The 58,594-nt window shown below is 45.0% G+C and overlaps 1 protein-coding gene across 1 annotated transcript; it reads left to right on the top strand.

Annotated features, from left to right (window-relative positions):
• Positions 1-6,929: 6,929 nt before the first annotated feature.
• Positions 6,930-58,095, top strand: LOC146064817 (cytochrome P450 2C5-like). Its single transcript, XM_083178714.1, has 10 exons — positions 6,930-7,071; positions 12,663-12,856; positions 23,074-23,236; positions 35,597-35,746; positions 49,877-50,037; positions 52,161-52,337; positions 54,036-54,177; positions 55,462-55,646; positions 56,772-56,913; positions 57,874-58,095. The coding sequence occupies exons 2-10, from the start codon at positions 12,683-12,685 to the stop codon at positions 58,050-58,052; spliced, it is 1,473 nt and encodes a 490-aa protein (XP_083034840.1). The 5' UTR covers positions 6,930-7,071; positions 12,663-12,682; the 3' UTR covers positions 58,053-58,095.
• The last annotated feature ends 499 nt before the right edge of the window (positions 58,096-58,594 follow it).

The raw sequence follows: 58,594 nt of genomic DNA, 5'->3' as shown, positions 1-58,594 counted from the left end.
CACCCCCCTTCGCCGCCCATCGCATTTATAATTATCGCATATGTTGTAACATATGCGATAATTAAGGCAAAGGACAGCTCTTGCGTTAAGAGCTGTCCTTTGCGGTGAGAGTCGCCGGGTCCCAGCAGGTCCCGGCGGCTCCCCCTTCCCTCACACACCCGGCACTGCTGCTGCTGCACCGGGCTCTCCTCCTCCCTGCACCCGGAAGAGGATCAGTGCAGGGAGGAGGTCACAGTGCCGGGCAGCACAGCTCTGTGCTGACCGGACACAGGTGAGGGGGCGATGCGGGGCGGCCGTTTTATTAGGGGGTGCACCATTGGAGGGGGCGTGTCCATCACTATCTACTGGGCGTGTTCATCATCTCCTATTATTACACATAATGAAACACACTAGACATAATGTCACGCACAATAATGCCCATCACACATGCCACACACCGTAATGACCATTACAAATTATGTTAGGGCTTAAAAAAAATATTATTAAAACAGGGACAATAGGGACTGTGCACGTCGAAGGCGCGCGCCAAAAATTAACACATACTTACATGCATATTACACATCACACAGCCATTACATAGTATACCACATTCCATAATGCCCATTACACGTTGTACGTGTAATTCCCATTACATGTTACGCCTCACACCATGATGCCCATTACACGTTACGCCTCAGACTGTGATGGCCATTACAGATTATGCCATGGGGGGGGGATGTGAAATGTTCTTTGCCAGGAGTCACATGCTCCCTGGGAAGGGGGTGGTTAAATGCTCGTTGGCAAGGGGAGTTTCATGCTCATTGCTGGGGGTGCGCATTGCACACCAGCGCTCCCGTGAATCCGCACTTCCGGGTAGCGCTGTGCACTCTTCTTATAAGATGCCCACCGGAGCCGCAGCCTCCTTCCCTTTTGAGCCGCTGGCCGGATGCTGCACGCCGCACACTGAAGCTACTTTACCTGGTCAGCCGCTCAAAAGGGAAGGAGGCTGTGGCGGGCACGGGACACTTGTACCCCAAGTGCCCAGGGGCAAATGCCCGCCCGCACACATAGTATACACACACACACACACACATAAAAAAAAAAAAAAAACGGTTTAACCTCAATATCCCTGGAATCAAATAATCCATATGGATCCGCCTGGTATCAGATTGAAGGCCCAGCGATTTGGGTTCGACTGAAATCAACCTCGAGCTTCAGTGATGCCGAAGGGGGAACTGGCAGCCATTGAACTGGGTGGGGGTCGGAATTAGCGGGTCCCATGTTATTCTATAGGGAAAACGTTCCAGCTTTGCCTGGCAGTATCTCCGGTTCCCAGGGGGCTAGAGACACGGGGCTGGGCTCGTTGGAAAGCCCCATCCCTCAGCTATGATTAGGAGGTGCCTGTGCACCCCCGGCACCCCCCTTGCGCACGCCTATGCATACCTCCCAACATGACCCTCTCCAGGAGGGACACAATGCTCTGTTTCTGGACTTTTTTCAGAATGTATGATTGCCATCATCTGTGTCGAACAGGGTAATTGATAAGAAAGGTGTTTTTCAACACAGGTGATTTCAATTATTCATTCAAAGGGAAGTCCAGGAGCAGAGCATTGTGTCCCTCCTGGAGAGGGTCATGTTGGGAGGTATGTAATAATGTCAATCTAACAACCCTATACCCTAGGCATAGGTGTGCGTACATTGAGTGTTAAGAGTGCACAGGCCCCCTCTAATGCTGTTCCCACCCTTATGAACCCCTCCTGCTGCTAGCAATACCAGTAATACCTTTTACCAAAGACATTTGCTTTTTACAACTGTATTCTATTAAAACAAGCACCCATCAATCAATTATGTATGTTTTGCTTTGGTAATTGTACCATTGTCATATCACTACATAACTTCACCATCCATATATATTTTTGATTTTATTTGCATGTACTGTTACACAGAGTAATTGGAAGATTAAAACTGAAATAGGCAGGAGATTATGGTGTGTCTGGGAGACATTTTATATTGTAGCGAGTGCCAAAAGATAGACACACTCGATTGGCGGTGTTAGACACACCAAAAGGAGCTGTGTGAGACATGCCCAATTGGCGGTGGTAGACCCAGGGCCGGCACCACCACTAGGCAGGTCTAGGCATTTGCCTAGGGCGCCGGCCACTGGAGGGCGGTAGTTCGCCCCTCGCCCCCCGTGCAAAGGGGGTACCTGCTGCGCCGTCTGGGGAGCGGGCAGGGGGGTCTATGCCAGCTTCTGGCAGGAGCCTGCAGTGGTTTCCTTGCCGCGCGGGTACCTGCGGCGCTGTGTATAAAGCTGGTGGCGGTGGGGGGTCCCTGCAGTGAATAAGAAATAACTAGAGCTATCCGCCGGGCTATGCGGCGGCGCGGGAAGCGCTGCCGGGTTGGAAAACACTGGCCGCACGCTGATTGGCTGAGATTCAGCCAATCAGCGTGCGACCAGTGTTTAAAAAAAAAGAAGCGCTTCCCGTGACGCCGCATAGCACTAGTTATTTCTTATTCACTGCAGGGACCCCCCGCCGCCGCCGCCAGATTTATACACAGCGCCGCAGGTACCACTGCAGGCTCCTGTCAGACGCCAGCATGGACACCCCTGCCCGCTCCCCAGACGACGCAACAGGTACCCCCCGCCCCAAACCCCCGGCACCGGGGCGCCCCCCCCCCCCGACTCGCCTGGGGTGCTCCGGTGCCTTGCACTGGCCCGGGCTAGACCCACCCCTTTAACGGTGCACCCCCTGATAAAATGTGTTGCGCACACCTATGACCCTAGGTGTGATAACTTTCCCCACAATCACGGATTGCGTTACCCAGATTAATAGTATACTGCCTATTTAGTTTGTAGAACGGAATTAGTACATTTGTAGCCATGCATGCAATAAATATTAGTATAGGTGCCAGTTCCAACAGCAAAGGAACACTAAGGAATCTACAAACATTACATAAAGAGCCAGTATGTGTGCTGACAGCTCGGATGGTTTCTCATAATAACAGGCGTGTATGTAATGTGATCCATCTACGTGGCTGCAGTATACGGACATAGGGGGTTATTCTGGTTCACTCGTATAATGGCACAAGCACTCTCTAATGGACAAAACCATATGCACTACGGGTGGGGCTGATCTAACATGTGCAAATCTAACTCTCTCTGCACATGTTACATCAGCCCCACCTGCAGTGCATATGGTTTTGTCCATTAGGGAGTGATTGTGCCTTTGCGAGTGAACCAGAATATCCCCCATACAGTACCAGCAGCAGGGAGGTAATACAACAATCACCTTGAACAATTCAAAACAAGTTGAAACCTTGGTGGCACCATTGCTGTTGGCTTATTGACATTTACAAACTATATTCATATTTATTGCATTCACGGAAACAAACTTACTAATTATATGAAAGAACATTTAGCAATACTAACAAATTATTATATGTTTATTACAACCCAGACATTTTAAGGTTTTGTGTTTTGGTTTTGGATCTGGATTCCTGTTTGTGTTTTGGATCTGTATTGGTTTTGCCAAAATCACCCTTCCAGGTTTTGGTTTTGGATGTTTGTTCAGCCCCCTACTGACTTCCTCATAGAAGCTAATTAAATTAGGCTGACATGATCTATGTTTGACGAACCCATGCTGAGCCTTACTTATCACTTTCTCCTGTTCTAAGAAATTTTGGATACTATCTCTTATTATTCCTTCTAATATTTTCCCCACAATGGATGTAAGGCTGACCGGCCTATAACTTTCAGGGTTAGATTTGCTACCTTTCTTCTATATTGGTACTACGCCAGTCCCTTGGTACCATCCCTGAGTTTATTGATTCCCCGAATACCAGATATAATGGTAGGGGATGCAGTTACAATCCCGGCGGTCGGGATCCCGGCATTCAGAATCCCGACCGCTGAAATGCCGACACTTTCTCCCTCCTGGGGTGTCCACGACACCCCTGGAGGGAGAATAAATGAGTGTGCCGAGCGTAGCGAGGCATCGGGCCCGCTGCGTGGCGAGCGCAGCGAGCCCGCAAGGGGGGGCGATCCACGTCCCGCCCCTTGTCGGCATTTCGGCTGGCGGGATTCCGGCGTCGGGATTCTGAACGCCGGGATCCCGACCGCCGGGATTCAATACTGAATCCAATGGTAGTGCTATGACAGAACTCAATTCTTTTAGTATCCTAGGGTGTATTTCATCCGGGCCAGGAGATTTGTTACTATTTAGGTTCTGTAATCTATTTTTGACTATTTCCTCACTCAAACATACAGTTTGGGAGCAATCAAGATCCGAGCATTTAATCTGTAGGAGATCTTCTGTAGATTATTACCTTGTAAATACCAAAGCAAAAAATTCATTGAATAATTCCGCTTTCTCTTTTCCTTCTATTCCCAGGGTACCCTGCTTATTTATTAGTGGACCAATATTTTCCTTCCTTAACCGTTTCCCGTTTATACAATAATTGTAACATGTATGGGCCCCTTTACCCTAATTGTCCCCTACTGCAGCCTAACCCTAACTGTCCCCTCCTGCAGCCTTACCCTAACCTTCCACTCCTATAGTCTAACCCTAACTGTCCCCTCCTGCAGCCTAACCCTAACTGTACCGTACTGCAGCCTAACCCTAACCTTCCACTCCTATATTGTTACCCTAACTGTCGCCTCCTGCTGCCTAACCCTAACCTCCCACCTCCCATAGTCTAATCCTAACTGTCCCCTCCTAACTGTCCCCTCCTGAAGCCAAACAATAACCTCTGCCTCCCATAGTCCAACCCTTACTGTCCCCTCATGCAGCCTAACCCTAACCCCCCCCCCCCATCTTCCAAGCAGCCTAGCCCTTACCCCAAAATCAGTAGTTCCCTCCAGGATCTGTCAGGATTCCAACTGCCTGGATTTTGACCACATCCCTCTATAAGATAAATAAATGTATCTTCATTGTAATTAAGGTAAGTCATTACACCATACTTTACCTACTTTGTAAGTCTTCTCTCCATAAGCCAAGAGGGGGGGACACTACAGGGTAGTCATTATTAAGGCCCTCCCCCCCAACCAAGTAAAAACACACATGATTTGCAGGGAGCAGAGCAAAACGACGGTATCCAGTGATTTAACCCCACCCCCTTCCTACTGCTCCCCCTATGGCCAGTGCAAAACATATAATACTGTCCACATCTGTAGGCAGTGTGCGGGATGCTGGAGAGTTGCCTACTCTTTTGAGACTGCAGGGGACAACACCAAATATTCGTGGACCTAGACACTGGGGTTCATACCCAAACCATTGAAAGGCTCTAGGGATCTTGCAAGTGGAGGAACAAGAGACAGAGGGGCTCTACGCGCCAATATCTTGACTCGTAACTGCAGGAGTTTATTTGGTGCAAAACTCTTGGCGCAGAGAACGCTTTCCTGTGAATTTTACATGCCCTAACTCTGCTCCCAACAGCCGACAAACCAGCCGACACAAATGCAGACACAGCGACGTCAACATCAGCTGCATTTGAAGGGAATGCAGAAAGTGAAGAATGACTGTTTTTTTATAGTTTCTTTGACTTGTCATTTGATATCATTAAACATTGTTCAGAGGATTTTTTCTTCTTTATTATTCATTAAAATCCAGTTACCAGTTAACACATGTTATCACTACTGTTTCAGATGTATGATATGGCAGGTGCGAATGTTTTCTTTAAACACCCTCACTATCCACGCCAGCCCGAAGCATGGCGAGCGCAGCAAGCCCCTCAAGGGGACGCGTTACGCGTCCTCCCGACCTGTTCATACCCCCAGTTTCCACGTCGGTGTGGAGCTGAATTTATAATGTGTGGCAAGCGTAGCGAGCCACTGAGCCAGAAGCGTGGGGAGCGGATGCAGAATACATGTCTAGTAATCCACGTTCCGTCGAGGGGCTCGCTGCGCTCGCCGTGCTTCGGGCTCGGTGGCTCACTGTGCTTGCCAAACTTTATAAAATCAACTCCAAGCCGACGTGGATAGTGGGGATATGAACAGGCGGGAGCACGCGTAACGTGTCCCCACGCGGGGCACGCTGCACTGGCCACGCTTCGGGCAGGCTTGGATAGTGGGGGTTTGAAATGGAGTCTAATAAAGATTGAGTTTAAATTGTCAAAGGTGAATTTTCTTTTATATACAATGAGAGTGGTAGTGTACCATTCTAAATATTCTGTGAGTTTGGTACGCTACCACTCTCATTGTATACACTGTAAAAGAAAATTCGCCTTTGACTATTTAAACTCAAGCTTTATTAGACAATACTTCACATTGCTGTATATCTTTTATCTTTATTTTTCCAACCTTCGAGAACAACAAAAACCAGAGGACAGAAGGAGAAACCACAAGAAAACATCACAGGAGACCACATAGACCTGGGGTAGCCAACCCTAGTCCTCGAGAGCTACCAACAGTGCATGTTTTGCAGGTCTCCTCACAGAATCACAAGTGAGCTAATTAGCTCCATCTGTGTATCTTTTAAAATTGTGTCAGTGATTAATGAGTGTAGCTGTGCAGCAGCTAGGTTGTCTGGAAAATGTGAACTGTTGGTAGCTCTCGAGGGCTAGGGTTGGCTACCACTGACATAGACCATAAGGGAAGAAACCTTTTAAAAATGAGAGATTATTTGTCCAAACCAAAGGGGAGCGCCTAGGAGTCTACACCATCCATTTGTTTTTTCACTGTTTAATTCTGGGGCGTTTGGGATACACTAAGGTATAGACCAGGCAGATCTCTTGTATAGCGCCTCTACAAACAAAATTGCTACTGCAGGGCTACCGTAAAGCGCTGCGGAATATGTGTGCGCGATATAAGAAACTTTTAATAAATAAATAATGTGGATCGTGGTTGTTCAATGTTTAATAGTAACACCAAATCATTATCTCCATTTTCCTCTTGTGCTGAGTTTATCTTTCAGGTGTTTTCTGGCCAGTTTACAAAAACGTTATTGCAAAACTGTTTGCTCTGTGTGCGAGAACTTGTCCTTTAATTCCTTTGATAGAGATTTCATATAAATACTTTGCAGCCGAAACCAACTTGCTGAGAGTTGGTTGAGATTACTGTTACCACAAGGTCCCAACTGTGTCCTCTGCAGACAGGTAAGTCCTTACTGTACATGTTCCGGTTGTTGTTATTTAAAGTCACTGTCGTACTCTAGTTCGATTTTTCAAGTTCTTAACCCTTTGAGAGGCAAGTTAATTTGTCAAAATTGGTGTGAAAATTGCCAAGCTAACGTATTTATTCGTCCTAATGACCTGTAATGTTACCTTATATTGATGATATAATCTTCTTTTAAACAATATTTTTTATTTGAATTTATATAACAAATGTGAGCGATGCTGGCATTCTGAGCAGATATTTTGCTATGGGGCCCACGATTATCTAGGTACGCCTCTGGTCCTCACTGTCCATTCCTATCATAACCTGGGCCCTTATTCTGATCGGTGCGGATATTCCCGAATTCTTACGGTGCGGCCCGCACGCCACGGTGTTCTGCCGCGTGCGGCCATCGTCCGTAGAAACGCCCACGTGTCCTCCGCATTCGGACGGACTCACTCTTTAAGAACAGGGCGTGTTTACGGATGACATACAAACCATGCGTGTGCGGGAGAAACACTCCGATTCTGCACGGTATTACAGAGTATTACAGAGTATGCACGGGAATACCGCATCCGAACGGGAGCCAAGCGGTGCTACCGCACGTAAGCGGTGTATTTACACCAAAAAACCCACTATTATGTCTATTCTGCAATACATCACATGACCCACTTATTCAATTACCTATCCTCATACAAAAATGCATATTTGGAATTGGAATCAATTAGATGCCAATATATCCTTACAAGCATGCCTAACACATGCATTGCACACATTAACCCTTACAGCAATTGAAGCAGCAATGGTTTCAATTAAAGCACTGACAAGCGTCCTATTAGTGAGTAATGAGTAAAGGAGTCGATTCTATTGGGTTCAGGTGTTAATGCTTGTAGTCATTAGGCGGTCCGTTCGCCTACCGCAGGAACGAGTGGTGTCCGCAAAGCAATAGTAGCCTTTTGGACACCGCACATTTCTATCGGTTTTGGTCGCGTGCATTCGGAGTGCTATCCGAATGTACGCCCCCCAACATAAGTGTACTCCCCCGTGTCCGCCCATGTTTCCTCCCAGTTTTTCCCACTTTGAAACTACGCCCATGTGTCATTCCGCATGACGCCCATAATACGCCCATATTTCCCGACTGATTGCGGTGAACAGTTTTGTACGGGATTTGCCCGAACAGGTACGGAGTCAAGGCGTGGCACATGCGCGTTGCGTTCTCCACGCATGCGCAGACGCCGTAAAGACGCGATCCGAAAGTATGCGGAAAAGTACGCGTCAATCAGAATAAGGGCCCTGGAAACATAAGGGCCGTTTGGGTATAGGAATCAAAGTTCTTTGCAAATACAGTAGATGCCGGCTTTTTATTACAAAATAAAGCTGCTTTACAACAAACACATCAGGTGGACTACAAGTCACAGCACCACCCTGAAACTCTGAATGCCTGAACAGCCTGGACGGACCGGAATTCCTTTAAAGCCCGCAAGTAACAGTTTTCTCCACGCCTTGCTCATTTGGATGAACAAAGGGACTCCGAATTTTTCTCCCCATTCACTAAAGAGGAGCCACCATCTATTTGCTGCTTTACAGAAAAATGTGTCAGTTGGACTACAAGTCACAGCACGACCCTGAAACACTGAACACTGCCCAAACCAGCCTGGACGGACTAGAATTCCTCTCAAGCCCGCAAGTAGCGGTTTTCTCCATGCCTTGCTCATTTGGATGTACAAAGGGAGTTATTCTCCCCATCCACCATCTATTCGCAAAGAACGTGGATCCCTATATCCAAACAGGCAGATGGTAATTATACTTACTCTTGAGTCGGCCCTTATGTTTCCAGGTAGGAAACGAACAGTGAGGGCAGTGCTGTAGCTTTTATCACAGTGTTTACTGTTGCTACTGTTTTATAAGATTTATTTTTATGCTTAACAACTACCCCACGGTCGAATGGTTTATTAAATATATTGTTAGTCATTTTATATGATTATTTGGTACTTATGTATTATCTGGGCTCCCATGTTAAATGTACCCCATTTTTTCATACCCCTACTATCCAACTACGCATGGAGTTGATTTTATATAGTGTGGCGAGCGCAGCGAGCCACCGTGCCCGAAGCGTGGCGAGCGCAGCGAGCCCCGCGAGGGGACGCGGTCTCATAAGAAAAATGGGAGCCCAGATATTACATAAGTACCGATTATTTTAATACATAGGTGAATTTAATCCGACAGTTCTAAGTCTTTTTCAAGCGCTTTCTTCTTCTTTGTGAAGGGTGTAAAGAAATGAGCTGGAGACAAAGAAAATGTCATAGGTTGTTTTGCCAGCAATACAGATAATAATCATACATCTGGCAACATTTATCAACATTAATAACACATTGTAGCGTTTGCTGGTTAACCATTAACCAATAGAGATTATGCCATTACTCTCCTGTAATCACACAATGTAGAGTAGAGGATTTTATTCAGAACTAATAGTATATGTTCTTAAGCGTATTACATACAATTTTGTTAACTTGCTAATGCTAGATGGCATGGATCTTACAGTATCTGTAACTGGGGTTGGCTCTACAATCAGGCAGCTGCCTAGAGGCTCCAGAATCTTAGAGGAGCCCCTGAATCTGACTATCACAAATTTAAGGAAGACTCTGAGAGAGGCACCATTGCTTAACTTAATGTAAAGGGCAGGTGTTGAACTACTAAGGGGGTATTCAATTTTCGGGCATATTTGGGGCATATTGGATTCACCCTATTCAATGCCCATGCCAAAATTTTCGACTGGTGTTTTCAACCACTTTTGGTCAAATTTATGGGCGTTTTTGAACGATTTTGGGTCCGTTTTCGCCCATGATGCTTCAGTCTCACAAAAAGTGGGCCAAAAAGTACTCAAAAACAGGTTACTGCAGTTACTGTAATGTTAATGTCAATGTAGTTACTGCTGATATTGGCAGATATATCCCCTAAACTGTATGAATGGAACATTAGATCAGAAGAATACAATATCCCTAAAAATAACTACTAATTAAGGATTATCTGCTTAAATAATATAATATATTTATATCAACTGAATTGTCTTTAATATCTAAGATGTCTCAATATTAGTTATCGACCACGATACTTGATATCCATACTACTGTACAGGGGAAATTTACCAAGTAGGCCGATAACGGCCGATCCAGCGTACGAACAGGTATGACCCGGATCGGCCGTAATCGGACAAAATCGGAGGATAGAGATCATTTACAAAGCAGCCTATTCTCCGGATTTGTACTTTCCGATGGTGAAGTGATTGTGTATTTGGCTGCTGAGTTTCCCGGAGCCAAACATGGACTATGCTGATCATTGCACGTCCCCCCCCCCCCCCCCCCACGGGTATAGCTAACCATGGCTCATTGAGCCGGTCCTGGTTATAGAAATACAGTGGGGGGGAATCAAATGGGGTCCCTCTGTATTATTATAACCAGCACAAGGGTTTTGGCCTGGTCCTGGTTGCCAAAATATGGGGGACAAAATGAGTAGCAGTTCTCCCTATTTTGGCAACCAGCATCGGGTTTATACAGCCATCAGGGTAATACTACAGCTGGGGGACACTTATTATAAAAGTCCTGTGGCTGAAGCACAGGACTGTCACCTGGTGTTCTTACAGCCGTCCCTGGGCGTTGGATGCCAGACTGGATGTGTAAAAAAGTATTACATTGGGTTCTGTAGTAGAACTATAAGGCCCAGTAAGCCTCCCCTGCATGCTGGGACTTGGAGAACCAAAAGTCCCAGCATGCAGGACCTTAATGGGCCCACTACCACTTAATAATCCCACTACAGAACCAATACTGAAATAAATGAGACTTACACAAATTTTGTTGTTACACCCTTCACACATCCATATGTACCTGTCTTGATCAAGAAGGTTCGGTCCACTTCTCTATGTAGAATCCAAAAGGGTACCAAGGAAAATAAAATTATACTCACCATGCATCCAGTGTAGATCACATCATCTTCTTTCCCTGTAGGCATCCAGGTGTTAAAATAAAATCTCAAATAAAACTTGTATCAGACGGACTAAAGGAAGCCCATGTCCCATGGGCTTCCTTTTTCCCCCTCCCCCACTTTGCTGCAGCCAATCAGGGAGTGCTACAGCAGCAGCGCTCTCCTAATTGGCTAAGATATGCTGATCTATGCTGACCTGTCAAAGATAACTACATATTACTATAACTCAAACTAATAAATGTTAGTTAAATAGCACTTGTCATATGTACACAGATTTTTATAGAGGTCTATAAAATCATACGTACACAATAAATGTCATGGGCATATGCCAAGTACGGCATTAGAGTTTATACAGCTCCAGACTATATTTCTTATTACCATCTCAATAATGTAATAACTATTAGACACTATGATGTCCTATATCAAATACCTTCTTTATTAATTTCATAATGAATATAGGCTCTATGTAAATATCCACAGCAACATATCGGATATTCAAAAACAAAATAATAATAATAATTATTATTATATAAATATAAGTAAAATACACAACTGTCAATCTTTAATTGTCATTTATTGTAATTATTTTTTCTTTTTATTGCACATACAGTATTTTGATTTCTTTGTTTATTTTGTATTTCACCGAATAGATGGTTTGATAATGATCGAAAATTAAAGGTATTATTAACATAGAGTACTAATTGGCTATATAATTGGAGATACATTTAATAAACATCAATTGGGGTTCCAAAGAAGCACTTTTAGTACTTACGAGTGCAGAAGTCTCCTAGTTCACCTTTTCCCTTCTGCATAGTACAGATGGGGCAGGCCTCTTCTTTGCTGACGAATCGCCAGAACGGCACCGCTGGCGATCCGCCAGCAGCCCGGCTCAACATCTGACTGAGACGCGCGTGCCTCAATCTCCGTCGGCGGGGCGACAGGAACCCTGTCCGTCTCCGCTTCAGGGAGACGGACAGGGTTAGGGGGGGTGCGGGGACCCTGGGTGACCGCCGACAAGCTGGCGGTGACCCGGGGCAAGCGCTGGAAGCGGGACGCGCGCGCCTCTAGAATATAAGCCGAGGCACCTAATTTGACAACAAAAAACTGGGAAAACGTATTGACTCAAGAGGGACCCTCACTCGAGTATAAGCCGGGGGGGGGGGGGGGGGCCTTATACTCGAGTATATATGGTATTTGTCATATTATTTGTCAAATCAAGGACTACGTATAGGGTCTAATTCAGGTTGGCCGCGCTAAGCAAAATCTCTCTCTAATGGGCTAAATCATGCTGCACTGCAGGTGTGGCAGATGTACAGTAACGTGCAGAGAGTTACATTTGGGTGAGTTATTTTGTTTCTGTGCAGAGTAAATACTGGCTGCTTTATTTATACACTGCAAATTAGATATCAGTTTGAACACATCCCACCCAAATGTAACTCTCTTTGCACATTTTACATCTGCCCCACCTGCAGTGAACATGGTTTTGTCCATTAAAGAATGAGTTTCTTTTCGCGATCCATGCTGAATCACCCCATTGTCCCTTTAAAGCTGTTTTAACGGTAACTTCTGGTAGCTATATATATATTGCTGATGTTTATACCTTTAAATCTGACAGGGGAAAGCGTTGCTGCCACCATGAGTATCACCGACCCAGTCACCGTACTGTCAGTTATTCTGTGTATCTTTGTGGCAATACTTTACTATGGACGCAAAAGAAACAAGAATTTCCCCCCTGGTCCCACGCCATTACCGATCATCGGAAACATCCACATTCTGAACTTGAATAGACCGTATGAAACATTTTTCCAGGTAAGATTAATTTATGATAATAAACCTTCTATAATGAAGGGGGTGAAACAATGCTCTGCTTCTGTATTGGTCCAAGCGCTGGAAGGTGACAGTCAGAAATACTGGAATATGGGAATGCAGTCATAGGGGTAGATCATATTGCATGCGACAGCTGGGAGTTAGCGTCCCAATGGCATGGAGATCCCGCAACCAGTGGTGGATTTTACCTATGGGCTGCAGGGCTGTAGACCCCCAGTAATATCCACCAACCAGCTCAGCAATAGTGATGCCAGACGCAGTTCCTACAGGACAAGTCTGACCTGCCAGTCACCAGCAGTAAGGCAGTCCTATTAGAAGATGTTTCCACCCTCCGGGACTGCAGTCCGGGCTATGCTAGGAAGAGATCTGTCTTTCTATAAGAAGCCACTCCCTGCCTTATTGTGCACATCTATCCAGCTTGTATTGGCTGTAGCCAGTGCAGCTCATAGAGGCCATGCTTTTGCACTTGCACAGTACAGGCACCATTACTGCACATGCGCCAGGCCTGGTGCCTGTCAATTTAATTATATAGGTGCCAGCGATGGGACATGGCAGCAGAGACCCAGCTCCGTGGCCAGCAGCAACCCACTTCCTACATCCAGGTAGGAGCTGCCACTGACCGCAACTCACCTCTAATGCGGCCCATTCTTGCGTTGGACTTTTTTTTTTACACAGCTCTGTGGGGTTGCAAACAAGTCCATAACTGCAACCAGCAGCTGCCCATACTCGCATTGCAGGGGTACTCATGACTAATAGGATTGGCCACATAGTATAAAAGTTCAGATAAGCCAGTGTAGGCATACCTCCAACACACTGGCTTTATGACTCCAGACTTCTACGCTGGTGCCTGAAAAAAGGTGGCATAGCCTTAGCAAAAAGGGCATGGATTCCCGAGTATGAGCTATTGTGAGCCGCGTCTTCCATTTTGATAATTGAGGGGCAGCCCAAGCTGAGCAAGTCAATGGGCAGGGGCCTAACTAATGATAAACCTCTAAGTACAATACTACACTACATGCAGGGGCAAACGCAGGATTTTCAGAAGGGGGTTTCCAGAGGGGCGGAGCAAAGCACAGAGATGGACACTTAGGTGACCCAGTATATGCCGGGTCAGTTAAAGTATTATAGATAGACCAAATGTATATAAATAATAATAATAATAATAATAATAATATTAATAATAATTTAAAAAAATACCCCTTTACTGCACAGATGGTGGGAGAAGGGGGCATTGGGCTGAATGAAGGGGCCCTGATACATAACTTCCAGGGTGGTAGAGGATGTTTAAATATGCAGAGGAGGGGTGTATAGTGGAGTGGGCTTATTATCCATAATTTTCTGGTGGGAGGACAACTTGCTTGACTGCAGATATCTCCAGTTCCTGGAAATAGATTTCCATTATTTTAATGGAATTAAAAACTAGAGAATCACTTCCGGTTCCGGCATGGTGAGGTGAGGAGCCTCTCCACATCGCTCCGTCACTCGCCTCAGCCCATTTACCCTCCAAGCTGAATCCCGCACGCAGAAGCAGGTCCCGGTCACCCTGCAGTCCTCAAGAAGGCACAGAGAAGTCCCTGGGTCCATCGCCGACAATGAAACCGGCTCCGGCGCCATCACTGCAGAGGCAGGATAAACGGAAGGGAGAGCACAATATGGCGCCCGATCCAGACAACGCCCGCGGCACCCCGGCGGCCAAAAAAACCATCACAGAGGACCGCCAGCGGGAAGGAGAGACATGTGTCCCCACAGGTATGCAGTCTCTTTCCCAGAAAGATTTTACAGCCCTTATTCAGGCAGCGGTTCAACCCCTATTGCAAAAAGCAGTGGCAGATATTTTCTCCCAGCTCAGCAGTCTAACCTTGCGTAGCGTATTAATAGCAATACGGAGGACATAATCGCTTTAAGGAAATCAGTTCACAGGCTGGAAAAGGATAATAAGATCCTTAGCGAGTGGCTGGAGAATGCCGAAAATAGGGCCAGGCTTAAAAACCTTAGGGTAACTGGTTTACCCGAATCCTTAAAGGGGCCGCAACTGGACTTTTTTATTAGAAACACACTTCCCTCCCTGCTCGAGGTAACGGGGCAATGTACAGACATGTCCATTGAGAGGATACACAGACTTGGCCGCATTAACACCCAGGAACCGTCACGACCAAGAGTGGTCATTTTCAAGGTGCTAAATTATTTGCATCGCCAGGTATTGTGGAATGCCTCAACAGGGCCGTAACTAGGGGGGGGCTGGGGGGTCACGCGCACCGGGCGCTGGAGGTGAGGGGCGCTGTGAGGTCCGGGGACGCTGTAGCGGCATGTTACTTTTGACTCCGTCCATCTCCTACTAGCGCGGCTGCAGGAAGCGCTGATGACTTCGAAAAGACTTGCCGGACGCTGATTGGCTGAATTCAGCCAATCAGCGTCCGGCAAGTCTTTTTGAAGTCATCAGCGCTTCCCGCCGCAGCGCTAGTAGGAGACGGATGAAGTCAAAGTAAGATGCGGCTTCAACGGTGAGAGGACTGTGCGGGGAGGGGGGGGTCTCCGGCGCCAGGGACAATGCGTCATTTGGTCGGTCCCCCCTGTCAGCTGCTAACTAAGCAGCGGGGAATAAACGCTGTGCGCATGCGCACAGCGTCTATTCCCGCAGCCAGGGGGCTGGGGGCATGGCTAGAGGCTCACAGAGCCTCTGGGTCATGCCCCCATAGCGGCAAAATGGGGGCGTGGCCTCGCGAGAGAGCAGCTATTATAGGACACGCCCCCAAATTAGGCCACGCCCCCGAAAATTTCGGCGCCTCACTAGGGGGGGGGGCACCAAAAGACTGCCTTGCCCTGGGCGCCGGAAACCCTAGTTTCGGCCCTGGCCTCAAGGAAGATCAATCCCATTAACTGGGAAGGACATGCCTTGCGTATGTTCCAGGACTTCTCGCCCGCTGTGACTAAATCAAGGCGCTCCTTCTCACATATCTGTTAAGCCCTAGCCAAGGAGAATCGTAAATTCTTTTTAATGTTTCCAGCACGTCTGAGAATCTTCTCCGGCACAGGATACAGGGATTTTGAAGCTGCTAGGGAGGCAGAAGCTTTCCTTGAAGCAGAAAAATCTGGAAATAGAGAAGGGGACATTTCCGATGCTGCAGCTTCACCCGACGGCTGAGATACATGCAGATTGAGATATCTTGGCTCCATAATAGTTTTAGTTTGGGTATGCTGCAGCAGACAGAGTGCAAAGTATTTATAATTGAGCCTTGGGCTCCCCTTGTTTCAGGGCGCAAGGCCTGTTTCAGGTTTATCTGTTTTTGTATGTTAAACTGTACATTTCTATCTCTATGTCGATTCTATTTGCTGTGTCGATTCTATTTATAGTGGGTCGAGTAAGTGAAGGAAAAGGTTATTGATCAGAAGCAGAAGCTTAGGCTGATTGACACAGTAAGATTTGTAATTATAAATTCTTTAATGTATTAGGGACTATACCATTTGCATAAGGGCTGGGGTGGGTAGATGTAGCGAGCTGGGTTCTTGTTCACCACCTAGAAGTAACCCACCCAGGACCTGGGGAGCTGAGTGGTCCGCAGGTCTATGGGACACTGGAAGTCCAACCTTAAAGTTAATGTTACTCCTCATATAATTGTTAGAATGTATGTCTTTATTTGTCTATTATGTCCCTTGTGTGTCTTCCCTCTTGTCCTTATACCAGTCGTGAAAGGGTTTGTTTATAGCAGAATGTTTCATATACTAAAGTTTTATTATGTCACTTAAGATCGGTTCTTTAAACATTACAGGGATTCATACCCCAGCCAAAAGGAGGAAACTCCTAACCTATTTGAATAAGCAAAAGATTGACATTATCTGTCTACAGGAGACCCACCTAATGCCCCCGGAGGTGAAAAAGCTTCAGATGATGGGTTGGGTCCAGGGGCGTAGCTAAGGGTTCATGGGCCCTGGTGCGAAAGGTCACCTTGGGGACCCCCTACATACAACAAAATTAAAATCTCGGTCTGTTTATATTTTAATACATCATTGCCAAGGGGGGTTAATGTCCGTTGCCATGGGTTCTTGCTCGTTGCCAAGGGGTTAATATGTGTTGCCAGGGGTTATTGGATGTTGCCAAGTGGTTACATTTTTTTTTATCAGGGGTTAATGCTCGTTGCCAAGGGGGGTTTATTCCCGTTGCCAGGGGTTCTAGCTCGTTGCCAAGGGGTTAATACGTATGTGCCCACCCCAGCCACCCGCCCGTATGCTGCTGTTGCTGCCCCTGCCTTACCCTGCGCAGAGAGAGACAGACGCTAGAGTCATTTTTCACTTCCAGCGTCTCTGACAGGGAGCACAGCTCTGCAGCCGCGTTACCAGGAAGTGCAGAGCTGCGCTTCCTGTCAGACGCTAGAGGTGAATTATGACTTCTAGCGTCTGTCTCTGTGTGCAGGGGAAGGCAGGGGCAGCCGTAGCTGACGGGCTGGTGGCCGGAAACATAGGCGCACCGGCAGCTATTGCAGTGCTGCCGGCAGCCTAGTGAGAGCTGAGATGAGGACTCGGAGCGGAGGTATGACCTCTGAGTAACCAGGCCGGACAGTGGCGGGGGCTGGGCCCCCCTGGCTCAGGGGCCCGGTCGCAGGTGCGACCGCTGTGACCCCTGTAGCTATGCCACGGGTTGGGTCTTAGTAGGCTCTTCACACTTTACCTCTAAGTCGGGGTGGTTACCTTGGCAAGGCGGTCTTTGAACTTACAAGTGATATCTGAGGTCTCTGATCCTTGCGGTAGGTTTCTCTTCTCCAGTATTGTGCTGGATAATGTTAAGCTAACTATTTGTAACATTTATGCTCCTACAAATTATAAAAAAGTTTTTTTCACTGCTATTTTAGCTAAACTCTATTCCCTGGACCCTTCGAGTGTGATATTATGTTGAGATTTCAACCTGATATCTTCTACAATTTTAGATAGGTCAGTAAGACCTAGCAGAGCCTATACACTGCCAAAAATTGGAGTCCCTTATTTGGCAAAAGCCTTGAATTTGGTGGATGCCTGGAGAGTTCATAACCCGACAGAGAGGGACATGTTTGTCTCTGACATACAATTCGTGGTCCAGGATTGATTATATATTGGTGGCGGAACCTTTATTTGTAAGGACGTCTGAACCGACAATAGAACCCCCAATTCTATCCGACCACGGTCTGATTTCTTTGGTTTTGGAGCTTAGGGCACCCACCAAATTATCAATAACCTGGAAATTTCCCTCCCATATGGCCCAATCTGAAGGTTTACGTGAACACCTTAAAAAAATTTGGAACTTATTTCAAAAAGAGAACGAAGAATCCGAAATAAAAGACCCTACGATATTTTGGCAAGCCTCAAAAACAGTCCTTAGGGGAGAAATAATCTCCTTTACTGCGAACATAAAAAGAAAACAGAATAAAAAATATATAACTTTGCAACAGGAGCTGACAGCTGCTTTTCAGTTGTTTAAACAAAACCCCACTGTACAAAATAAAACCGCTTATCAAAATGCCCAGTTACTTAGTGCTGAATACCTTAATTCTTTGGGTGAGAAATATCTATTTAATGTCAACTCAAAATTTTACAAATTCGGCAACAGAATAGGGAAAATGCTCACTAATCTATTACAAGGCTCCAGACAACGGACTATTGTACAGCCTCTGTATATGGAGGATGGAACACTGACAAAAATGGATAGTCAGATTGCTGAAATCCTGAAGCGTTTTTATGAAAATCTTTACTCTGCACCGGACTTGCCAGGGGGAGAGTCGATGGGGAATGCAGCTGAGCCGGCAAACCCCTCCCAAACTCTATCTTTTACTTATTGGAATGCTTTGCCGTACCCTCAAGTGCCAGGGGAGATGATAACGCAGTTGGTGGCCCCAATTTCGGAGTTGGAGGTAAAGTGGGCGATAGGTAAACTTAAACCTGCCAAGGCCCCAGGGCCAGACGGCTTCTCAAATGAATTTTTCAAACTCATGGAACCTTTGGTAGTTAAATCTTTAACAGCTAGTTTCAATGCCATAATAGAACGTGGAGAACTCCCAGCATATTTCTCAGATGCCATTATCAAGGTCCTCCCAAAAAAGGGCCGTGATTTGCACTCCCCTGGGTCATACCGACCCATATCGCTCTTGAATATAGAGTATAAACTTTTGACAAAAATTCTGGCCGAAAGGTTGAAAGATATACTCCCAAACATAATTAGTGAAGACCAAACAGGGTTTATCTCCGGGCGCCACTCGGTCTCAAATATGAGAAGGCTGCTGGCAGCTATACAGCGGTCGCATGCTCTTTCGGCAGACAAAGGCGAGAATAATTTAATCCTCGCCTTGGACGCCGAGAAAGCATTCGACATGGTGCTGTGGCCTTACCTGTTTCAAACCCTGCACAATTTTGGTTTCCCATCAGGATTCATTAATATAATTAGATCCTTGTATGCTGCACCGACATCTAGAATAGCTTGTAATGGCCTGTTGTCATCCCCATTCCAACTCAGGAGAGGTACCAGGCAGGGTTGTCCCCTTTCCCCTCTCCTGTTTGCGATTGCTGTGGAGCCCCTTGCCATAGCAATAAGGACATCACCTCTAATTCAAGAGATCACCATTAGGAAGGTAGAAATTAAGATAGCGTTATTTGCGGATGACACCCTAATATTTCTTTCCAACCCCACCCATTCTTTGCCGGCTCTGCTGCACCTCATCGAGTCGTTTGGAAAGATGTCTGGGTATAAGATTAATATGTCTAAATCTGAGCTTCTTCCCTTGGGTGTAGTTAATTGGCAAGTTATCCATTCTTTAAACTCGGCAATTCCGATTTGTCAGTCTAACTTTAAGTACCTGGGCATTCAAATTAGTAATGATCTTTCTCATTTATACTCATTGAATTATAGCCCAATAATCTCCCAAATTAAGACTAAACTCGAAGCGTGGAAGGACCTCCCCATCTCATTGATAGGAAGGATGGCAATTATTAGGTCAATCATCCTACCTAAAATCTTATATTGCATGCAGATGATACCTATTTCTTTGAAATCAGTAGATATTCAGCTATTAGAGTCATTATTTGCGAAATTTCTTTGGAAGGGTAAACGCCCCAGAATAGCTAAACTTAAGCTTAAGGCCCAAACTTCTGTAGGAGGGTTAGGATACCCCGACCTGAACTGTTATGTTATGTCCATCCAGTTTAGATATATAGGGGATTGGCTTTTAAATAGATCTACGTTTACCAGCAGGACACTAGATCAGGATATTTTCTTCCCCTTTGCACCAGGAGCCCTACTGCAGTTGGGACGTGGAGCCATTCCGCCAGAGATCAGAGACCATATTTTATTTAAAGATACCTACCAAGCGTGGACCCAGATACATCGCATCATGCACTCCAACCCACGTGAAAGTTCATATAGGCCTCCATGGGGAAACCCGGCCTTCCCCCCTTCCTTATTAGATTCCCGCTTCCTCAATTGGAAAGAGAAAGGCCTAGATTTGGCTAATAAAATGTTCGACCCGGGAGGCCAAATTATCTCTTTTCCAGCTTTAAGTGAAAAATATAAACTGGAAAAGTCTCAACTGTTCATGTATTATCAGGCGAGGCACTTCTCGAGCCAGCTCAAACCCAGTGTTCTCAAATGTACATCGCAACAAGGGCCAGGTCAGATACAGTCGATAGAGACATTGTTAATTGACATCAGTACGAAAAAATACAGATTGAGTTGCCTATATAAATTACTAAGCGATAAGCTCTATTCTAATACCTCACACTGGGATGGGCTGGTCGAGAGATGGCGCGCCGATTTGCCACACATTCAAAGTTTAAATCAGATTGTCCATTTACATTCCTCTTCGATGAACTTTTTAAAATCTGCGTACCTCCAGGAAGTGCATATTCGAACCATTCATAGAGCTTATATCACGCCTCACCAACGGAGGCATATGGTTGCAGAGGAGTTGGGTCAATGCTACAAATGTGGCTTCTCTAAAGCGGACTTTGCTCATTGCATGTGGGACTGCCCCAAAATTAAAAGGTTTTGGTGTAAAGTAATGGATTTTATTAATAAGATGCTTTCAGTCAAATGGTCAATGTCTCCGTCAGCCTGTATGGGACTCTGTTTCCATAATTGGCAGATGGAAGTAATAGACACTGAAGCACTTCCACTCCTAATAACAACTGTCACAGTGGCGCGGAAATGTATCTTATTATACTGGACGAAGAAAGCTGCACCAAATGTACTACACGTTAAACAGAAGCTCATACAATTTATGTACTTTGAAAGAAAATATGCACGGTTAGATCAACAAAAAGGGCTACGCAAATTTTACTCAAAATGGACTTTCTTTATTGACACTTTGGAAGACAGCATGAAACAGAGTGTTCTGGCAAATTTGGATATTCACTGAATACCTTGATCCTGTAATTTAGAGAGACTAGCGATGACCTTGCCTCTCCTTTGCAAACTATTAGCTGGTATGGACCCTCATTCCGATTATTATTCTGGTGACTCACTATCTGCTCATATTTTAATATACCAGTGTATCTTTATTGTCTCCCTTCAAGGCTGGAATATTCCCTCCCCTTCCCTCCCCACATTCCCCACCCCCTCACCATCCCCCCCTTTCCCGTCTGTCTATGTGTATATGTTTAGTGGTAAATTAATGTTTAAATTTTAAGGCGGGTATATATTATACTGTTTTTTTCTGTAACACGGGTCTGATAAAACTAACAGGTCTAGTAATAAGAGAGAATGGTCCTCTAAGCAAAGCTTTACCCGCTAGATACTTAAGGTAGATGATGTTGAATTTTATTTGATACTGATATTAATGTCTGTAATTATAATAGGATACAGTTTCCACAGTTTCTTTACTATATGCTAGGCTCCATTTCATGCGAAAAATAATATTGTCTTCTCCTGGACGCCTTAAAGAGACTTTCGCAGTATTTCTCCTTCAGTTCCGAGCCTGACACCATTACTCGTGACATGTTGTAATTTTTTTTTGGGCTGTACTTACACATCTTGTACCGATATGTTATATATTATGTATATAAATACTTAATAAAAAGATTATACAAAAAAAAAATAGAGAATCCCACCTACCAAATGGTATTGGGCACTAGGGGATCAGAGTTCAGGAGGCAGAGCAATCCGCCAACAAGTATATAAAACTACATACCAGGTGTGTGGAGCTGAAACAGTAACCAGCTGCTGGAAGGCTGATTTCTCTGGTTCTGGGAACAGTAGATACAAGCTGCTAGTGTCCATCAAAGGGGGAGAGTCCCAGCTTTTGGAATATATCCTCAGACAGAACCTGAAATATCTGACTGGGAAGAGCAATTAACAGGCTTGGATGGGGACCACTGCTTTGAAGTCAGATATCTCCGGTTCCCAAGGGCCGATTTTTTAAATTCTGGGTACTCAGAAACCCCCCTGCATGCGCCACGGATGTATAAATAATTAGAATTAAACCTAAACACCATACTTCTGTATGTGTTAAAATATACAAGTCCTGGGATACAAATGGGAACAGCCATGTTGGTTTGTGTGTACTGCGTAACCACGTTCATGGTATTCGGAAGGCAATCAGTTTTATATATTTCACAATTACAGAACAATTGAAACTATTATTGTGATACAGCATTGCTGCTTGCATAACACATTTTTACAAAAGAATACAATGTCACGGTGATACAGCTCACAGACTCCTGTGTAAACTCAGGGTTGGATCCCAGTTTCTGTTTGCTGAAAGGTTACAGAGAGACAGAACTGGAGATAAATCCAAAAGTTTAGTACACATGTAGTAAGTCAGGAATAGGTTGCTGGTAATCAAGGGATGATCCCCGGACAAGGTCATTAAGGTCATGAACAGAGCCGGGGAAATCAAACTGGAAGAAAGAGGAAGCCAAGGGTCAAAGTCCAGGAAGTCAGCACAGCAGAGTCAAGAGACCAGGAACAGAGACAGGAGAGCGAGCACATTAACTGGGGCACAATGCTTTTATTTTCTAGCCTTATATACCCCAAGGTTGCAGGGGATTGGCTGTAGCCAGGAGCAAAAATAAACAGCACCGGCTGAGACTCACATGCGATGGTCACTGCTCCTGAGATCACAAAGCTGGGATCAAGCCAGTTTATATTTTTATTATGAGTGCACGATCTTGGCACACAGAAGCAATGCTTAGTCATGGAATTAGAATGTACAATACATCAATAAATGTTTTTTTATGTGGATTTGCAGCTCTCAGAGAAGTACGGCCCAGTGTACAGTCTACAAATGGGACTTGAGAATATTGTTGTCCTCTCCGGATATGAGACGGTGAAAGATGCTCTTGTAAACCATGCAGATGATTTTGCTGCAAGACCCAAAGTGGCACTTTTCGAAGAGCTATTTCAAGGACATGGTAATGATAATTTTATCATTGATATTGTTATTATAGGTGTCCTTTTTGTCTGCTTCTTTATATACTATATATAGAAGCACGAGTTAATGCTGGAGGTCCCACAGATGAGGCCCATTATTAAAGTGGCAATTGGAGAGGATATTACCCCTGTACTAATGTTTTATCACAGAGAAGAACATGTATTTAAATATTTTCACTGTTTACTAGAAAAATTAGCTAATTTATTAATTCATCACTATATTAAAAGGCTAAATCCTCCTCACCTTTTTGAAGTGAAGTACCACCAGTGACCACAAGAGGCCACTTGATGGACCAAATTGCTCCTTAACAAAAAATGAAGACAGAGACTGGAGAGAAGAGCAGATAGGGACTAAGCCATAATTTTGACGAGCTTTAATTTAGTATAAGTTAATTGCTAAAGAACTTTATCTAATATTCAGCACTAAAAGATAATTTCCCAAATGAGTTACATAAAAAATGGAGATGAGCTAATACATACTGTATGGTGCATTTGTTAGAGATGAAAGGAATGGCAGATTTTTTCATACAGCTCCTACTTCATGGTGGAAAATGCAGAGGTTCTTCTGTAAATGTCCAACATATAGAGGCTTTGGAAATCCCAGGAAACCAACTGGATTATCACTAGTAATGATGTGGTTCCCTGGTGTGATAATGGTGCAAGAGGAGTGAGAAAGATACGAGTCAGCACTGCCTTGGTGGGATTAAGATTTGCAGGTCTACCAACCGGCACTCACTCTTTGGAAGTAGTCCTGCCCAGAAATCATGCCCTGGCAGAGAACGCTATGGATACAAGTTATTGTATTTATTTATTTCCTAAATTCACATGGTCTATGGCGACTATTTCCAATGAAAAACTGCTTCATAGTGCGGGGGGGGGGGGGTAACGCCACAGCGCGGGTGGGGCTACTCAGGGGTGCCGAGAGAGGGGGGGGAGCAGGTACAATTTACCCGGGCCCGGGCCTGTCAGGGGGGCCCTGGTCTGGACACACAGGGTTTTTTCTATTTGGTGGCAAGTACCCCCAACATGACCCATTCCATTATGTACAAAATGCTCTGTTCCTGGACTTCCCTGCCAGTGGTAGTTACAGAGGTTGGACTCCAGCACAGTCCAAAATTCAAAGAGGGGCAGTCACATCAACTGCCAGTGAGTCCAGGACAGTGATGCTTGGGGTGGCAGTATATATGACCCCCCCTTTTTGAATATTGAACTGTGCTGCAGGCTCACATCTGTAACTGCCACTGGCAGGGAAGTCCAGGAACAGAGTATTTTGTAACTAATGGAATGGGCCATGTTGGAGGGTATGTGTAAATCCTTTGCAAAGAGCATGTAACCCCTGGCAGAGCATGTTAACCCCTGGCAGAGCATGTAAATCAGGGCAGATAGGTTAATCCCTGGCAGAGAATGTTAACCCCTGGCAGAGCATGTTAAACCCTTAATATGCAATGAGCATTACGGTGTGTGGCATAACATGTAATGAGCATTATGGCATGTGGTATAATATGTAATGGGTGTGTGACATGTGTAATAGGCATTACAGTGTAAACTGTTGTACGTGTATCCACCTTGGAAGCAGTGGCGTAACAACGGGTCCGTAGAGTGTGTACGGGAGCTCCGTCCGTGGGGGCCCCAGGAAGTTGTTGTACTGGGGCCCAGGATTTCTCTTGGCGGCCCTGGGGCTACTTACCTCGGCCGCCGCACCGCCGCGATTCGGTCCGCTCGGTCGCAGCCTGGTCACAGGAAACAGTGCAGCATAGCCCAAAACAAATATGGCCGCCGCATACGTGCATACAATATATGCATATATGCGGCGGCCATATTTGTTTTGGGCAATGCTGCCGTTTGTGAGCAGGCTGTGGCTGCTTTCATCTAGGATGATGCCAGCCCTGGAGCCACGGTCGGTGGCCCTGCCAGTGGAGAATCTGGACCGGCCCACCGGAAAATGGCCCGGTTTCCCGGTGGGCCAATCCGCCTCTGCATGGGACCTAAACATAGGTGTTTGGTCAAACCAGAAGAAGACACAAATAGACATGTATACAGAAGACTTTCAATGGGTAAAATCCAGCACAGTGAACATGAAAGGTGAGAGGAGAAAGTGAATAATTCTTATATGGCAAATGGAATAATTTAAACAAATGCATAATAATACAAGCTGAAAACTGATGCTAATAACGGAATAAAGCATACCATATAAACATGCAGCAAATGGACAATGAAACAAAACAGGAATATTTAGCAAAATATCACAAAGACAGAAGTCAAGATAAGTGCTACAAACATTAGGGAATCCTGCATATACACTTCACACAATTTTTGGACATGCAACAAGAGAAACTCCCTTGTCACGACAGAAATAATTGTCGAGTTAAATTCGAGGGAAGAGTGATTTCAAACAGTCGAGGTCAGGTGTACTCTTTGACATCGAATAGGCTGCAGGAATTATCTCAACAGATTTTACTCAAAATAACTTGAAATTTTCAACTCGACAGTCGAGGAAACCGAAAACCAAATAAGGCGAGCTCTGCTTGACAAGTCGAGAAAACTAGACAATGAATAGGCGACATCATAAAAAACCAACCTCTCGTCGAGAAAACAACAAAGCTCAACAAAAATAACAAGCTCGACAGACATTGAATACCCCCCTAATTCACAATAAAACTGTCACAGTACATGAATAAAAATATATATATATATATATATATATATATATATATACACACATTAAATATAAGTTTTTAAATTCTGGTATTGATTAATGGCAATTACAAATTATCTTAGAATTTGGTTAGCAGTCTGAGGTTCCCAAATGAGGTCCTCAAGGCAAACTAATGGTCCAGGTTTTTAAGCATAACCAAGCTCAATCTCTTCAACAGTACCTCAATCAACTTTATTTCACCATCTGTGATTACCCATGGATATCCTTAACCCCTTCCTGACACAGCATGTTTTTGCCTTCCTGACAGAGCCCTTTTTTTCAAATCTGACATGTATCACTTAAGTGGGGATAACTTTTTTTTGCTTTTACTTATCCCAGTGATTTTGAGATTGTTTTCTCGTGACACATTGTACTTCAAATTAGTGGTAAATTTGGGTCGATACAGTCTGTGTTTTTTTGTGAAAAATACCAAAATGTCGTAAAAAAATGGAAAATTTAGCAATTTGCAAAATGTTAAATTTTCTGCTTGTGAGACAAATAATCATACCACTCAAAATAGTTAATAACTAACATAGACCATATGTCTACTTTATGTTTCCATCATTATTTCAACTTCCTTTTAATTTTTTTGGACACTAGGAGGCTTACAATATGAATAGCAAATTCTCAAATTTTCAAGAAAATTTCAAACACTGATTTTTTTAGGGACCAGTTCAGTTCTGATGTGACTTTGAGGGACTTGTATGTGAGACACCCCCATAAATGATGCCATTTCAAAAACTGCACCCCTCACAGTATTCAAAACAGCATTTTGGAAGTTTGTTAACCCTTTAGGTGTTTCACAGGAATTAAAACAAAGTGTAGGTGAAATTTCAAAATTTCATTTTTTTTGCAGATTTGCAATTTTAATACATTTTTCTAAGGAACACCGTAGATTTTACTAGAGAAATGTGACTAAAAATTGATTCCCCCAATTCTTTTGTTTTCATAAATATCCTATATGTGGCCCTAGTGTGCACGTTGACCAAACTACAGGCTTCATAATAGAAGGAGCACCTACTTGATTTTGGAGCCTCCTTTTTATGAGATTATTTTTTAAGGCACCATGTAGGTTTCTAGGCACAATAAGATGCTAAAATTTAGGAACCCCCCCACAAGTGACCCCATTTTGCAAACTACACCCCTCAGGGAATTCATCTAGGGGTATAGTGTACATTTCAAACCCCCAGGGGTTTCACCAATTGTGGTACAACTGGGCAGTGAAAATGAAAAATTAAATTTTTTACACAAAAATACAGTTCTGGCTCAAAATTTTTCATTTTCACAAGGAATGAAGGAGACAAAGCACCCCAAAATCTGTGCCCCAATTTCTCCCGAGTACGGCAATGCCTCACATGTGACCAAAAAATACCATTTGGGTGCATGGCAGGACTCAGAAGGGAAGGAGTGATTTTGGGATTTTGCAGCTCAGATTCTGGTGGAATGTTGGTGGGTGCTATGTCGCATTAGCAAGACCCCCCAAGCACCAATACAGTGGAACCCCCCCACAAGTGACCCCATTTTGCAAACTACACCCCTCAGGGAATTCATCTAGGGGTATAGTGTACATTTCATACCCCCAGGGGTTTCACCAATTTTGATACAACTGGGCTGTGCAAATGAAAAATTAAATTTTTTACACAAAAATGCAGTTCTGGCTCAAAATTTTTCATTTTCACAAGGAATGAAGGAGACAAAGCACCCTAAAATCTTTGCCCCAATTTCTCCCGAGTACGGCAATGCCTCACATGTGACCAAAAAATACCATTTGGGTGCATGGCAGGACTCAGAAGGGAAGGAGTGATTTTTGGATTTTGCAGCTCAGATTCTGGTGGAATGCTGGTGGGTGCTATGTCGCATTAGCAAGACCCCCCAAGCACCAATACAGTGGAACCCCCCCACAAGGGACCCCATTTTGCAAACTACACCCCTCAGGGAATTCATCTAGGGGTATAGTGTACATTTCATACCCCCAGGGGTTTCACCAATTTTGATACAACTGGGCTGTGCAAATGAAAAATTACATTTTTTAACACAAAAATGCAGTTCTGGCTCAAAATTTTTCATTTTCACAAGGAATGAAGGAGACAAAGCACCCCAAAATCTGTGCCCCAATTTCTCCCGAGTACGGCAATGCCTCATGTGTGACCAAAAAGTGGCAGGACTCAGAAGGGAAGGAGTGATATTTGGATTTTGCAGCACAAATTCTGGTGGAATGTTGGTGGGTGCTATGTCGCATTAGCAAGACCCCCCAAGCACCAATACAGTGGAACCCCCCCACAAGTGACCCCATTTTGCAAACTACACCCCTCAGGGAATTCATCTAGGGGTATAGTGTACATTTCATACCCCCAGGGGTTTCACCAATTTTGATACAACTGGGCTGTGCAAATGAAAAATTACATTTTTTAACACAAAAATGCAGTTCTAGCTCAAAATTTTTCATTTTCACAAGGAATGAAGGAGACAAAGCACCCCAAAATCTGTGCCCCAATTTCTCCCGAGTACGGCAATGCCTCATGTGTGACCAAAAAGTAGCAGGACTCAGAAGGGAAGGAGTGATATTTGGATTTTGCAGCACAAATTCTGGTGGAATGTTGGTGGGTGCTATGTCGCATTAGCAAGACCCCCAAAGCACCAATACAGTGGAACCCCCCCACAAGTGACCCCATTTTGCAAACTACACCCCTCAGGGAATTCATCTAGGGGTATAGTGTACATTTTATACCCCCAGGGGTTTCACCAATTTTGATACAACTGGGCTGTGCAAATGAAAAATTACATTTTTTAACACAAAAATGCAGTTCTGGCTCAAAATTTTTCATTTTCACAAGGAATGAAGGAGACAAAGCACCCCAAAATCTGTGCCTCAATTTCTCCCGAGTACGGCAATGCCTCATGTGTGACCAAAAAGTGGCAGGACTCAGAAGGGAAGGAGTGATATTTGGATTTTGCAGTACAAATTCTGGTGGAATGTTGGTGGGTGCTATGTCGCATAAGCAAGACCCCCAAAGCACCAATACAGTGGAACCCCCCCACAATTGACCCCATTTTGCAAACTACACCCCTCAGGGAATTCATCTAGGGGTATAGTGTACATTTCAAACCCCCAGGGGTTTCACCAATTTTGATACAACTGGGCAGTGAAAATGAAAAATTACATTTTTTTACACAAAAATGCAGTTCTGGCTCAAAATTTTTCATTTTCAGAAGGTATGAAGGAGAAAAAGCACCCCAAAATCTGTGCCCCAATTTCTCCCGAGTACGGCAATGCCTCACATGTGACCAAAAAATACCAGTTGGGTGCGTGGCAGGACTCAGAAGGGAAGGAGTGATTTTTGGATTTTGCGGCTCAGATTCTGGTGGAATGAATGGTGGGTGCTATGTGGCATTAGCAAGACCCCCGAAGCACGGTGAAATTATGAACCTAATAATCCATAGATGTGTGGTATATTTTAAAACACTCCTTTATACATAGGCCGGGTTTGTCGGGGCAAGTGTCACACTGGAAAATAGTTTGCTTTCTTATTCCCTTTTTATAGCAAACTTTGCACCTTTTTTGTGTCCTGCCCTTTTTTCCAATGGAGGGGATTTCATCAGGAAAATGCTGCCCTGGTACAATACGGGGGCCAGTACTAGAAGTACTGGGGCCCTCTGCCTGCTGGTTCCCAAATATTAGGCCCTTTATGACTTCTTCTTGAAAGTGCATAAATGTCCCCCTCTGGCCGGTAGAACGGAAGAGCACGTAAGCGTTATACAGTGCCATCTGGATGATATACACGGCCAGCTTCTTGTACCAGATTTTTGTTTTCCGCAGGGCACTGTACGGCTTCAGTACCTGATCTGAAAGATCCACTCCGCCCATGTACCTATTGTAATCCAGGATACAATTAGGTTTTGAGGTGTGGGTACTGGTACCTCGTACAGGGACGGAGGTGGTACTGTCTCCGTGAATTGTTGTCAGTATAAGGACATCCCTCTTGTCCTTATATTTGACCAACAACATATTTTCGGTGCATATTCCCCTGCTTTCACCCCTTCTCATTACTTGGGCAATGTGCGTTTTTGGGAGGCCTCTTTGGTTCTTGCGCACAGTACCGCAAGCTGCTGTACCTCTTGAACCAAGGGCCTTAAACAGGGGGATGCTAGTGTAAAAGTTATCCACATAGAGGTGATAACCTTTATCCAGGAAGGGGTGCACTAAATCCCAGACAATTTTTCCACTAACACCTACGAGGGAGGGGGGGCATTCTGGCGGTTCAATTCTTGAATCCTTCCCTTCATATACCCTAAACATGTGGGTGTACCCTGAGGTGCTTTCACACAGCTTATACATTTTTATGCCATACCTTGCCCTCTTACTGGGAAGGTACTGGCGGAATTTAACCCTTCCTTTAAAATGTATAAGGGACTCGTCAATACAAATAAATTTTTCAGGGATGTACATCTCTGCAAATTTGGCACTGAAATGATCAATGACCGGCCTGACTTTGAATAGCCGGTCAAAGGTGGGATCATCTCTGGGTGGGCACTGTGCATTATCGTTGTAATGCAAAAATTTAAGGATCATCTCAAAACGAGCCCGAGTCATGGCCATACGGTAAAATGGGGTGCTGTACAGAACATCTGTACTCCAATATTGCCTAATTTCTGGCTTTTTTACTATGCCCATATGAAACACCAGACCCCAAAACGTCATCATCTCTACTGCATCTACAGGGGTCCACCTAGCAAATGATGACATGGGGTTTTGAGCAATAAACTGCTGGGCATATAAATTAGTTTGGTCCACCATTAAATTTATAAAATCATCAGAGAAAAATAATTTGAAAAAGTCAATTTCTCTGAGACCTGTGGAATCAAATTGGATTCCTGGCATGGCCAAAAACTCAGGAACCTGGGGCTCAAAATTGTCTGGTGGTGGGGTCCATACGAGATCAATTATTGGGGGGGGGGGTCTCAGCTGCTCTACGGGGGCGTCTTTGAGGGGGTCCCTCATCACCAGAGGAGGAAGAGGAGCTTAAGACGAATCCTTCAAATTCCCCGCTTGCCTCACTGGCTGTGTCAGAGTCAGAGGCAAGCATGGCATATGCCTCCTCCGCTGAATACATTCTACTGGATGACTGGGATGACATTTGGGATGACATTTGGGATGCCATTTTTATTTTTGTGTTACTGGTAGTGAAATGTTTCAACACGTGTATAGTGTAGGGGGGGGTACAAACTTTGGTACTTGTGAGTTATCCGGACGCCCGATTTCAAAATCGGGTCGGATCGGGCACATCGCATCGCATCGCATGCGACCATCGGATGCGATGCGATGCGATGCGATGACCCGATTTTTCCATAGGAATCAATGTTAAAATGGACTGAGTCCATTTTAACATGGAATTCAATGGGAAAAAGGGGTCCTTTTCATACCCCTACTATCCAAGTGGGCATGGAGTTGGATATAAACCTGTGGCGAGCGCAGCGAGCCACCGAGCCCGAAGCGTGGCGAGCGTAGCGAGCCCCGCGAGGGGACACGGAATACCGTCCCCTCGCGGGGCTCGCTTCGCTCGCCACGCTTCGGGGCTCGGTGGCTCGCTACGCTCGCCACAGGTTTATATCCAACTCCATGCCCACTTGGATAGTAGGGGTATGAAAAGGACCCCTTTTTCCATAGGAATCATTTTAACATTGATTCCTATGGAAAAATCGGGTCATCGCATCCGATGGTCGCATGCGATGCGATGCGATATCGCATCGCATCGCATCTGATTGTATGCCTTAACTTAAGGCATACAATCAAAAAATCGGGCGTCCAGATAACTCACAAGTACCCAAACTTTATTTCAACCCGGGGGGTATGTAGTGTGTAGTGTGTATGTAGTGCAGAAAAAAAAAATACTTTATACAGGAATTTGATCCCAATAAAAAAAAAAAAAATTGAAGGGGTTAAAAAAAAAAAAAATTGAAGGGGTTAAAAAAAAAAAAAAGGTCCTGCGCCAAAAATTTAGCACAGATGTTGGTCAGTAACGTCCGTCACTGAACAGCGCTCAAAGGCAACAGGAATTTGATAAAAAAAAAAAAAATAGATCAACCCTGTGCCGAAAAAGCTGATCAGTGATGTACGTCACTGATCAGCGCACAGTGGCCACAGGACACCCACAAAATCACAGTGTGTGTAAAAAAATTAAAAAAAGACCCCACAGCACCCTCAAAAAAAAAAAAGGTGATCAGTGATGCGACACTGATTACCAGTGAGGGGCAGCAGGTGCAACTGACAGTGCAACTGGCAGCAACTGACAGGTATATATATAAAAAAAAAAACTCTGCACCCTCAAAAAGTTGCTGATCACCTCAGATATAGTGATCAGCACAAAAGGCGGGGGCAGCAGACACAAAATATAGCACTCTCTATCACTCTCTGTCACTATCTCTCTCTATCTCTCTATCTCTCACTATCTATCACTCTATGACACTGCAGCAGCAGCACTGACAGTTATATATATAAAAAATAACCCCTGCACCCCCAAAAAGTTGCTGGGGGTGCACAAAAGGGGGGCAGCAGACACAAAATATAGCAGTCTCTATCACTCTCTGTCACTATCTCTCTCTATCTCTCTATCTCTCACTATCTATCACTCTATGACACTGCAGCAGCAGCACTGACAGGTATATATATATATAAAAAAAAAACTGCGCCCCCAAAAAGTTGCTGATCAGTTAATTTATACTGATCAGCACAAAAGGGGGGGCAGCAGTCAGTTATATAAAAAATATATAGCACAATCTGTCACTATCTCTCTATCTCTCTCTATCTCTCTCTATCTCTCTCTATCTCTCTCTATCTCTCTATCTATAACTCTATCACACTGCAGCAGCACAAAATATAGCACTCTCTGTCACTAGCCCTCTCTATCTCTCTCTATCTCTCTCTCTCTATCTCTCTATCTATAACTCGATGACACTGCAGCAGCACAACACAGCACAACACAGCACAGGAAGTCACAAGAAGTAGCAAGATCCAGGCAGTGATCAGGTAAGTATTTTGCAAGGTTCAGGTCAGTATACTGCGGCAGCTAGGCACGCTGACCGCACTGCACGCAATTCCAGACCGGAATGGCGTCTGCAGTGCAGTCACCGTTAGTTTAAACCCCCCTCCATGGCTGTGATTGGTTCGTCGGTCCGACGAACCAATCACGGCCTTTGGGGGCGGGCGGGGTGAGGTGGGGTGACACCAGTGTCACCCTTACACCCCGCGGTGATTGGTGCTGTACTTTACAGCACCAATCACCTCCGATCCCTGTGTCACCGGCGAACGTTATTCGCCGGTGACACAGAAAACGCTGTGAATGGCTGTTCACACTGAACAGCCAATCACAGCGATCGCCGACGGGGGGGGCGGCATCGCAGCCCCCCCTGGGCATGCAGGGACATGTCTGCTGTCAGGGACAGCTGACATGTTTAAACTGTCACCGCGTCTATAGACGCGGTGGCAGTTAAATTGCATGACGTACATTTATGCCATGTGTCGGGAAGTACTTCCCGACCATGACGTAAATGTACGTCAAATGTCGGGAAGGGGTTAAAACCAGGGTTTTGTTGATTAAACTAAAATGTCTATTTCAGGGCTAAAATGAAAACCGATCCACTGACTAATTGAGGCATCCGGTGCCATTTTATCAGAGGTTGCCCGTGTGCAGACTATGGGGGGTATTCAATCCCACCAGTGACAGTCCGAATTGTCGAGCATTTGTTTTTCTCGTTTTGCTCGACATGAATATTTAGCTCGACAAGTCGAGTTCTCGCCTATTCAAACTGTAATTTCAATCCCACCAGTAACAGTCCGAATTGTCGAGCATTTGCATTTGGTTTTCTCATTTTGCTAACTGAAAATTTAGCTCGACAAGTCGAGTTCTCATCTGCTCGACAAGTCGAGTTCTCCCCTAGAGAGGAAAGTGGCAATTGTCAGAGATAGGCTTCATTTTTATAGTCAATTATATAAAAGTAGATATCTTGTTAAAAATGAAAAATCTCCTATAAAAACCATTTCCAAATCAGCAGACTGCACAATGCTGGTATCTCCCTGAAGTCTCAGTACAGGAATGAGAGCTCTGAGGTAAATTGCATTACATTGCATTGTAGAAGTAAACAAAATAATGGCAACAAACAAACATTGTATCCTGAGTAATTCTGCCCCAGCATGGATACAAGGGACCTAAACATAGGTGTTTGATCAAACCAGAAGTAGACATAAATAGACATGTATACAGAAGACTTTCAATGGGCAAAATGCAGCACAGTGAACATGAAAGGTGAGCAGAAAAAAAGATAATACTTCTTATATGCCAAACGGAATAATTTATACAAATGCGTAATAATACAAGCTGAAAACTGATGCTGACAATGGAATAATGGGTTAAAGCATACCATATAAACATGCAGCAAATGTAAAGTTAATCAAAAGAGGAATATTTAGCAAAATATCACAAAGACAGAAGTCAAGATAAGCACTACAAACATTAGTACAATCCTGCATATACATTTAACACAATTTATGAACATGCAACAAGAGAAACTCCCTTGTCACGACAGAAATAATTGTCGAGTTAAATTTGAGGGAAGAGTGATTTCAAACAGTCGAGGTCAGGTGAATTCTTTGACATTGAATAGGCTGCAGGAATTATCTCGACAGATTTTACCCAAAATAACTCGACAAGTCGAGAAATTTTCAACTCGACAGTCGAGGAAACCGAAAACCAAATCAAAACTAGACAATGAATAGGCGACATCATAAAAAAAACAACCTCCCGTCGAGAAAACAACAAAGCTCAACAAAAATAACAAGCTCGACAGACATTGAATACCCCCCTAATTCGCAATAAAACTGTCACAGTACATGAATTAAAAAAAATATATATATATACATACACACATTAAATATAAGTTTTTAAATTCAGGTATTGATTAATGACAATTACAAATGATCTTAGAATTTGGTTAGCAGTCTGAGGTTCCCAAATGAGGTCCTCAAGGCAAACTAATGGTCCAGGTTTTTAAGCATAACCAAGCTCAATCTCTTCAACAGTACCTCAATCAACTTTATTTCACCATCTGTGATTACCCATGGATATCCTTAAAACCAGGGTTTTGTTGATGAAACTAAAATGTCTATTTCAGGGCTAAAATGAAAACTGATCCACTGACTAATTGAGGCATCCGGTGCCGTTTTATTAGAGGTTGCCCATGTGCAGACTATGTGTGGGCCCCTCCTCTTCATGGTACAGTAGACTCTGGCATGTACCGATCTCTGGAAACATGGCACCCCAGAGACAAAAAAAATGTGTTCTAAAAATTGGCAAAACCATGCTTCACTGCAGGTGGGGCAGATGTAATGTTCAGAGAGAGAGAGTTAGATTTGTGGGAGTTATATTGTTTCTGTGCAGGGTAAATACTGACTGCTTTATTTTTACACTGCAATTTAGATTTCAGTTTGAACACACCTCACCTAAATCTAACTCTCTCTGCACGTTACATCTGCCCCACCTGCAGTGCACGTGGTTTTGCCCATTTTGAGAACAAACTTGTCCTATGATCAGGTCTGAATTAGTCACCTTGAATTATATTTTCATTAATATGAATATGTTTTTCTTCCACCCAGGAATTCTGTTTTCAAACAATGAAACCTGGAAAGTGATGAGACGGTTCACACTATCAACGCTACGAGATTTCGGGATGGGGAAGGAAACAATTGAGAACAGGATTGGAGAAGAATGTGATTGTTTAGTGGAGACGATAAAATCAAACAAAGGTCTGTCATTGGTTTATTTTACATTTCCACCCTGTTCAATACTTGTATTGTCTACAACATTTACAATAAGTCTTTGGTCTATACAGTGGCGCACGCAGGGGGGTTTCTGAGTACCTGGAAACCCACCCCGACAGGACGTAAACATTTTGGGAGACACGGCTCTACAGTGCCATTAAAGCTGCCAGTGGATCTCTGTGCTTTAAAAAGTTTGTGATGGCTGGCAGGAGCAAGAGATAGAGGCAGGCAGTGGCAAACAGCAAGGTGGCAGACGAAAGCAACTGGCGGATCTCCCTTTGCTTTGCATAGCATAGGAGACTGCAATCATGAGCTGGAGGAAATGGCGATCAACGGAGGTGCTCCCTTCCCAGGGCTTAAGGTTAGGGGTGGGGAGAGAAAGACATGGCGGCCAGCGGAGATGCTCCCTACCCCGCGCTTAAGGTTAGGGGCTGGGGAGAGGAAGACGAGGTGGCAGGCTGAGGTGCTCTCTTCTCCGGGTTTAAGATGGTGGCGGGTGGGGAGAGGAAGATGCAGTGGCCTTCTTAGGTGCTCCCTTCCCCAGGCTTAAGGTTAGGGGCGGGGAGAGGAAGAGGTGGCGGCCGGCGGAGGTGCTCCTTTCCCCAGGCTTAACGTTAGGGGGTGTGGAGAGGCTTAAGGTCGGGGTTGGGGCTGAAAGGAGGAGCGGGCAGTGACTGGCGGAGGGGACCTGCACACAGGTACTAGCTAGCAGTCAGCTGCTCTGTGAGCTGCAGACAGGTAGTTAGGAGTCGGCTGCTGAGGGAGGGTGTGAGCAGAGGAGTGGTGCTGGGTAAGGGAGGAGGACAAAAAAAACCACCCTACCCACTTCCTCTAATATGGTGCCCCCTATCATTTTGCTCCCTGTGTGTGTGTGTTGTGTGTATATATATATATATATATATAGAGAGAGAGAGAGAGAGAGAGAGAGAATGTATACTCCCACCATCGGTCGCCGTAATCCGGCGTTCTGTGTACGATGGTGTGGAGTATTGAATAAATGCTCGTTGGACTTGATTGCCTTGGTTATTGAGGAAGTGGGAACAGAATTGAAAAAAATACAGGTGGAGATTAGTGATTATGAGAAAGAGTCAAATAGCACTCTAAAAGCCGATAAATCAGAAGATTGGCTTGATAAACTGAAAACGCAAATTGAGAAGTATAAAACAGATCTGATTGCGTTCAAAAGAAAAAAACTTGAGACGGTAGAGGCAGATTACCAGAGACATCTGGTGTATAAGTGGTTAACAGGTGAAAACACAACCCAAAGGTATGCTCCTAATGCCAGGGTGAGAGATAATTATAGATCAAAACAGCGTAGCCACTATCGAAATCCAGAGACCACTCAACCTAATTCCTCCTCTGAATCTGACACGTGTGATAGTCTGCCCCCTGTTAGAGGTGCCCAGTACCAACAATCGGCTCCTTTTTTAGATCAGGGTCCCGGAACAAACCGGAGAGACTTCTTAAGCTGCAAGGCAAAAGACCGCACCCGCGGAGGGGAAGGAAATCGAGGTGTAGGCCGGGGACGGGGATACAGAAACCCAAGGAACTGATTTTCAACCTGTCCTCCCGCTCACTAACGGAAGCAGAAAATTCATTGCTCTCTAAAGGTCTCAACTTCATCCCCACGAACAAATTTGACTCATTCCAGTGGTCTATTGACCACTTTAAGATGGGGAGGAAGTTGAGATTAAGAGAATACTTTGACAATAAAATGAGTGCTAACCAGACCCCTATCTCCAATGTCAAAAAAGTTTTCAAAAAACCTAGTCTTTTTGACCCCATCAGTACAAACACCAGCCTCAAAACCTTTTTAAGAGTTACTGATCAGAAGTGCAGAGCTAAAGCCACTACTGAAAGGGTCTATGACAACTTAACCAAGGCTGAAAGAGCAGCGCTGAAAACATTAGAACTGGACACCTCCATAGTAATTTGCAATGCGGATAAAGGGGGGTCCATTGTTCTACAAAACACTTCTGACTATGATGTTGAAGTGAGGAGACAACTCGCTGACAATAAAACATACCTTAGAATAGAAACTAACCCAATGGGTAACATCAAAAAAAAGGTTGACGAAATTCTTAAACTGGGGTTGCAGCAGGGGTGGCTTGATGAGGAGACTGTGGACTACTTGACAGTGGCACATCCAGTTTGCCCTATTTTGTATCTATTACCTAAGGTACACAAGTCCCTCATCAACCCTCTTGGGCGCCCCATAATATCTGCGAGAGGATCCATTTTGCAACCAGTGGCCAAGTTATTGGATCATTTCTTGCAACCTCTGGTGCAAAGTACCCCCACTTATCTAAAGGATACTGCCCAATTTCTACAGGACATCAGGGGACTAGGGATCATAGAACAGGATTGTATTCTATGTACCCTAGATGTTAATTCTCTATACACAATAATTCCCCATGAAGCCGGTATAGAGGCAGTAAGTCTAGCCATGCTTAGTGGTCCTTATGTTGGTCCTCCTACTGAATACATGATGAGTTTGTTGGAGTTGGTTTTGAAGTATAACCACTTTTTGTACCAAGATGAATATTTCATTCAGTTGGCAGGGACTGCTATGGGGTCCAATGTGGCCCCTGCCTTTGCCAACCTGTATATGCACCATTTCGAACAAATGTATATTTTCTCACATGTTTCTCAAAATTTGAGATACTACAAGAGATACATTGACGACATTTTTCTGATCTGGCGGGGTGATGAGGTATCTTTTTTTTAAAAATGGTGTCATCACTCAACGAACTAAATACTCCGGTCCGCTTTACCCATGCCTCAGATTCACAGAGCATGAACTTCCTAGATATCACAGTCCTGAAGACTGGCCAATTCTTGGACTATACTCTGTTCAAAAAATCAACAGATAGAAACACGCTACTATGGGCTACTAGCCATCATCCTGATTCCTTGAAGTCCAAGTTACCCATCTCTCAATTCCTGAGAGTGATGAGGAATAATTCGAAAACAGATTTCATGGAAATTCAACTAATAGAATGCTCTGAACGCTTCAAGGAAAGGGGGTACAGCTCAAAGGACATACAGAGTAGCCTCACCAGAGCCAGAAAAAGGTTCAAAGAACAAACAGAGAAGACTACAGATGGTACAGCGCCCGCACGGATGATCATGAATATTCATTGTGACACTAACATCAAGAATACTCAAAAGATCATCAAAGATCAATGGTCTTTAATTTCCTCTGACGAAGCATTCAAAAAAATGGGGCCTACACAACCACTATTAAGTATATCCAGAGGGCGCAATCTACAAGATAGACTTCTGCGACCAAACATGAAAGCAGCAAAGGTACACCAGGATAAGTGGCTTACCAAAAAAAACGGCTGCTATAAATGCCTAGGTTGTACAACGTGTAGAGCCCTAATCACTGGTCCATTCTTCTGCCATCCCCACAAAGGTACTAAAATCTACCTGAAACATCGTCTTTATTGTCAACTTGATCATGTTATTTACTACTTGATCTGCCCCTGTGGCCTAATGTATGTGGGGAAGACAGTACAGACTTTGAGGGAAAGGATCAATCAACATAGATCGTCCATTCGACTGGCTTACTCTACTGGGGCCACGAATAAACCAGTGGCGGCCCACTTCATGAGAGAAGGACACCAGTTATCTACACTAAGATACATGGCGATAGATTGGATCCCACCTCTCCCTCGAGGTGGTGACAGGGGACTGTTACTGTTGAAACGAGAGGCGAGATGGATCCATCAATTGGACACTGTGAGCCCTAGGGGCTTGAATGAAAAAACCCACATGAATATTTTTCTGTAAATAACATCCTTTTGTGTTGGAATCAAGGTGCTTCCTTGATGATTTGGAGTCATCACCCTATGACCAATAGATCATTTGCTCTTTAATCCACTTTAACACTATTTTTGGAAAAAAAAAAAATCTCTTTTTTTGACCTTTTCATAATTAGTGCTACCCAGGACTTGAGGTATGACCTACCCATCTCACTTGATCAGGTGGGCCTATGTTGGAGTCCATCCCTGAGGAGTGAGTGGCTGGCTCGCTTTTTAATTTTATCTGTATGTTTTGTATAAACTAGGTTTGATATATCTATTAGTAACTATGCCTCTTCTAGTACCATGCAGTCAGGTAAAGTGGTCTCCACTATTGTAGTGCAATGCATTTTTTGGGTTTCCCTTCTACTTAACCTGCAGGACCAGCACATGATGTGTTAATACATCTCTTTTTATATGTACTAGGTTGCTGGCCGCCTGGTGTACTTTATAAGTGACTGTCTATATAATATGCAATTAGATTTGTAAAATGCGCTGGTTTGTTTGTATTGGTAACCAGGCAACCGCGAGATGCAGTCTCAAGTGATGCGATGCGTTCCACAGCGTGTGGTTGGAACGCAGCAGTATGACCCCGCTGTACTTCCGGGTCCTGCCTGTCAGCTACGTGCGCTGTAGTCACTTCCGGGGGATGCGTTCCAAATCAGTGGAACGCACGCCGGTTTATGTGCTACATGCCGTCCCTGCTGCAGCTGACTTTAAGGTATTGGCTTTCTGTCATTCCGCTCCTGTTTACTAAGGTAGCGGTGGTAATGTTAATGATGTGCATAAGCAATATCAGCTATTGTTGTACTACTGTCTGATTTTTAATTGCTAATTGTCTAGGGAGGGTCACTTCCTGCCAGCATGGTACTTAAGTTGGGTCTGATTGTCAGTGTGTTAGACGCTTTGGGAGCTGTGAACCATCTTTTGCATTGGTCTTGACAAATGGCCCAGAGAGGCTCGAAACGTCGACAATCTGTACTTTAAAATCCTGGTGATGTATTAAATTTTTTATATTGCATCTTCAAACAACAGTCTGGTGAGTACTCTCTATTTTGGACATTTTCTATATTGGCTGTAACCCCTCTTCTGCCGGATTATAGCCTGGGATGTGGCACCCCAACAGATGGACTTGTGAGTTGTGAGTGCCGGCTCTTCCCTATTGATATATATATATATATAGAGAGAGAGAGGGGCCTGGCACTCCTCCGCCAACAGGTGGTGGCTTTTAGTATGCTTGCCCGGGTGCACACAATTGAGCCACAGCGTGCTCCAACATAGGAATAAAAGGATGCGTCACTCCAGGGGCTTCACCACAAAGACATTTATTGGAGCTTGTCAACGGCGTTTCGGGACACTTCCCGTCATCAGGACTATTGTCCTGATGACGGGAAGTGTCCCGAAACGCCGTTGACAAGCGCCATTAAATGTCTTTGTGGTGAAGCCCCTGGAGTGACGCTTCCTTTTACTCCTATATATATATATATATATATATATATATATATATATATATACCCTCCTTGTTGGCGGCGGCACTCAGGGACTCAAACCGTAGTTGCTTCAGTGAAACATTTATTGCTCTACGTTTCGGAGGCCCCCTTCGTCAGGGGCGAGACCTCCGAAACGTAGAGCAATAAATGTTTCACTGAAGCAACTACGGTTTGAGTCCCTGAGTGCCGCCGCCAACAAGGAGGGTATAGTAGTGGAGAGTCCACCACGGAGGGCAAGACACCCCAAGTAAGGGGCAACAGAGTGCCGGGAGAGAGTGTATATATATATATATATATATATATATATATATATATATATTGCTCACATATTTAAGCTACACAATCAAAATACATTTAGCAATTAAGCGAGGACACAGTGCTGGACACCCCCGCACATGTGAAAAGTCGACGCGTGTTTCGCTGTGAGCTTTCTCAGGACCTTGTCCTCACTTAATTGCTAAATGTATTTTGAATGTATAGCTTCAATTTATGAGCCTCATTAGTGTGTAATCACATTGCTCCCAGCCACGGCAGTCTTGACGGTTTCATACATTGAGACAGCAGCTGCACAGACTGGGTGCACTACAGACGGGGCCCAGCAGCAGCTGCATAGCAGCACACAGTCACTACCAGTCAGGGATGGAGGGGAGGTAGGGTGTTTAAATACCCCCAATACATTTGGTGGATGATCATTGGTATTGCACTCATCCGGCAACGCCACTGCCAATCACCAATCTGTTAAAATGTATAGCGATGCCTTGCGCTGTGGGCCGCCATGGCGGGCTGGTGCTATAACCACCATAGGTAGGCAGAATGAGCTGCGCTACATCTGTAGATTAAAGTTTGGACATGCCTGTCCCGCATCTAGTTTCTCTCCACATGTTACATCTGTCCCATCTGCAGTGCGTCATGTTTTACCCAGATGTACAGTACTTGCTGGCAGAACAAGCACCTGAAGGACTGCATGGGGAGGAGCAGAAGAAAATGATGGCATAATAAAATAATATAGCAAATTTAGGTTTCATCCAAACTCTTATATATTCCCTCTATATATCTCTTTAGGTGGGCTCATCAGCTCTTTTGGCTTCCATTATTGTATCTGTGTTGATAATACATTTATCTATTGGGGCAGTACGGATATATGTAATGGTTAGCATTACTGCCTCACAGCACTGAGGTCATGGGATTGGCACTAACTGTACAGAATTTGTATTTTTTCCCCGTACTTGCGTGGGTTTCCTCTGGGTACTCCGCTTTCCTCCCACAATCCAAAAATATATTGGTAGGTTAATTGACTGCCAACACATTAACCCTAGAATGTCTGTGTGTGTGTGTACATGTGGTAGGGAATATAGATTGTAAGCTCCGTTGGTTAGACCTCATTTAGAATATGGCGTACAATTCTGGGCCCCGCACTATAAAAATATGTATATCTATTGGGGCAGTACGGATGGTGTAATGGTTAGCATTACTGCCTCACAGCACTGAGGTCATGGGATTGGCACTAACTGTGCAGAATTTGTATATTTTCCCCGTACTTGCGTGGGTTTCCTCTGGGTACTCCGCTTTCCTCCCACAATCCAAAAATTTACTGGTAGGTTAATTGACTGCCAACACATTAAGCCTAGAATGTCTGTGTGAGTGTGTGTACATGTGGTAGGGAATATAGATTGTAAGCTCCGTTGGTTAGACCTCATTTAGAATATGGCGTACAATTCTGGGCCCCGCACTATAAAAAGGACATCATAGAATTGGAAAATGTCCAAAGAAGAGCAACAAAACTAATAAAGGGCATGGAGAATTTAAGCTATGAATATAGATCGAACCACTTAGGATTGTTTACACTAGAAAAGAGGCGTTCAGTGGCAAACGCAGGATTTTCAGAAGGGGGTTTCCAGAGGGGTGGAGCAAAGCACGGAGATGGACACTTAGGTGACCCAGTATATGCCGAGTCAGTTAAAGTATTATAGATAGACCAAATGTATATAAAAAATAATATATATATTTATATATATATATATATATATATATACACATACATACATACAGGGGCGTCAACAGCAGTGTATGACCCCTGGGCATAGCAATGTATTGGGGCCCCTACCGATCCTCCAGCGGTAGGGGTGGGGGAAGATTTGATGTCCTGCGGGTGGTAGGGGGTATTATATCAACCGCTCTGCATGTAGGGCCTGGATCAGTAATTTCCACTAATTACCCCTTTACTGCACAGATGGTGGGAGAAGGGGGCATTGGGCTGATTGAAGGGGCTCTGATATATAACTTCCAGGGTGGTAGAGGATGTTTAATATGCAGAGGAGGCGTGTATAGTGGAGTGGGCTCATTATTCATAATTTTGTGGTGGGAGGACAGCTTGCTTGACTGCAGATATCTCCAGTTCCCAGAAATAGATTTCTTAGATTGGAATGGAAAAACTAGAGAATCCCACCTACCAAATGGTATTGGGGACTAGGGGATCAGAGTTCAGGAGCAGAGCAATCTGCCAACGAGTATATAAAACTACATACCAGGTGTGGGGAGCTGGAGCAGTAACCAGCTGCTGGAAGGCTGATATCTCTGGTTCTGGGAACAGTAGAGACAAGCGTAGTGTCCTTCAAAGGGGAAGAGTCCCAGCTTTTGGAATATACCCTCAGAAAAACGCTAAGTCAGACAGAACCTGAAATATCTGACTGGGAATAACAATTAACAGGCTTGGATGGGGACCACTGCTTTAAAGTCAGATATCTCCGGTTCCCAAGGGCCGATTTTTACAATTCTTATATCCATGGAAAGAGGGGACCCTCAGCTTTCAGCTGAGGTTCCTTAGACTCCTGGGGGGGGGGGGGGTTTCTGGGTACTCAGAAACCCCCCTGCGTGCGCTACTGGTGTTTAAGGGGGGACATGCTAAACATGTACAAATATATCAGGGGACAATATAAGGAACTGTCAGACGCCCTTTTTGATGTAAGGAAAGAATCAAGGACAAGGGGGCATGAGTTTAGATCAGAGGAAAAAAGATTCCGTTCCATTTGACGAAAACAAGCTATGGAACTCTCTACCTGGGGATGTGGTGTCAGCTGACACAATACACACATTTAAAATAAGGTTGGACAAACATCTATTGGTTAAAAATATACAGGGGTATAAACAATAGTCATAACCTGTCCTTAAAACAAGGGAGGAAGCTAATACACCAAGGTTGAATTGGATCAGTGGCGTAGATAGTGTAAGGCAGCCCCCGCTGCCGCTTGGGGGAGCGAGGGCTGCCTGGGCGCCAGCACCTGCCCGGCGGCCGACGCACTGAGTGTGACAAAGAGAATAATCTCTGAGTATGTCACACTACAGTACATGTTGCTTGTGCCGCGGCCGCCTGCTGCTGCCCGCACGCTCGCAGAGCACAGGCGAGTCTGCCGTGGTGTGGGCACAGCTATGACACTGTCGGTCAAAAAAAAAAAAAAATCTTACTTGAAGGGCGGGCGGGCGGGCTGGCGGGCTGTCCAATCGGGCTGTTCAATGGGAGTGAGAACGGGCTGTTAAATGGGAGGGAGCGCAGCCTGGATGGAGTGTCAGAGACAGCAGTGTCTGCTGGTCTCTGCCTCAGCTTCTCCCACACGCTGGAGAGGCCATAGGAGAGGAGCCATGAAGACAGCAGGGAGGAAGCAGAAGAAACAAACAGTGTCCCACCCAGTCCCCACACCTGACTTGTTAAAAACAGAGGTGCATTGTTATTTACATCAATATAAAGAACTATATTTAAAATAATTATATGTATATATACTGTATATGTGTGTGTGTGTGTGTGTGTGTGTGTGTGTGTGTGTGTGTGTGTGTGTGTATGTATGTATGTATGTATGTATGTATGTATGTATGTATGCAAGTATGTATATATAAATCTCACAATGAGTCAATATGTATTATTACTACTGTGCTCCACCACCTAACTCTGCCTGTTTGCAGGGTTTGCGTTGCCCGCCAGCAGGAAACTGGGATGACAGCAGTGGCCAATGGGGGGGCGGGGGGGGGGGGCAACTATTTTTTTGGCAGGGGGGAGCAAAATTTATAGTTACGTCACTGAATTGGATGGATGTGAGTCTTTATTCAACCTTAACTACTACTAACCTTAACTACTCTTTCTGACAAAATCCTTCTTAGATGGACAAAACCATATGCACTGCGGGTGGGGCAGATGTTACTTGTGCTAAGAGAATTAGATTTGGGTGGGGTTTTTCTTCAAAGTGAGATCTATATTGCAGTGTAAAAATAAAGCAGTCAGTATTTACCCTGCACAGAAACAAAATAACTTGCCCAAATCTAATTCTTTCTGCACATTTTTTACATCTGCCCCCCTGCAGTGCACATGGTTTTGTTCATCTAAGAAGGATTTTGTCAGAAAGAGTGAACTAGAATAAAGCCATATGTAACTATGTAAATATTCTCTGTAAGCACTGCAGAATATGTGTGCGCAATATAAGAAACTATTATTAAATAAAATAAATTAATAAATATCTACCCCACAACCTCGCATGACATTCCCCCATCTCTTCTCACATACTGTATCTCACGTTGTCTTCTATTTTCTCCTGGACTACCCAGCTCTTTCTTAAACTTAATATGTCAAAGACTGAGCTGATCATCTTCCCACCCTCCCACATAACCTCACCTCCCATGATTTCTTAATGCATTGACAACACTTTGATCTCCTCTACTCCATAAGTGCACTTTCTTGGAGTTATTCTTGACTCTTCTACACATTCAGTACATCTTGTAGTCCTGCTATTTCGGTCTCAAAATATCTTCAGGATGAGACCCTTTCTCATGCATGAGGCAAATAAGATCCTCATCACCTCACTGGTTATCTCCAGACTGGTCTACTGTAACCTCCTCTTATCTCCAGAATGGACTACTGTAACCTACTCTTATCTCCTCTTATTTCCAGACTGGACTACTGTAACCTCCTCTTATCTCCAGACTGGACTACTGTAACCTACTCTTATCTCCAGACTGGACTACTGTAACCTCCCCTATATTTTCTTATCTCTAGACTGGACTACTGTAACCTCCTCTTATCTCCAGGCTGGACCACTGTAACCTCCTCTTATCTCCAGGCTGGACTACTGTATCCTCCTCTTATCTCCTCTTATCTAAAGACTGGACTAAAGTAACCTCCTCTTATCTCCAGACTGGACTACTGTAACCTACTCTTATCTCCTCTTATTTCCAGACTGGACTACTGTAACCTCCTCTTATCTCCAGACTGGACTACTGTAACCTACTCTTATCTCCAGACTGGACTACTGTAACCTCCCCTATATTTTCTTATCTCTAGACTGGACTACTGTAACCTCCTCTTATCTCCAGGCTGGACCACTGTAACCTCCTCTTATCTCCAGGCTGGACTACTGTATCCTCCTCTTATCTCCTCTTATCTAAAGACTGGACTAAAGTAACCTCCTCTTATCTCCAGTCCAGACTGGACTACAGTAACCTCCTCTTATCTCCTCTTCTCTCCAGACTGAACTACTGTAACCTACTCTTATCTCCTCTTACTTCCAGACTGGACTACTGTAACCTCCTCTTATCTCCAGACTGGACTACTGTAACCTCCCCTATATCTTCTTATCTCCAGGCTGGACTACTGTATCCTCCTCTTATCTACTCTTATCTAAAGACTGGACTAAAGTAACCTCCTCTTATCTCCAGACTGGACTAATGTAACCTCCTCTCATCTAAAGATGGACTACAGTAACCTCCTCTTATCTGGGCTCCATGTCTGTTACCTTCTTCCACTCTATTATATCCTAAATGTTGCTGCTTGGCTCCATTACCTCTCCAAACATACTACATTCACAATCCCTTTCCAGCAAGCCCTTCTCTGGCTCCCATTCCAATTATGGACCAATTTCATACTTCTCACAATCACTTCCAAAGCCCTTACCCAATCCTCTCCTATCGAAATCTCTAATTTCATCTCCTTTTACACACACACCTGCCCGTTTTTCCTCCGTGTTGATTACTTTTTCCCTAGCCTACCTTCAATATTGTGCTGCTTCCTACCACTGGGACTCTCTTCCTCACACTGGGCCTTATTCATGTCTGTGCGGCCGGAGCCGAATATGCGGCCAGGACCGTGCGTCCTAAACCCCGCCTTCCATGCGGATCGCTCACTCCGTCGGAATGCGGTAAGCCGCTGACCGCACGGAGCACGAGTGGATTTCTCATGTATACACCTCCTCCATCTCTGGGAACCTCCCCCATCATTCGATGGTCGCAGACCATCAAATGCAGGACCGAGTGGTCAGGCAGCTCCCGCAAGCTCAGACCACTCGGGCATTTCTCAGTGCAAAAGCAGGGATCTGGGCGGGCAGCTGACATCTGGCAATGTCATATGTCCGCCCCCTACACGTGCATCACGGCCGCATTACCATACGTACGCCCAGCGTTTTCATGGGAACGCCCATGAAACGCGGGGCGTATGCATATGTTAATGAGGCCAAACAGCCCTTCAGGCCCCTCTCCTCCCCCTGTTCATAGTGTAAACAATTCATGCGGAATTTGGACGTATGTCCCTTTCGCACATGCGCAGATATGCCTCTGCACATGCGCAAACACAAAACATCGGCGGAACGAACGCACGCGGACATATCCGCACCAACCAGAATAAGGGCCCTTATCAGACTCCTGAGGCGCCCACAATTGAAAAATTCCCAATCTTGCAATCTGTGCCTATAAAGTACAGATGTTTACCAGTGATTTGCTATGTTTTTTAAATCTTTATTGAATTTTCAAATCTGAAATGCCCACACACGTCCTAATTGTAATCTCTATAGCATGGATTGTCAGCAGTGGAAGAATTGTATGGTTTTTTAAATGGTCACACAAAAGACTAACTGCCAACACACATTAGCAATGTAATGCTGATCATGATCACTTTTTGATCTCAACCATCAATAGGGGAAGTCCAAACATCAGCGATGGTTCAGGCCGATCATTACAACACCATTAAAATAGCCCCAGTCCATCGCTGATGAATGGCCAGCTTGAACCTCTCTACAAAACTTAAATGGACTCTTAAGACCCACTTCTTTAACAAACGCAACCATCTCCGATCCTAACCCTCTGTTTCATGCTGCAGGCTAAAGGTGGCCATACATCTACAGATCGATTGTCAGATTGGGCTGGTTGGAACAAAATCCTGGTGATATCTGAATGACAGTTTGGCAGCTTTCCAGCATTTCAAAGCAAATGGTCAACTGTCATTTTCTCTCAACCATTACCAGGATTTTGTTCCAACGAGCCCAATCTGACAATCGATCTGTAGATGTTTGGCCAGCTTTACCCTATACATCAGCAATCACAAAATAACAATTTGGAGATTCCAAGATTTTTTCCCAGATTTAAAGATTCCCTAATCCAACCCTAAACCAATCAGTGCCCAGACATTACAGATATTTTTCAGTGATTTGCTAATCTTGAAAGTCATCAGTTTACTAGAGACAGTCTTCAAATCTGCTGATTTTTACTATACATTAATAATCTACAGCCCCAATTGATCTGTGAAATCCAACATGCTGGAGAACCAGAGTTAACAATCTTAATTCATTTTCATTCATTCATTCAGAGGTGATTCAGTAAGGCTCACTAAGCTACTTAGCGAGCCCATAGATGCCACCTGTTGCCCTGCCGATTGTAAGCCCATGCCCCCCCCCCCCCCCCCGCCGCTGAATCCCCTCGGTACCATGCGAGGGGATGTATGCAAACACTTCCCAGGGCCGGCGCCACCACTAGGCAGCCTTAGGCATTTTCCTAGGGCGCCGGCCACTGGAGGGCGGCCACTTAGAGCTGCCCCCCCAATCGGGTGAGGGGCTCCCTCTCTCTCACCAGCCTCCCCCCCCCCGTGCAGCGATGTGAGACGCTGCGCCCTTTCTCTCTCACCAGCCCCCCTCTGTGCAGTGACGCTGCGCCATCTCCCACCACCGCCCGCGGAGCGGGTGAGCGCCGGGGCGCCCTCCGCCTGGGGCGATCCAGTTCCTTGCACTGGTTCTGACACTTCCTCTCGCATGCAGCCAAAGAAAATCATTCTGTGGTTGTCAACCATTTCTCTCTCCTTTGGAAATTAAAGTCATTGTCCACTGAAGAAGGGGCAGGCGATGACGTCCCGGGCAGGCGTCGGGCCACCCGTGTTCCCAGAAGAACTCCCAGCGATTTCGTGGGGATGCTTATAAAACACTGCGCGTTCCCATGGTCCAGCTGATGTATGTGCCATTTTCTGTCTCTTCCCTCTGTGCCACCCCTCTTTGCCTGCCCCCCGCCCCAATCATGTGCTTTTCCACTTCTTATCATAGCATCAAATCCTAGTCTAGGTACCAGGAGCATAACTAGAACTTATTGAGCCCCATAGCAAAGTTTTAGAGAGGGTGGTCAGGGAAAAGAAGGAATGTGAGAAAGAGAGAGGAGAGAGAGATTGGAGTTGAAAAGAGAGAGGGAGGAGCAAGAAAGAAAGGGCAACATCTCCACTGGTTCACTTCTCCACTCTTTACAATTTTTTCATGAACAGACCACCTAGTGCCCATATAAGCATCACTTTTCCTGCAGTTTCTGTTCTTTATAATGTTCTGCAGACCCCTTGTGGCATCACATAAATATAGAAGGACAATAATAGATTACATGGACCTCTTTTTTTTTTTTGCGGGGGGGGGGGGTTCACAATAATAAAACAAAAAATAAATTTCTGGGATGAATATTAGCTCAATTATGAGTATTATTTCAAAACAATTTGAAATGTTGTGTATGCCACATAGATGTCCTCTTCTCTGTAATTGCAGGCAAACCGTTTGAGAATACCATGATTATAAATGCAGCTGTTGCCAACGTAATTGTTTCCATATTACTGAGCCATCGGTTTGATTACGAGGATCCAATCATCTTGAAGCTTTTGAGATTGGTCAATGAAAATACCAAATTAGTGGGTACCCCGATGGCCATGGTAAGCAATTACATATATTATATGTTTGGATATAAGCTTTCGGCAAGTCCTACACAAAACAGCTCTATAAAGTCAGACAATGGGAAGTATACAATGAGGCTGATTCGCCATGTTCTATTTTCGTGCTCTAAGGTGAATCTTTTTGCTGAAAAACTGATTTGCCCTATTCAACATGCACTATTCGCCGACGGCGAAAAGTGAATGACGGACAATTCGCCGTCTGATAGTCCCCGTAATTCGCTGTGGTTTTTCAATGGGTTTTTCAATGTGATTCGCCATAAGTGTATTCAATGATTAGATGGCAAATTGCTTTCTAAGTGATTTTCGCCGTGTGTCACCGTGTAGCAATCGCCATCTTTTTATGGTGAACTGCGATCTTATAAAATAAAGGTTTTTTTTTTTATTATTTGGTGTAAAAAAATTAGTATTTTTTCTGTGAAGGGGCATGATATTTTTTTCATGTACTTACTGCACATGAATATATATTTAATTTTTCATTATTTTTTTTTACACATTACAGCCAGCAGGGGGCCGAGAGCCGCTCATTAGATATTCATATATTCACTGCTCATTACATATGCCGTGCAGGAGCAGTGCAGCGGCTCCCTACCCCAGTCCCCTGCCAGCTCTCCCGGGGCAGCTTCTGCTGCCAGTGTCCCTGGGAGCCCTGCTTCTGCCACACAGTGTCCGGCGCAGTCAGGGAGGCTTCCATCTCCCTGCCTGCCGCCGCTCCCTGGGCCCCGGATGGCAAATTTTAACCCCTGCGGCATTGAATACAGCGACAGGGAGGGCTGGCAGTGAATGCTCCAGCCCTCCGAAATACGGCTACTGTGCAGCGAATCCTAAACAGGATTCACTGCACATCGCCAATAATCACATAGAATACTGCCCATAAGAAGGCTGCATTAGAAGGCTGGAGACCTGCAGTGCCACATCAAGATGGCAAAGAATACAGTGATACGGGCATGAACATCATACATGAGAGGTAATATTTACGCCCTGTTACGCCGCTGCTGCGGGTCCCGTATCGTGAGAGTAATACATCAGTGGAAGTGCTATCCCCTGACATAACGTGGGGGATGGTGCAAATATCCCTGATCGCCAGATCATACATCTACCCCTCAGACGCTGCGAGAGGAGCAGTGTACCATATTTTTCTTAAAACTTTGCATCTTAGGGGGGTATTTAATCCCCGCCCCTATTTCTGATGGGGTAAATAGCGATGGGCGTCTATTCAATGTTGTCACTCCCGACAGCATTGAAGAGGCAGATTGATTGAAAGGGCCTGACTTTAAAAGCCGTCAGGCCCGTTTTGCCGAGATCGGACGTGTATTGTCGACATCACGGCCTTATCTCGACAATACACAGGCTATTCGCAGAACAGACCCCTTTTCGGTGATCGGCAGCCGGGACATTGAATCTACCTGCCGATAAACTGGTGAGCGGGCCGAAAACAGGCCAGGGTCATGACAGTCGGGACGAACCAACAGTCGGGACCCCCGGAATGAATGCCCACCTCAGTCGCATCGTAGATGCAGTGAACTAGCGACGCTGGGCTGAGGCTACAAAGTTGCAGAAGAAGCACAACAGAATTTGTTGTGAGATAAAGTCCATTAAAAGTTATGTTTTAAAGAATTAACCAAATCATATAAATTTACAGAATAAAGAGTGCGCCCAAAAAGGCACATTTGTCTTTCTGTTTGCCCTTTGCAAACACACCCCCTACTACTCAGATAAAGGCATGGCGGCTCACATACAGAAGGTGCCCTTTCCACACAAATTGAGACTCAGTCGCACTCATATGTACAAATGTCGCACACCCCAGTGGTCGGTCTAATCTGGAGGCCTGCAAATACTTCACCGCCGCACTCTGGATGGGTGAGTATTAAAAACACTGCACCCATTATAAATACGCCACTGTCTTTCCCGCTCCTACCCATGTACAGGAGCCAGGTCCTGTACGTAATGTCACAGTGCAGTAAACAGCACCTATCACTGAGGAGGGTGACACCAGGGTGCAGAACACACCTCCATAGTGAAACCAATGGCTTTTACTGTATATAAAGTTACAAAAAAAAAGTGTTTCATGAGACCATGATAAAATATATGTTCTTTTCTCCAAGCTGTACAACGCATACCCCTCTGTGATGAGCTGGTTTCCTGGAGTTCAGAAAACGGTGGCTAACAACAGAGACGAGTTCCACAAATTTGTTACAGAGACTTTTACCGCACAGAAGAAACAGTTGGACGCCAATGACCAGAGGAATCTCATTGACAGATTCCTGGTGAAACAGCAGGAGGTAATGCAGCACTTAAGGGGTGTACAAATGGGGAAATTTTGACTAATGGACAATTTCGACTAAGCAATTTTGACTAAGCAATTTTGGGAGAGATTTTGGCTAGATGCACTGGAGCTTTTGACTAAGCGATTTTGTCTAAACAATGATAGTCTATGATCTAGTCAAAATGTTCTTGCCTGCACAGCACAGCAATTTCTGCTAGACAATATTGACTAAGCAGGAGAAAAATAGGGATATTTTGGCTAACCTTCCAGGAGATTTTGACTAATCGCATGCCGGCAGTATTACAATTTATTTGTGATTTTTAATAAATACAGTATATCCCTTAATGTACAAATTCATAGACGTCGCAGACAGATATACTATTATGGGACCCCTAGAGTCACTATTGAGGGTCTTCCCCCTATAACAGCTGCCCACTGTTTTTTAAGGGGTCCATTTACTAGCATTATATTTACTATTCAATTTGGCAATATAGCCAAGCTACAGTACCTGCATGTTCAGCAGGTCCCTTCGATGGCCGATACTGTTCCGTGTACGGGCAGTATGGGCCTCTCCTGGCCGATATGGTTAACTATATGGGCTGCGGATGGGTAGTGTTTATGGGGCTTTAAACTATCTTGCAATTTGGCCCTAGGCAGGTGATATAGGGGGTTATTTTGGTTCAATCTTTCTGATAAGTTCCTTCTTAGATGGACAAAACCATGTGCACTGCAGGTGGGGCAGATGTTACTTGTGCAGAGAGAATTAGATTTGGGTGGGGTTGTACTTCAAGTGAGATCTATATTGCAGTGTAAAAATAAAGCAGTCAGTATTTTCCCTGCACAGAAACAAAATAACTCCCCCAAATCTAATTCACTCTGCACATTTTACATCTGCCCCCCCTGCAGTGCACATGGTTTTGTCCATCTAAGAAGGAATTTGTCAGAAAGAGTGAACCAAAATTGCCCCCACAGTCAGGATAGATTTGCCTGTACATCGAATGTGGCTGAATACTGTGCAATTCAGACTAACTTTCTATTTGATTTTGACTATGTAGTCATAATAGATAGAAAGAATTGCAACCTGTGTCCACAGCTTTACTTCAGGCTCCTTACTGATCACCCACAGTGGGATACGGTCACTAGGTCTACAAGCATTAGGTCGAAGGTTAACATGCATGAAGGTCGACATGACTGAAGGTCAACATGGGTTAGGTCGACAGAGTCATTAGGTCGACTCAAGAATGAGGTCAACAAGGACAAGGTCGACAGTCAAAAAGTCAACGTGGGGTTTTTCACTCTTTTTTGAGCCGACATGTGCCGACAAGCAGTATTTCATGCCCTAACCTTCCACTAGAGCGTGGTGGGAGAATAAAACAGTGTGTGTGAAGCATGTCGATCGCAGCGAGCCATGCGATCAGACGCGGTGCACTTTTTTTTACTGTCCATGTCGGCTGTGTCAACATTTGGGACAAGAAAAGTGAAAAACTCCATGTCGACCTTTTGACCTAATGTTTGTGTCGAACTAATGACCCTGTCGACCTAACCCATTGCAACCTTCATGCATGTCGACCTTCAGCCATGTCGACATTCAGTGGTCGACCTAAAGATCTTACATTTACAGAAGGCTCATCAATAGTTCCCAAGGATGGTAATAAATAACAGTACTGTACGTCCATAAATACTTTTTATCCTAATGCAATTCTGTGTATTTTAGGAAAAACCCAATCCTGACTTATATTTCAACAATAAGAACCTAACAGTCCTTGTTTCCGACCTCTTTTCTGCCGGCATGGAGACCACCTCCACCACTCTGAGATGGGGTCTTCTGTTGATGATGAAATACCCCGAAATCCAAAGTAAGAGAACATCTCGCAAACCAAATTTATTTAAAAAATGTCACTTATTGTATTGTGTAAAAAAAAAGTTATATACATAATTACCATCCCTCACTTCCTATCTTCTAACATTTCCACCATCATAATGGGTGACTTCAATATCACTACTGAGGAACCAAAATCTGCTGCTCATGCCTCCAAACGACCTGTAGTTTCTCTAAACTCCTCTCTTGGCCTCTCCCAGTGGATTGACTCCTCTACTCATTGGGGAGGGACATTGCCTTGATCTTGTATTCACAGTAAACTATGCTTAGTTTCCAAATTAACTAACACTCCTTTGCCTCTCTGAGATCACACAGAATACCCACTGCCTCTCCGTAGTCACCCTCTTACACCCACAGCCTCTGTATTCTATCCGTCAACCTTGCCATTTTCCATTATACACTGCTACCATCACTTTGGCATGTCCTGTTATCCAATGCCATCCCCCTGCCAAGCTATGCCTCCCTGTCACCCTCTGCCTCCCCCTAGTCATTCTCTGCTTCCACCTATCCCCCCTGCCTTTCCCTATTCAGTCTATGCCTCTCAGTCATCCTCTGCATCTACCTGTAATCATCTGTATCTCCATATTGCCACTTCCTCAGCCTCTCTACCACCACCTGCCATTCTCTGTCAACCTTCGTCAGACTCATAGCCTATTGCGTCCTCATGCTACACTCTGCCTCCCCACCATCCTATCTGCCTCTTCCTATTTACCCACTAACTCACCTAAGTCACCCATTGCTGCCCTCTGTCATCGCTCGTCACCCCTCTGTCACCATTGCCTCTCTCTGAAACCCTCTGCCTCTCCCTGCCACCCAATACACCCCCACGGTCTCCTAAACCCTCTTCCTGTTATCATTTGTTGACTTCCCCTGTCACCCACTGCCTCCACACCTCCTCACCATCCCCAAAGATGTCCAGCAAGTATAGATTTTAACATTCGCCTAAATATATTAAAAAAACACATGCAGGGCATCCAAAAAGACATGACGTGATTGTATCAGCAGTCTCTTCCCTTCTGTTCTGTGCCTCCACAATGCTGCCACGCATGTGTACTTTGCTGATCACAACTGTGTGGCAACCATTGAGCGGTAACTAGTTTTTGTGGACTGGAAGGGTCCCAGAGCAAAACAATTTGAGAACCCCTGCGGTAGGTGATACATCTTTCTGGTAAATTGTCAGCTGTAATAAGTAGTCTGAAAGTTTTAGGGCTCCATCAATGTTTTGGTTTTTAATACACTCCAACTGTTATTTTGGAAACAGGAAAAGTCCAAAATGAGATTGATAAAGTGATCGGTTCAGCGGAGCCTCAGGCATCTCATCGGAAGGATATGCCGTATACTGACGCTGTAATACATGAGACTCAAAGATTTGGAAATATCGTTCCGACTAATCTGCCTCATTGCGCTACTCAGGACGTCACCTTCAGAGGGTATTTTATCCCAAAGGTAAGAGCTTTATCTTATTGAGTTACCAATTAAGGGGTCTGGTTCAGAGATTTACACTAATGTGTTCTCATCTACAAATGTGTAGGCAGCTAATATGCATAGATATAAAACCGCTGCAGGCTTGGACTGGCACAGCGGGAAGGATTCACCGGTTCTACTTTTATTGTCTTTTTCTCATCTTTTGTATTGTTCACAACTGAATTTCGTTTAATGTTCATGTATGTGAGCATTTTATGATAATAAAGATATTATTATTATTATTATTAGACCCTGGCAATATATGACCCGCCTACATTTTAGGAGGGTGGGGACTAATGCACACCTTTAGTGCCACTTGGCAGTCAGTAGCAGATGACTGACACGGTGGCTGCAAGATAATTTCTTTATCAGCTATTGACTGACCTGGCTGCGGCTACAGGCTGCAGCAAGACTTTCTTCGGCTCCCGATTCCCAGAAGAGCTGTGCGGCTGGTCTTGCTTGTGGAGTGATGGGTCCTTACCGTCACAGTATGGCACAATTCGCACCTGGATTTGAGACACACACTGACAACTTTACTAATCTCAGCAGCTGCGAAATCGAGCCAGTATCCATCACAGTCCGTTATAAAAGTTCTGATTAGCCCAATGGTCATGCAGCATAAGTGTAAGGAGATACTGAAGCCCTTTCTACTGTGGAAGGGATCGCAATCTGAATCATACCCCAAAAATGACCGCAACATCTCTGATTGTGAATCATTGCACTCCTATTGCCTCCCTTGTCAATCATGTTGATAATAAATTCTGTCCGGGGGAGGGGGGAGCTTGATATGGCCGCTGCTGCCACCGAGTATTGGGGGAGGGGGGGATGTGGCTGCCGCCACTGCCGAGTATGGGGGAAGGGGGATGCAGCGGCCGCCGTGTCAGACCCAGTTAGGGGAGTTGGGGGAGCGGTTGGGGGTTTGTGCGGGGGCGCCACTCACCTGGCTCCAACCAAGGGGGGTGGGAGCTGCTCCCAAATGCCGCCATCCAGTGGCCAGTGCCCCAGGCAAATGCCTAAAGCTGCCTAGTGGTGGCGCCAGCCCTGCACTCAGTCCTACTTCAATTGTTCTATTCTGCACATACTCAACTGTTTCGATTTCTTGTTCAGGGGACGCACGTCATCCCTCTGCTGACGTCGGTGCTGTACGACAAGAATCACTTTAAAAAGCCAAGAGAGTTTTACCCGGAACATTTTTTGGACGCCAGTGGCAATTTTGTGAAGAATGATGCGTTCATGCCATTCTCAGCCGGTGAGTGACATCTGGTGTTCTGCCTTAGTGTAGTAGATCCTTACTTATGTTATCCAGGAAGTCCAGAAGTACAAATAGCAATACCAGTATCATTCGGAGAGAGATAGTTTTCAAGATGATGATTTTGCAAATGAGAGATTATGGATAGTGGCGGCAAACACTCAGCTGTGTCATGGACATTTTTGGGGTATGTATCTGGTGTCAGCTACAATCATTATACATAGAAACATGGGGCATGTATCTCTACTGCTACAGCCATTCTGCATAGTGACGGTGTAGGGAGGATGTTTACGGTGGAGCACGAGCTCCCAGCATCTAAAATTTCAGAGTGCGCAATACAGGCAGCTGCCGGGACCCTTGTAGCCTGGCCTGGCCAGTGCTGGGCTCTTCCCAGATGTGGCTGTGGCTGAAGATGGTGATGAAGGCTGTGGCTAATGATAGTGATGGGGGCTGTGGCTAATGATAGTGATGGGGGCTGTGGCTGAGGATGGGGATGGGAGTCTGTGGCTGAGGATGGTGATGAGGACTGTTGCTAAGGATGGTGATCGGGGCTGTGGCTGAGGATGGTGATAGGGGCTGTGACTAAGGATGGTGATGGGGCTGAGGATGGTGATGGGGGCTGGGGTTGAGGATGGTGATGGGGGCTGTGGCTGAGGAAGGAGATGAGGAATGGAAGACAGTGTAGCGGAGCTGAATAAGGTGATGAGATGCTGAGGTGAGGAGAGCTGAAGGAGCTGAAGGTGAAGATGTGAAAGGACAGGGCGGGCAACTGACATCCGGTGACATGTCCGTCACTAGCCTGAGAACGCCCAGCGTTCTCATGGGAGCGCCCATCGTTCCAAAAGTATTATATACAGAACAGATCCTGGCAGATAACCTGAAAGTAATGTGTTGTGCTGAATTGTGTATAACTGAAATAATATACAATACTATATTCTGCCTCATGTTCCTTTATCCTAGGTAAGAGAAGTTGTGCCGGGGAGAACTTGGCCAAAATGGAACTCTTCATGTTCTTTGTGAAGCTGCTGCAGAACTTCACCTTCCAGGCTCCTCCGGGGGCCACACTGGACCTGACCCCTCAAGTTGGTTTCACCTGTAGTCCTGCAAGCTACATGATGTGTGCTAAGCCTCGTACATGAAATACAACTGCAGTATGCACTAAAATAAAATATTTTTTCACTGGTTGGGTTTATGGAGATATAATAAAGAATAAACGTGGAATATAATCAATGAAAGTCACTTAATATGTCTGGGCTGTTTGCATATCTCCCAACTTGTAGGGAGACGGAGGAGGGACAGAGGGATGCGTGCTGTAGGAGCTCCGAAAGGCCACGCCCATGTTTTGATGCTATGGGAGCATGACCCAGAGGCTCTGTGAGCCTCTAGCCATGCCCCCAGCCCACTGGGAATAGATGCTGTGCGTGTGCACAGTGTTTATTCACTGCTGCTCAGCAGCCGACGGAGGACTCCCAACAGCCCACCCCCCCCCCTGCCGAGGGACACTGCCGGCCGCGGGAGGGACGCAGGAATGTCCCCGAAAACCGGGACATTCCCACGGTAATCGGGACTGTTGGGAGGTATGTATTTGCACTTTGAGATGAGATTATTACCATTGTTGTGCTCGTAGTTCCCACTACTGCCGCCGCCGATCCCGGTCCCAGCCGCCGGTCCTGGTCCCCAC

The sequence above is a fragment of the Crinia signifera genome, chromosome 3, assembly GCF_055691185.1.
Source record: "Crinia signifera chromosome 3, ASM5569118v1, whole genome shotgun sequence".
In the NCBI taxonomy this organism is placed as follows: domain Eukaryota; kingdom Metazoa; phylum Chordata; class Amphibia; order Anura; family Myobatrachidae; genus Crinia; species Crinia signifera.
The sequence above is the reverse complement of the archived record's forward strand: the minus strand, read 5'-3'. Positions and strand labels throughout refer to the sequence as shown.

Coding starts and splice junctions, on each gene's coding strand:
- LOC146064817 (XM_083178714.1), top strand. CDS start 12,683: ATGAGTATCACCGACCCAGTCACCGTACTGTCAGTTATTCTGTGTATC. Junction 23,237..35,596: donor AGAGCTATTTCAAGGACATG/GTAATGATAATT, acceptor TCTTCCACCCAG/GAATTCTGTTTTCAAACAAT. Junction 54,178..55,461: donor GAAATACCCCGAAATCCAAA/GTAAGAGAACAT, acceptor TTTTGGAAACAG/GAAAAGTCCAAAATGAGATT.